The 71,507-nt window shown below is 52.3% G+C and overlaps 3 protein-coding genes across 3 annotated transcripts in view; 2 read left to right on the top strand and 1 right to left on the bottom strand.

The window, feature by feature from the left end:
- The window catches only part of TRAPPC10 (trafficking protein particle complex subunit 10), a 33,073-nt gene extending 8,981 nt beyond the window's left edge, over positions 1–24,092 (top strand). The window contains exons 9-18 of the mRNA XM_089663536.1: positions 2,757–3,265; positions 5,890–6,031; positions 10,157–10,315; positions 11,546–11,751; positions 12,102–12,202; positions 12,451–12,568; positions 14,286–14,456; positions 18,229–18,406; positions 21,054–21,245; positions 22,483–24,092. Of these exons, the coding sequence (XP_089519662.1) occupies positions 2,757–3,265; positions 5,890–6,031; positions 10,157–10,315; positions 11,546–11,751; positions 12,102–12,202; positions 12,451–12,568; positions 14,286–14,456; positions 18,229–18,406; positions 21,054–21,245; positions 22,483–22,721 (2,015 nt within the window). The 3' untranslated portion in view covers positions 22,722–24,092. The remainder of the gene's footprint in view (positions 1–2,756; positions 3,266–5,889; positions 6,032–10,156; positions 10,316–11,545; positions 11,752–12,101; positions 12,203–12,450; positions 12,569–14,285; positions 14,457–18,228; positions 18,407–21,053; positions 21,246–22,482) is intronic.
- Positions 24,093–40,229: 16,137 nt separating this feature from the next.
- LOC149434675 (glutamine amidotransferase-like class 1 domain-containing protein 3, mitochondrial) lies at positions 40,230–51,913 on the top strand. Its single transcript, XM_089663535.1, is given in 9 exon segments — positions 40,230–40,387; positions 45,492–45,544; positions 48,605–48,715; positions 48,808–48,927; positions 49,355–49,447; positions 49,857–49,957; positions 49,960–50,012; positions 51,600–51,630; positions 51,633–51,913. Coding segments are annotated over 9 exon segments (762 nt in total). The 5' UTR covers positions 40,230–40,282; the 3' UTR covers positions 51,728–51,913.
- A 14,421-nt stretch (positions 51,914–66,334) lies between these two features.
- LOC149434674 (ICOS ligand-like) overlaps positions 66,335–71,507 on the bottom strand; it is a 14,254-nt gene continuing 9,081 nt past the window's right edge. The window contains exon 6 of the mRNA XM_089663534.1: positions 66,335–71,507. This exon is cut by the window's right edge and continues 332 nt beyond it. The gene's annotated coding sequence lies outside the window, so the exon portion shown is untranslated.

Raw genomic sequence — 71,507 nt, 5'->3', positions numbered from 1 at the left:
TGTTCCTGAGGACCAGGTGGTCCTTGACTTGGTGGCTCCGAAATCTGACTCAGAAGTGTCTCTGGAGATGGGGAAGTCCTTCCTTCCCACCTTTTTGGAGGATCCTCACGACAGATGCTTGCCCTTTGGGCTGGGAAGAAGTCTCGAGTCTTCCGCTGGGGACTTGGCTGTCAGGGGAGTCTAATCTCCAAGTAATATCCAGGAACGTTGGGCAATTCGGCTGTCACTGCGACGTTGGACCATCCTACTGCAGGGTCATGCGATCTGTATGAAAGTGGTTGTGAAGGCGCAAGGCGTCATTCTATGCATGAAGGTAAAAAACCTTCAGTTCTCTGCAGCCCCCTCAATACTTACCTGAGCCCCTTCATGATCCAGCGATGTGCATCAGAGCCTTGGCTTTCCAGGGACTCTCTCCTCGTTGGCTGAGACAGCAGTGGGAGCTATTGGCTCCCGCTATTATCCATCACAGCCAGGAGCCAATGAAGAGAGAGAGGGGGTGGGGTAGAGACGCAGCTCTGCGTGTGAATGGACATACAGAGTATTGGCTCGAGTCACCCCATAGCAAGCTGCTTGCTGTGGGGTCACTTGGCAGGACGGAGGGGCCAGGAGCACCGGTGGAGGACCTGAGAAGAGGAGGATCGGGGCTGCTCTGTGTAAAACCATTACAGATCAGGTAAGTAGAACATGTTTGTTGTTTTAAAAAAGAAAAAAAAATGCCCTTTATTGTCACTTCAGGTCAGAAAACGCCATGGTGGTGGTGCACAGAAATTATCAGGAGGAACCAAAGGTCCAAGAGAGGTAGATGGGGATCCTGTCCTAGAGGGAACGTCACGTTTCGGCCTTGTCAGCCATATACGATCAGGGAGTAGGCAATTGGCTGGCAGATTTCCTCAGCTGGCAGTGCCTGGACCATGGGGGGAGTCATCTATACACCACAGATGTTCCAGGAACTGTGTCACCGCACGGGGACATCAGATGTGGACCTAATGGCCTCCAAGTTCAATCACAAACTAGATAGGTGGATGCCCTGGTGGCACTCATGATCAAGGTTCAGGTGATCCTCATTGCTCTGGACTGGGTCATGTGGACGTGGTGCTCTGACCTGCTCAGACTCCTGGCAGATGCTTGGTGGACGCTGCCAGGTTACCAAGGACCAATTGGTCATCTTGCTTCAGTCCTCAGGTGGCCGATGAACCCAGATCCTGATGTAGAGGAGATTGTCATGATTCTGTGATTCCTATGATGCTAGGAGGTCTGCTTCCCGCAGACATGGAAGGCACACGTCTACCTGCTTTGATTCTCGGGGATTCCACCCCTTTTCTCCTTGGGATCCTTTCCGGATCAGGTTTTGGGTCTCGGCACTATCAAAGGTCATTTTTCTTTCATTCCTAATCTGGTTCGAGACCCTCGGCATCTTTTGATTAGTGTCTTTGTACAGAAGGTCTCCATGATAGCTCCCCCATCCCTTTCCCTGTGACCCTGTGGGACCTGAATCTGGTTCTCCTTCAGAAAGCACCATTTGAACCCATCAGTGAAATTCCTATCTTCTGCTTTCTCTATGGTTCATTAGAGGACACAGCTGAATATCTCATAGATTGGGTTGATGCCGCCATCTTCAGGAGCAGCACGCCTAAGGGGGGAAGGGAGAGGGGTCACCACTTTGGATTGAGGAGGAGGAGTCACTGCTCAAAAGGGGGGAGGAGTTGCTGCTCATTGGGGATGGGAAGGGATCACTGCTTGGGGATTGCTGATGGGGAAGGAGTTGCTGAGGAGGAAGGAGTTGATGGGGAAGGAGCAGCTGCTGGCCAGGGAGGTGGGTGAGAAGTGACAGTTCATGAAGGAGGGGTATGATGAGTCACTGCTCTGGAGGAAGAGCTAGGGGTCACCTGACTCAATCCCTTCTGTTAAATCGAAGCTTGAGCTATTGAGCTCTTTAAACAGCAGGCAAAGCAAATGTCTTTTATGGAACCCTTCTGTACATCCTTCATATCTATCTGACTAAAAAGATGTATGTTAGTCCCGCCCAGAATGGGGATGTCCACAAACCCTCTGTCAGTTTCGTTGGCCACTGCAGGCTGTACACATCGCCAGGTCCACCATGTTGACACTCTTCTCTCCTCTCTACTCTCCAGGTCCACCATGTTGACGCTCTTCTCTCCTCTCTACTCTCCAGGTCCACCATGTTGACGCTCTTCTCTCCTCTCTACTCTCCAGGTCCACCATGTTGACGCTCTTCTTTCCTCCTTACTCTCCAGGTCCACCATGTTGACGCTCTTCTCTCCTCTCTACTCTCCAGGTCCACCATGTTGACGCTCTTCTCTCCTCTCTACTCTCCAGGTCCACCATGTTGACACTCTTCTCTCCTCTCTATTCTCCAGGTCCACCATGTTGACGCTCTTCTCTCCTCTCTATTCTTCAGGTCCACCATGTTGACGCTCTTCTCTCCTCTCTCCTCTCATGGTCCACTATGTTGACGCTCTTCTCTCCTCTCTACTCTCCAGGTCAACCATGTTGACGCTCTTCTCTCCTCTCTACTCTCCAGGTCAACCATGTTGACGCTCTTCTCTCCTCTCCAGGTCCACCATGTTGACGCTCTTCTCTTCTCTCCAGGTCCATGTTGACGCTCTTCTCCCCTCTCTACTCTCCAGGTCCACCATGTTGACGCTCTTCTCCCCTCTCTACTCTCCAGGTCCACCATGTTGACGCTCTTCTCTTCTCTCCAGGTCCATGTTGACTCTCTTCTCTCCCCTCTCCAGGTCACTTCGGCCTCCCGTTTGGCTCGTTTGCTCGGCTGACGTCACTGCGGTTCGATCCCCCCAACGCGGTGGTTCACGTGGGCGGGTCGCTGTGCATGGAGTTGACCCTTCTCAGCCTGATGCCGGAACCCTTCCACCTGGAGCACCTCTCAGGACACTTCCATTACAGTTTGGACAAGAACAGCTACCGGAAAACTGCCGAATGGCTGACCCGCCACAAACCTGCGGGTGGCGCTGTCCACTTTCAGACGGAAGGCACACTGGGAATTCCATCCCCTCCACCGGCACTGGAACTGGCAGAAATGCATGAAAAAAGCCCGTCGGAGGGGGGGCTGGTGAGCACGGGGGTCATCTGCAAAAACGTGCACATGTTACTGCGAGCGCAGGACTCCGCCTCCTCCCCTATGGACAGACACTCCACCCTGAACCTGGACGGCGGGGCGCACACCGTCAAGTGTAGTCACGTCACCCTGCAACCCGGGGTCAATCACCTGACCTTCCAGGCCCAGGTAATGTCCGCTGATCACATGACACTGCTGGCCAATCAGGGAGAGAGGAAGAGCTGCAGGTATTGCAGGGTGGGAAGGGTTAGAGTGTCAGCTCCTCTGGTACAGAGACTGATGTGACTGTGGGGGAGGGGACATTAGAGTGCAAGCTCCTCTGTACAGAGACTGATGGGACTGTGGGGGAGGGGACATTAGAGTGTAAGCTCCTCTGTACAGAGTCTGATGTGACTGTGGGGGAGGGGACATTAGAGTGTAAGCTCCTCTGTACAGAGACTGATGGGACTGTGGGGGAGGGGACATTAGAGTGCAAGCTCCTCTGGTACAGAGACTGATGGGACTGTGGGGGAGGGGACATTAGAGTGTAAGCTCCTCTGTACAGAGTCTGATGTGACTGTGGGGGAGGGGACATTAGAGTGTAAGCTCCTCTGTACAGAGACTGATGGGACTGTGGGGGAGGGGACATTAGAGTGTAAGCTCCTCTGGTACAGACTGATGGGACTGCGGGGGAGGGGGCATTAGAGCGTAAGCTCCTCTGTACAGAGACTGATGGGACTGTGGGGGAGGGGGCATTAGAGCGTAAGCTCCTCTGGTACAGAGACAGATGGGACTGTGGGGGAGGGGACATTAGAGTGTAAGCTCCTGTGTACAGAGACTGATGGGACTGTGGGGGAGGGGACATTAGAGTGTAAGCTCCTCTGGTACAGAGACAGATGGGACTGTGGGGGAGGGGGCATTAGAGTGTAAGCTCCTCTGGTACAGAGACAGATGGGACTGTGGGGGAGGGGACATTAGAGTGTAAGCTCCTCTGTACAGAGACTGATGGGACTGTGGGGGAGGGGACATTAGAGTGTAAGCTCCTCTGTACAGAGACTGATGTGACTGTGGGGGAGGGGACATTAGAGTGTAAGCTCCTCTGTACAGACTGATGTGACTGTGGGGGAGGGGACATTAGAGTGTAAGCTCCTCTGGTACAGAGACTGATGGGACTGTGGGGGAGGGGACATTAGAGTGTAAGCTCCTCTGTACAGACTGATGTGACTGTGGGGGAGGGGACATTAGAGTGCAAGCTCCTCTGGTACAGAGACTGATGGGACTGTGGGGGAGGGGACATTAGAGGGTAAGCTCCTCTGTACAGAGACTGATGGGACTGTGGGGGAGGGGACATTAGAGTGTAAGCTCCTCTGTACAGAGACTGATGGGACTGTGGGGGAGGGGGCATTAGAGTGTAAGCTCCTCTGTACAGAGACTGATGTGACTGTGGGGGAGGGGACATTAGAGTGTAAGCTCCTCTGTACAGAGACTGATGGGACTGTGGGGGAGGGGGCATTAGAGTGTAAGCTCCTCTGTACAGAGACTGATGGGACTGTGGGGGGAGGGGACATTAGAGTGTAAGCTCCTCTGTACAGAGACTGATGGGACTGCGGGGGAGGGGACATTAGAGTGTAAGCTCCTCTGGTACAGACTGATGGGACTGCGGGGGAGGGGACATTAGAGTGTAAGCTCCTCTGGTACAGAGACTGATGTGACTGCAGGGGAGGGGACATTAGAGTGTAAGCTCCTCTGTACAGAGACTGATGGGACTGTGGGGGAGGGGACATTAGAGTGTAAGCTCCTCTGGTACAGAGACAGATGGGACTGTGGGGGAGGGGACATTAGAGTGTAAGCTCCTCTGGTACAGAGACTGATGGGACTGTGGGGGAGGGGACATTAGAGTGTAAGCTCCTCTGTACAGACTGATGTGACTGTGGGGGAGGGGACATTAGAGTGCAAGCTCCTCTGGTACAGAGACTGATGTGACTGTGGGGGGGGGGGCATTAGAGTGCAAGCTCCTCTGGTACAGAGACTGATGGGACTGTGGGGGAGGGGACATTAGAGGGTAAGCTCCTCTGTACAGAGACTGATGGGACTGTGGGGGAGGGGACATTAGAGTGTAAGCTCCTCTGTACAGAGACTGATGGGGACTGTGGGGGAGGGGGCATTAGAGTGTAAGCTCCTCTGTACAGAGACTGATGTGACTGTGGGGGAGGGGACATTAGAGTGTAAGCTCCTCTGTACAGAGACTGATGGGACTGTGGGGGAGGGGGCATTAGAGTGTAAGCTCCTCTGTACAGAGACTGATGGGACTGTGGGGGGAGGGGACATTAGAGTGTAAGCTCCTCTGGTACAGACTGATGGGACTGCGGGGGAGGGGACATTAGAGTGTAAGCTCCTCTGGTACAGAGACTGATGGGACTGCGGGGGAGGGGACATTAGAGTGTAAGCTCCTCTGTACAGAGACTGATGGGATTGCGGGGGAGGGGACATTAGAGTGTAAGCTCCTCTGTACAGAGACTGATGGGACTGTGGGGGAGGGGACATTAGAGTGTAAGCTCCTCTGTACAGAGACTGATGGGACTGTGGGGGAGGGGACATTAGAGTGTAAGCTCCTCTGTACAGAGACTGATGGGAGCGGCTCAGTGATCTCTGTACAGCACTGCGGTATATGTCAGAGGTATATACATGTATATTATTGGTAGTTGGTTGTTTCCTTGTGTCTGATTGGTCCTGTAACATGTGTTGGTGTCTGTGCTGTAGATGAATGGGGGAGGGGACTGACTCTGATTAATCGGCCATGTTGATGTGTGCAGGCGCAGGAGGCGGGGACCTACACGTTACGCCAGCTCTCGGCATCGTTCGGGGATGTGCAGCTCCTCCTGCCGCACGTCTACCCCATCGTGCAGTATGACGTGTACTCCCAGGAGCCCCAACTGAAGGTGGAGCCACTGAGCGGTGAGTGACAGAATGAATCGCCCCTGACACTGATCCCTCCGCCACGTCCTGGATCCCCTCCATGCTCATTGGACAGAGGTAGATCCCTCTGCTACGTCCTGGATCCCCTCCATGCTCATTGGATTTAGATAGATCCCTCTGCTACTTTGTGGATCCCCTCTCTGCTCATTGGACAGAGGTAGATCCCTCTGCTACTTCCTGGATCCCCTCCATGCTCATTGGATTTAGATAGATCCCTCCGCCACATCCTGGATCCCCTCCATGCTCATTGGACAGAGGTAGATCCCTCTGCTACTTCCTGGATCCCCTCCATGCTCATTGGATTTAGATAGATCCCTCCGCCACGTCCTGGATCCCCTCCATGCTCATTGGACAGAGGTAGATCCCTCTGCTACGTCCTGGATCCCCTCCATGCTCATTGGACAGAGGTAGATCCCTCTGCTACGTCCTGGATCCCCTCCATGCTCATTGGATTTAGATAGATCTCTCTGCTACTTCCTGGATCCTCTCCCTGCTCATTGGACAGAGGTAAATCCCTCTGCTACATCCTGGGTCCTCTCTCTGCTCATTGGATTTAGATAGATCCCTCTGCTACCTCCTGGATCACCTCCATGCTCATTGGACAGAGGTAGATCTCTCTGCTACTTCCTGGATCCCCTCTCTGCTCATTGGACAGAGGTAGGTCCCTCTGCTACTTGCTGATCCCCTCTCTGCTCATTGGACAGCGGTAGATCCCTCTGCTACTTTCTGGATCCCCTCCCTGCTCATTGTACAGAGGTAGATCCCTCTGCTACATCCTGGGTCCTCTCACTTTTCATTGGATTTAGATAGATCCCTCTGCTACCTCCTGGATCACCTCCATGCTCATTGGACAGAGGTAGATCTCTCTGCTACTTCCTGGATCCCCTCTCTGCTCATTGGATAGAGGTAGATCCCTCTGCTATGTCCTGGATCCCCTCTCTGCTTATTGGATTTAGATCCCTCTGCTACTTCCTGGATCCTCTCCATGCTCATTGGACAGAGGTAGATCCCTCTGCTACTTGCTGATCCCCTCTCTGCTCATTGGACAGCGGTAGATCCCTCTGCTACTTTCTGGATCCCCTCCATGCTCATTGGACAGAGGTAGATCCCTCTGCTGCTTCCTGGATCCCCTCCATGCTCATTGGACAGAGGTAGATCCCTCTGCTACGTCCTGGATCCCCTCCATGCTCATTGGATTTAGATAGATCCCTCCGCCACGTCCTGGATCCCCTCCATGCTCATTGGATTTAGATAGATCCCTCCGCCACGTCCTGGATCCCCTCCATGCTCATTGGACAGAGGTAGATCCCTCTGCTACGTCCTGGATCCCCTCCATGCTCATTGGATTTAGATAGATCCCTCTGCTACTTTGTGGATCCCCTCTCTGCTCATTGGACAGAGGTAGGTCCCTCCGCTACTTTGTGGATCCCCTCTCTGCTCATTGGACAGAGGTAGGTCCCTCCGCTACTTTGTGGATCCCCTCTCTGCTCATTGGACAGAGGTAGATCCCTCTGCTACATCCTGGATCCCCTCCATGCTCATTGGACAGAGGTAGATCCCTCTGCTACTTCCTGCATCCCCTCTCTGCTCATTGGACAGAGGTAGATCCCTCTGCTACGTCCTGGATCCCCTCCATGCTCATTGGATTTAGATAGATCCCTCCGCCACGTCCTGGATCCCCTCCATGCTCATTGGATTTAGATAGATCCCTCTGCTACTTTGTGGATCCCCTCTCTGCTCATTGGACAGAGGTAGGTCCCTCCGCTACTTTGTGGATCCCCTCTCTGCTCATTGGACAGAGGTAGGTCCCTCCGCTACTTTGTGGATCCCCTCTCTGCTCATTGGACAGAGGTAGATCCCTCTGCTACATCCTGGATCCCCTCCATGCTCATTGGACAGAGGTAGATCCCTCTGCTACTTCCTGCATCCCCTCTCTGCTCATTGGACAGAGGTAGATCCCTCTGCTACGTCCTGGATCCCCTCCATGCTCATTGGATTTAGATAGATCCCTCCGCCACGTCCTGGATCCCCTCCATGCTCATTGGATTTAGATAGATCCCTCTGCTACTTTGTGGATCCCCTCTCTGCTCATTGGACAGAGGTAGGTCCCTCCGCTACTTTGTGGATCCCCTCTCTGCTCATTGGACAGAGGTAGGTCCCTCTGCTACATCCTGGATCCCCTCCATGCTCATTGGACAGAGGTAGATCCCTCTGCTACTTCCTGCATCCCCTCTCTGCTCATTGGACAGAGGTAGATCCCTCTGCTACTTCCTGGATCCTCTCCCTGCTCATTGGACAGAGGTAGATCCCTCTGCTACATCCTGGGTCCTCTCTCTGCTCATTGGATTTAGATAGATCCCTCTGCTACCTCCTGGATCACCTCCATGCTCATTGGACAGAGGTAGGTCCCTCTGCTACTTCCTGCATCCCCTCTCTGCTCATTGGACAGAGGTAGATCTCTCTGCTACTTCCTGGATCCCCTCTCTGCTCATTGGACAGAGGTAGGTCCCTCTGCTACTTGCTGATCCCCTCTCTGCTCATTGGACAGCGGTAGATCTCTCTGCTACTTCCTGGATCCCCTCTCTGCTCATTGGATAGAGGTAGGTCCCTCTGCTACATCCTGGGTCCTCTCTCTTTTCATTGGATTTAGATAGATCCCTCTGCTACCTCCTGGATCACCTCCATGCTCATTGGACAGAGGTAGATCTCTCTGCTACTTCCTGGATCCCCTCTCTGCTCATTGGATAGAGGTAGATCCCTCTGCTATGTCCTGGATCCCCTCTCTGCTTATTGGATTTAGATCCCTCTGCTACTTCCTGGATCCTCTCCATGCTCATTGGACAGAGGTAGATCCCTCTGCTACTTGCTGATCCCCTCTCTGCTCATTGGACAGCGGTAGATCCCTCTGCTACTTCCTGGATCCCCTCTCTGTTCATTGGACATAGGTAGGTCCCTCTGCTACTTCCTGGATTCCCTCTCTGCTCATTGGACAGAGGTAGATCCCTCTGCTACTTCCTGGATCCTCTCCCTGCTTATTGGACAGAGGTAGATCCCTCTGCTACTTTCTGGATCCCCTCCCTGCTCATTGTACAGAGGTAGATCCCTCTGCTACTTTCTGGATCCCCTCCCTGCTCATTGTACAGAGGTAGATCCCTCTGCTACATCCTGGGTCCTCTCACTTTTCATTGGATTTAGATAGATCCCTCTGCTACCTCCTGGATCACCTCCATGCTCATTGGACAGAGGTAGATCTCTCTGCTACTTCCTGGATCCCCTCTCTGCTCATTGGATAGAGGTAGATCCCTCTGCTACTTTCTGGATCCCCTCCCTGCTCATTGTACAGAGGTAGGTCCCTCTGCTACATCCTGGGTCCTCTCTCTTTTCATTGGATTTAGATAGATCCCTCTGCTACCTCCTGGATCACCTCCATGCTCATTGGACAGAGGTAGATCTCTCTGCTACTTCCTGGATCCCCTCTCTGCTCATTGGATAGAGGTAGATCCCTCTGCTATGTCCTGGATCCCCTCTCTGCTTATTGGATTTAGATCCCTCTGCTACTTCCTGGATCCTCTCCATGCTCATTGGACAGAGGTAGATCCCTCTGCTACATCCTTGATCTCCCCCTGTTCATTGGACATAGGTAGATCCTTCCACTACTTCCTGGATCATTGGACAGATGTAGATCCCTCTGCTACATCCCTGAACCGATGGCCACGCCCACCTATTACATGGCGTTCAATAACTGATATAATCAATACAATCATTCAATACTCCGGACGGCCAATCAATTGTAGAAAACCCAGCAATTCCCCCAATCAGTTCACCTGTACTGATCTATAGTCCCTTCCCCCACACACAGTACATACATGACCCGTGTGCTCGTACAGATACGTGTGTCTGGATTTTCCGTTCACCCATACTAGTCTGTAGTCCCCTCCCCCACACACAGTACATACATGACCCGTGTGCTCGTACAGATACGTGTGTCTGTGTTTTCCGTTCCCCCATACTAGTCTGTAGTCCCCTCCCCCACACACAGTACATACATGACCCGTGTGCTCGTACAGATACGTATCACGTCACTGACTGTTCTCCTTCCTGTAGATTTCCTCCTGGCCGGGGTTCCTCAGAAGTTAAAGTTTACAGTGACAACTGGACATTATCGGGTGAAGGAGGGGGACACCCTGCAGCTCAGTAATGCCGATACGATGCCCATTATCCCCGCACCGGACACGAAGGCGTCCGTCTACCAGAACAGTCATGGTGAGTATGTCGGTCCCGTTGTGGTCCCTTGCTCCCAGTGTCAGTAGGGCCACTGCTGACCTTCCTACTGGGAGATAACTGTTGCAAAGCTGTTGTTGCTAATGGCAGATCTGGTTCTCCAAGTCATGGTGGCCATATCTCACCGTCTGCCATGGCATTGGGTAATAATCATGGTGGCCGTGTCTTACTCTCTGCCATGGCATTGGGTAATAATCATGGTGGCCGTGTCTCAAGGTCTGCCATGGCATTGGGTAATAATCATGGTGGCCGTGTCTCAAGGTCTGCCATGGCATTGGTTAATCATGGTGGCCATATCTCACCGCCTGCCATGGCATTGGGTAATAATCATGGTGGCCATATCTCACCGCCTGCCATGGCATTGGGTAATAATCATGGTGGCCATATCTCACCGCCTGCCATGGCATTGGGTAATAATCATGGTGGCTGTGTCTCAAGGTCTGCCATGGCATTGGGTAATAATCATGGTGGCTGTGTCTCAAGGTCTGCCATGGCATTGGGTAATCATGGTGGCCATATCTCACGGTCTGCCATGGCATTGGGTAATAATCATGGTGGCCATATCTCACCGTCTGCCATGGCATTGGGTAATAATCATGGTGGCCGTGTCTCAAGGTCTGCCATGGCATTGGGTAATCATGGTGGCCGTGTCTCAAGGTCTGCCATGGCATTGGGTAATCATGGTGGCCGTGTCTCAAGGTCTGACATGGCATTTGGGTAATTATGGTGGCCGTGTCTCAAGGTCTGCCATGGCATTGGGTAATCATGGTGGCCATATCTCACCGTCTGCCATGGCAAGGGGAAATAATCATGGTGGTCATATCTCACGGTCTGCCATGGCATTGGGTAATCATGGTGGCCATATCTCACCATCTGCCATGGCATTGGGTAATAATAATAATGGTGGCCGTGTCTCAAGGTCTGCCATGGCAATGGGAAATATTCATGGTGGCCATATCTCATGGTCTGCCATGTCATTGGGTAATAATCATGGTGGCCATATCTCACCGTCTGCCATGGCATTGGGTAATAATCATGGTGGCCATATCTCACCGTCTGCCATGGCATTGAGTAATTATCATGGTGGCCGTGTCTCACTCTCTGCCATGGCATTGGGTAATAATCATGGTGGCCATATCTCACCGTCTGCCATGGCATTGGGTAATATTCCTGGTCATTGTTCATCTCCCAGTCTGTGTCTTGTCTTTCCAGGTGATGTGTCATTAAGTCCTCTGATCATCCATCGATCGGACAAAGTGACCAGCATCGCTCTCCCGCCAGCCCCCCCTTATCATCTCATGGAGTTTGAACTGGACGTGGTTTGTCTGTTACCGGAAACAGGACGTTTATTGAATGGCGAAGTTCCGCGCAGGGGAAAGGATACGCCCGACTCCCGGGGGAACGTTGCGGAGCAGCGGGTGAGTGACGACGTCTTATACATAACTACTGGGAGTCCTCAATGGCACTGACACTTCTACTGGGAGTCCTCAATGGCACTGACACTTCTACTGGGAGTCCTCAATGGCACTGACACTTCTACTGGGAGTCCTCAATGGCACTGACACTTCTACTGGGAGTCCTCAATGGCACTGACACTTCTACTGGGAGTCCTCAATGGCACTGACACTTCTACTGGGAGTCCTCAATGGCACTGACACTTCTACTGGGAGTCCTCAATGGCACTGACACTTCTACTGGGAGTCCTCAATGGCACTGACACTTCTACTGGGAGTCCTCAATGGCACTGACACTTTTTTGTTTTCCAAAGGTGTCTGTGGACTGTCCATGGTCCATCTATTCCACCATCATCAGCCTGACCTTCCACCTCCCGCTGAGAGCCCAACATGCCTTACTGTCCTCTGGAACAAGGTGAGCACTGCAGAGGTGTGGGGGTGTGCCTGACCTCCCAGGAGAGGTCCGCCTCTACCTCCCCTGTCCCAGACGTCCCTCATTGCCCCTTCATGTTTGTTCTATCACATAGAGAGGTCCTTCATCCCTCAATCACCTTGTGAGCTGTGCTACTATTGGACTTCCCTTTGTAAGTCCTCTCACCCTGCTCTCTGGTATGTTTTGGATCCTATGTGTTGCTGTGTTGTGATCTCTCTCCATTCCTCCAGAAAATATATCCAGATTCGTGTGGAAAACATCTGTGACTTCAACTTCCAATTATCGAATAGTTGCCTCACCTCCTCCCGGGATCTGCAGTTCCTTCCCCTCCACTCCCAAGACAGCCAGGTAATAATGTCACTGTGTCCCCCTCTGTGTGTTCTTTAGACTTCTGTGTCTCATTTCCTTCAATCACTTCCTCTTCCTTGGAGTGGTCTACCATCCTCCCATCACATCCTCATCTATGGAGTGGTCTACTAACCTCCTATCTCTTCCCCTGCCATGGTCTGGTCTACCAGCCTTCCACCCCCTCCTCTCCCCTGGAGTGGTCTATCAACCTCCCACCACTTCCTCATCCATGGAGTGGTCCAACAACCTCCCATCTCTTCCCCTACCCGGGAGTGGTCCAACAACCTCCCATCTCTTCCCCTGCCCTGGAGTGGTTTACCAACCCCCCCCCCCCCATCCCTTCCCCTGCCCTGGAGTGGTTTACCAACCCCCCATCCCTTCCCCTGCCCTGGAGTGGTTTACCAACCCCCCATCCCTTCCCCTGCCCTGGAGTGGTTTACCAACCCCCCCATCCCTTCCCATGCCCTGGAGTGGTTTACCAACCCCCCCATCCCTTCCCCTGCCCTGGAGTGGTCCAACAACCTCCCATCTCTTCCCCTGCCCTGGAGTGGTCCAACAACCTCCCATCTCTTCCCCTGCCCTGGAGTGGTCCAACAACCTCCCATCTCTTCCCCTGCCCTGGAGTGGTCCAACAACCTCCCATCTCTTCCCCTGCCCTGGAGTGGTCCAACAACCTCCCATCTCTTCCCCTGCCCTGGAGTGGTCCAACAACCTCCCATCTCTTCCCCTGCCCTGGAGTGGTCCAACAACCTCCCATCTCTTCCCCTGCCCTGGAGTGGTCCAGCAACCTCCCATCTCTTCCCCTGCCCTGGAGTGGTCCAACAACCCCCCCATCTCTTCCCCTGCCCTGGAGTGGTCCAACAACCCCCCCATCTCTTCCCCTGCCCTGGAGTGGTTTAACAACCCCCCCATCTCTTCCCCTGCCCTGGAGTGGTTTACCAACCCCCCCCCATCCCTTCCCCTGCCCTGGAGTGGTTTACCCAACCCCCCCATCCCTTCCCCTGCCCTGGAGTGGTTTACCAACCCCCCCCCCCATCACTTCCCCTGCCCTGGAGTGGTTTACCAACCCCCCCCCCCATCACTTCCCCTGCCCTGGAGTGGTTTACCAACCCCCCCCCCCCCCCATCCCTTTCCCTACCCTGGGGTGGTTTACCAATCCCCCCCCCCCAATCCCTTCCCCTACCCTGGAGTCAACTACTAACCTCTCGTCTCTTCTCCTGTCCTGGAGTGGTTGACCATCCCCTCAGTTCCTCCAGTGCCCTGGAGTAGTCTGCTAACCTCCCCTCTCTTCTCCTGCCCTCGAGTGGTCTACTAACCTCCCATCACCTCTTTTCCCCTTGGGTTGGTCTACCAGCATTCCACCATTTCTCCACTGGAGTGGTCTATCAGTCTTCCATCAATCCTCTCCCTTGGAAAGGTTCCCTTAGCCTTCTATTAGCACTTCTCCCTCAAACTCATCTGGCTAAACTTCCCCCCAATAATTCCACTCTTCCAGCCTCCCATCATCTCCTCTAACCCAGAGAGTTCTCCAATCCTCCCCTGACCTCCCATCACCTTCACTTCCCTGAAGAGCCATTACCCCATAAAATGCTTCCACCTCCTCACCCATTGGTGGATTTCCTTGGCCTGCCATCACCTCCTCTCCTGTTCTCTGGTCACCTCTTCTTCCCTGTGAGGTCTTCAGCCTGTTCTCACTATCTTTTTTTTTTTTATTCAGGACATACAGAGTCAGCAATGCCTCTTCTACGTATGGGAGGTGACGTGGCACAAGGACCTTCCGCTGCTTCTACCCTGCAGCTTCTCAGTCAGCTTCTACCCCCTGCCTCTTCCTCCGAGCTGTGGACATCTCCAGCCCTTCACCTACCTCTTCCACTTGGAGCACTTTTATGTGAGTCAGTCTCATACAGCAGTGTTTGTCCTTCTCTGGGGTCTGTGTGGATTATTGTGGGGTCTGTATATTTGAAGCGGGTATCGGGCTGTTTTCAATGGTGTCCTTGTCCATGTGTCCATGTCCTTGTGTCCACAGTGCCCGTGTCCTCGTGCCCGTGTGCTCGTGCCCGTGTCCAGTGTCCTAGTCCTGGTGTCCAGTGTCCTTGTCCTGGTGTCCTTGTCCTGGTGTCCACGGCTTCCATGTCCTTGTCCGGGTGTCCGCGGCTTCCATGTCCTTGTCCGGGTGTCCGCGGCTTCCATGTCCTTGTCCTGGTGTCCACGGTTTCCATGTCCTTGTCCTGGTGTCCAGTGTCCTTGTCCTGGTGTCCGGTGTCTATGTCCTTGTCCCTGTGTCCACGTTGTCCTTGTCCCGGTGTCCACGTTGTCCTTGTCCCGGTGTCCACGTTGTCCTTGTCCCGGTGTCCACGTTGTCCTTGTCCCGGTGTCCACGTTGTCCTTGTCCCGGTGTCCACGTTGTCCTTGTCCCAGTGTCCACGTTGTCCTTGTCCCGGTGTCCACGTTGTCCTTGTCCCGGTGTCCACGTTGTCCTTGTCCCGGTGTCCACGTTGTCCTTGTCCCGGTGTCCACGTTGTCCTTGTCCCGGTGTCCACGTTGTCCTTGTCCCGGTGTCCACGTTGTCGTTGTCCATGTCCTTGTCCCGGTGTCCACGTTGTCCATGTCCTTGTCCCGGTGTCCACGTTGTCCATGTCCTTGTCCCGGTGTCCACGTTGTCCATGTCCTTGTCCCGGTGTCCACGTTGTCCATGTCCTTGTCCCGGTGTCCACGTTGTCCATGTCCTTGTCCCGGTGTCTGTGGTGTCCATGTCCTGGGTCTAATAGCACATTTGATTGACAAATCTGACCAGAGAGGTCCTAAGCGAGTTCCCTCCACCTTCCCCTTCACAATCCCGATCTGAGCATTCTGCGCCTTCAGCGACCTTTGTGCCTTTAGGCATTTATGCCTTGGTTCATAACGGCCCAACCTTCACCTCAGGAGTCGCACTCTCTGCCATCAGTCCCAGTCACCCAGGACTTTCAGTGACTTTTCACACTGTGGTGACCCTTCCTTTGTGGAGACTCGTAGAAACCTGACCAGTTGTTTTCTCAAACTTGTGCTCATTTGAGGGGCATTTTTCCAGAAAGTAGACGGCTACCTCTGGGAATTCCCATCTTAAAGCTTTGACCATCCCTGTGAAGGTTGCGCCTGTTTTTGAAGACTTCAACAGATGGTCCTTTCTAGAACTTTGTTCTCCCCTATATCCTCAAAATGTCCTAGCGGTGACATTGGTCTGTGAAACTCTACGTAACTGGGGCCAAAGCCATTCGAAGGGAGTTGAAAATCGTGGTAAATGATACCTTGATGGTGGCGGTTGGATTTCATACTCAGCCTTGATCTGGGTCTCCTGTCCAGGAACATGAGGAGAGGATTCTTTTGGCCGAAGTGTGGGCTGCAGAAACTGCATGCAGAAAGCTGTTGCTCTGACTGCCCTTCAAAGGAAATGTCTTTGGAGGTGTCCTGGACACTGTGATCAAGGATGGGAGCAAAGAGTACCCATCTCTTCCAGCAGAGAAGTCCTGGGGCTCAATCGGTGAAGACTCATACCTTCGTCAGAGGCCAAAAAAGCCATTTTCATTGCTCTCCACTGAGGCCCAACCCAAGTATGGCTTCCACTCTTCTTATTAACACTGCACTTCCAAGCCCTGAGAGAAGTCATCTTTGGCGTAAGGGCGCACCCCTACTTTCCAAAGTGGGGGAATATCTGTTTGCAGACATTTGGGCATCCTGTATCTTGGATGCTTGGGTGCTTGTGATGATTTCCAGGGCCGCTTGGTCTTCTGCTCACACGTTCTCCAGGTATCCAAGGCTGCCGCTTGGTCATCAGATCACACGTTCTCCAGGTATCCAAGGCTGCCGCTTGGTCATCAGATCACACGTTCTCCAGATTTTCAAGGCTGCCGCTTGGTCTTCAGCTCACACGTTCTCCAGGTTTGCAAGGCTGCCGCTTGGTCATCAGATCACACGTTCTCCAGATTTGCAAGGCTGCCGCTTGGTCTTCAGCTCACACGTTCTCCAGGTTCGCAAGGCTGCCACTTGGTCTTCAGCTCACACGTTCTCCAGGTTTGCAAAGCTGCCGCTTGGTCTTCCGCTCACACGTTCTCCAGATCTAGAAGGCTGCCGCTTGGTCTTCAGCTCACACGTTCTCCAGGTTCGCAAGGCTGCAGCTTGGTCTTCAGCTCACACGTTCTCCAGGTTCGCAAGGCTGCAGCTTGGTCTTCAGCTCACACGTTCTCCAGGTTCGCAAAGCTGCCGCTTGGTCTTCAGCTCACACGTTCTCCAGGTTTGCAAGGCTGCCGCTTGGTCTTCAGCTCACACGTTCTCCAGGTTTGCAAGGCTGCCGCTTGGTCTTCAGCTCACACGTTCTCCAGGTTCGCAAGGCTGCAGCTTGGTCTTCAGCTCACATGTTCTCCAGGTTCGGAAGGCTGCCGCTTGGTCTTCAGCTCACACGTTCTCCAGGTTTGCAAGGCTGCTGCTTGGTCTTCAGCTCACACGTTCTCCAGGTTTGCAAGGCTGCAGCTTGGTCTTCAGCTCACACGTTCTCCAGGTTTCACCAGGTTGATGATCAGGCCTCATTTCATCAGCTTTGAGTGTAAGGACCCTCAGGTGGCTCTGTGAGCTGCACGCAGTCCAATGTAACCGTACATTTTTCTGTTTCCCTCAATGATCATGAAGAAATGGACTCTGGTAAGTACAAAAGTCGCAGTTTTCGTAATTCCTCCTGTTCTGCACCTGCTGGCCCCTCGGACAACCTCTCTGCCTAATGGACAGGTGTAACCTGAATGTCCTCCCTTCCCAATGGACAGGTGTAACCTGAATGGTCCTCCCTTCCCAATGGACAGGTGTAACCTGAATGTCCTCCCTTCCCAATGGACCGGTGTAACCTGAATGTCCTCCCTTCCCAATGGACAGGTGTAACCTGAATGTCCTCCCTTCCCAATGGACAGGTGTAACCTGAATGTCCTCCCTTCCCAATGGACAGGTGTAACCTGAATGTCCTCCCTTCCCAATGGACAGGTGTAACCTGAATGTCCTCCCTTCCCAATGGACCGGTGTAACCTGAATGTCCTCCCTTCCCAATGGACCGGTGTAACCTGAATGTCCTCCCTTCCCAATGGACAGGTGTAACCTGAATGTCCTCCCTTCCCAATGGACAGGTGTAACCTGAATGTCCTCCCTTCCCAATGGACAGGTGTAACCTGAATGTCCTCCCTTCCCAATGGACAGGTGTAACCTGAATGTCCTCCCTTCCCAATGGACCGGTGTAACCTGAATGTCCTCCCTTCCCAATGGACCGGTGTAACCTGAATGTCCTCCCTTCCCAATGGACAGGTGTAACCTGAATGTCCTCCCTTCCCAATGGACAGGTGTAACCTGAATGTCCTCCCTTCCCAATGGACCGGTGTAACCTGAATGTCCTCCCTTCCCAATGGACAGGTGTAACCTGAATGTCCTCCCTTCCCAATGGACAGGTGTAACCTGAATGTCCTCCCTTCCCAATGGACAGGTGTAACCTGAATGTCCTCCCTTCCCAATGGACAGGTGTAACCTGAATGTCCTCCCTTCCCAATGGACAGGTGTAACCTGAATGTCCTCCCTTCCCAATGGACAGGTGTAACTTGAATGTCCTCCCTTCCCAATGGACAGGTGTAACCTGAATGTCCTCCCTTCCCTAGACGCTGTACACGGTGCGTGCTGAAATCTCTCCGGCTGCAGACACCGACTTCTGTAAGATGGGCTCCCTGTGCTCGCTGGAAGTTTGTATCACCCGTCTGTGTGACCATCTGGAGGGGGACAAGGAGGAGACTCTGACAGACTGTGAGGGGTACAGCGGCACGCAGCTCTTCTACCAGGGTATGGAGCTTTGCCTGGACCTTGTGGGCGGGACAGGTGGCTGTGAGATCTCGGGGGGGCGGGACAGGTGGCTGTGAGATCTCAGGGGGGCGGGACAGGTGGCTGTGAGATCTCGGGGGGGGCGGGGACAGGTGGCTGTGAGATTTCGGGGGGGGCGGGGACAGGTGGCTGTGAGATCTCGAGGGGGGCGGGGACAGGTGGCTGTGAGATCTCGAGGGGGCGGGACAGGTGGCTGTGAGATCTCGGGGGGCGGGACAGGTGGCTGTGAGATCTTGGGGGGGGGGGGGACAGGTGGCTGTGAGATTTCGGGGGGGGGGGGGACAGGTGGCTGTGAGATTTTGGGGGGGGGGGGGGACAGGTGGCTGTGAGATTTCGGGGGGGGGGGGACAGGTGGCTGTGAGATCTCGGGGGGGCGGGACAGGTGGCTGTGAGATCTCGGGGGGGCGGGGCAGGTGGCTGTGAGATCTCGGGGGGGGGGGGGGGGCGGGACGGGACTGGTGGCTGTGAGATCTCGGGGGGGGGCGGGACTGGTGGCTGTGAGATCTCGGGGGGGGGGGGGGCCGGGACAGGTGGCTGTGTGATCTCGGGGGGGGGGGGGGGGGCGGGACAGGTGGCTGTGTGATCTCGGGGGGGGGGGCGGGACAGGTGGCTGTGAGATCTCGGGGGGGGGGGCGGGACAGGTGGCTGTGAGATCTCGGGGGGGGGGGCGGGACAGGTGGCTGTGAGATCTCGGGGGGGCGGGGCAGGTGGCTGTGAGATGGGGGGGGCGGGGCAGGTGGCTGTGTGATCTCGGGGGGGGCGGGACGGGACAGGTGGCCGTGAGATCTCGGGGGGGGGGGGGGGGCGGGACAGGTGGCTGTGAGATCTCGGGGGGGGGGGGGGGCGGGACAGGTGGCTGTGAGATCTCGGGGGGGCGGGACAGGTGGCTGTGAGATCTCGGGGGGGGGGGGGCAGGTGGCTGTGAGATTTCGGGGGGGCGGGGGGGGCGGGGCAGGTGGCTGTGAGATCTCGGGGGGGGGGCGGGGGGCGGGACAGGTGGCTGTGAGATCTCGGGGGGGCGGGACAGGTGGCTGTGAGATCTCGGAGGGGCGGGACAGGTGGCTGTGAGATTTCGGGGGGGCGGGACAGGTGGCTGTGAGATTTCGGGGGGGCGGGACAGGTGGCTGTGAGATTTCGGGGGGGCGGGACAGGTGGCTGTGAGATTTCGGGGGGGCGGGACAGGTGGCTGTGAGATTTCGGGGGGGCGGGACAGGTGGCTGTGAGATCTCGGGGGGGGGGGGGCGGGACAGGTGGCTGTGTGATCTCGGGGGGGGGGGGGGGGCGGGACAGGTGGCTGTGAGATCTCGGGGGGGGGGGGCGGGACAGGTGGCTGTGTGATCTCGGGGGGGGGCGGGACGGGACAGGTGGCCGTGAGATCTCGGGGGGGGGGGGGGGGCGGGACAGGTGGCTGTGAGATCTCGGAGGGGCGGGACAGGTGGCTGTGAGATTTCGGGGGGGCGGGACAGGTGGCTGTGAGATTTCGGGGGGGCGGGACAGGTGGCTGTGAGATCTCGGGGGGGGGGGGGGGGGCGGGACAGGTGGCTGTGTGATCTCGGGGGGGGGCGGGACGGGACAGGTGGCCGTGAGATCTCGGGGGGGGGGGGGGGGGGACAGGTGGCTGTGAGATCTCGGGGGGGCGGGACAGGTGGCTGTGAGATCTCGGGGGGGCGGGACAGGTGGCTGTGAGATCTCGGGGGGGCGGGACAGGTGGCTGTGAGATTTCGGGGGGGCGGGGGGGCGGGGCAGGTGGCTGTGAGATCTCGGGGGGGGGGGGGCGGGACAGGTGGCTGTGAGATCTCGGGGGGGCGGGACAGGTGGCTGTGAGATTTCGGGGGGGCGGGACAGGTGGCTGTGAGATTTCGGGGGGGCGGGACAGGTGGCTGTGAGATTTCGGGGGGGCGGGACAGGTGGCTGTGTGATCTCGGGGGGGGGGGGGGGGCGGGACAGGTGGCTGTGAGATCTCGGGGGGGGGGGGGGGCGGGACAGGTGGCTGTGTGATCTCGGGGGGGGGCGGGACGGGACAGGTGGCCGTGAGATCTCGGGGGGGGGGGGGGGGGCGGGACAGGTGGCTGTGAGATCTCGGGGGGGCGGGACAGGTGGCTGTGAGATCTCGGGGGGGCGGGGCAGGTGGCTGTGAGATTTCGGGGGGGGGGGGCGAGGCAGGTGGCTGTGAGATCTCGGGGGGGCGGGACAGGTGGCTGTGAGATCTCGGGGGGGCGGGACAGGTGGCTGTGTGATCTCGGGGGGGGGGCGGGACGGGACAGGTGGCCGTGAGATCTCGGGGGGGGGGGGCGGGACAGGTGGCTGTGAGATCTCGGGGGGGCGGGGCAGGTGGCTGTGAGATCTCGGGGGGGCGGGACAGGTGGCTGTGAGATTTCGGGGGGGCGGGGCAGGTGGCTGTGAGATTTCGGGGGGGCGGGACAGGTGGCTGTGAGATCTCGGGGGGGCGGGACAGGTGGCTGTGAGATCTCGGGGGGGCGGGACAGGTGGCTGTGAGATTTCGGGGGGGCGGGACAGGTGGCTGTGAGATTTCGGGGGGCGGGGGACGGGTGGCTGTGAGATTTCGGGGGCGGGGACAGGTGACTGACTGCTTACACTTTGTTTTCAGTGGTGGACGGAGGAAGTAACTGGGCGGTATGTGGGCGGAGCTCTGGTGTGGTGATGATGCCGGTGAGAGGAGGAGCCTGCCACACCGTACGGATGGAGGTGATGCCCCTGTTTGCTGGACACTTACCGTACCCCGATGTCCAGCTTTTCCGATACCTCCCCCATCACCCGCACTCTCAGCAACTGGACTCTGGTGAGTACCTACCTGGACCGTAAGGTTCTCTATGCCAACTGAGGAGATGATGGGTGAGCTCCGTGTTTGTGGGGGACATGGTGAGCAGAGTGCTGTCAGTCAACCGAGGGCGAAGGTGCGGACAGATATGGTGGGGGGGCGGCGGAGATCTATGTGCTGTATAATGGTGGGCGGGGCTGGCGGATATCTGATGGGTGATATTTATTGATCTGGGATATTTATTGATCGGGAGATATTTATTGATCTGGGATATTTATTGATCGGGGATATTTATTGATCGGGGATATTTATTGATCGGGAGATATTTATTGATCTGAGATATTTATTGATCTGGGATATTTATTGATCGGGGATATTTATTGATCGGGGATATATATTGATCGGGGATATTTATTGATCGGGGATATTTATTGATCGGGGATATTTATTGATCGGGGATAGGTATTGATCGGGGATATGTATTGATCGGGGATATTTATTGATCGGGAGATATTTATTGATCTGGGATATTTATTGATCGGGGATATATATTGATCGGGGATATATATTGATCGGGGATATATATTGATCGGGGATATTTATTGATCGGAGATATTTATTGATCGGGGATATTTATTGATCGGGGATATTTATTGATCGGGGATATATATTGATCGGGGATATATATTGATCGGGGATATATATTGATCGGGGATATATATTGATCGGGAGATATTTATTGATCGGGGATATTTATTGATCGGGAGATATTTATTGATCGGGAGATATTTATTGATCTGGGATATTTATTGATCTGGGATATTTATTGATCTGGGATATATATTGATCGGGGATATTTATTGATCGGGGATATATATTGATCGGGGATATATATTGATCGGGGATATATATTGATCGGGGATATATATTGATCTGAGATATTTATTGATCGGGGATATTTATTGATCGGGGGATATTTATTGATCTGAGATATTTATTGATCGGGGATATTTATTGATCGGGGATATTTATTGATCGGGGATATTTATTGATCGGGGATAGGTATTGATCGGGGATATTTATTGATCGGGGATATTTATTGATCGGGGATATATATTGATCGGGGATATATATTGATCGGGGATATTTGTCTTTCTACTGTCTTCATATTTGATGCGTTTTGTAGAGAACCAGTTTCCTCCTCCATGATGGAGCAGAGCCTTGTGGGTAATTGTCTTCTGATCTTCTGTTTCTGCAGATAGCTGGATGGAGAATGACTCCGTGTCTGTGGAAGACCCCTGCGAGGCCCCTAGTGGCCGGCCTCCCAGCAGCTCTCTTTCTCCGGGGCCCCTGGGCCCCTCAGCAGAACAGAAAGGACTTCTCATGCCCCGCCTACAACCGTTCCACGCCGGGCAGGTCAGCAACAGCAGCATGGGGCAGCAGATCCTGGTTATTCCGAGTATGGACGACCACGTGCTGGAGGTTAACGTCACATGACACAGCGCCTCGCTGTAGCGGAAGGGGGTGGGAGGAGCCAAACATGTATTATGTATATATTGGGTGTGGGGTCTGGACTGAGGATGGACATGATGGAATCTCCTGAGAATGACAGCAGAAGCTGTTCCTATAGTGCAATATTCCGCCAGACATTGACAATCCCCGCCTCTCTGGCCGCCGTAATCCGCATGTTCTGCTGGGTCCCTTCCCTCTGGTGGTGGCCCGGTTCTGGGTGTGACATGGCGGTGTCACCGATGGGAGAGGACGATGCTGAGCAGAGAGGGGTCCCACGGGAGCCGCGCACAATACTTCATGGGGGTCATACAGAGGCTGCTCATATATATCGGATTGTACCTCGCCACGGTCAATGTCGTCTGCATCTCAGGAAGTTGCTCCACACCTAGCCGAGTGACGGTTCTGAGGTCTGTGATTGGTTCAGACACCTACCTAGCCTCGGGCTGAAGCCAGGTCTGGCTCGTGTCCGCTCCATCTCATTTTCTGCACCGTCCAGGTTTAAAGAGAATCTGTCATTTCAGCCAATCAGGACACATTGACGGGTTTGTCTTCAAAGCTCCGCCCCGACCCGTTGATACTCATCAATGCCGAGCAGTACTTCTGAGTATGGGGAGAGCCCCTCCACTCCTTCCCAGGATTCAGCCAATCACCTGGTCCCAGCACTTTGGGGGAGGGGGAGGACATTAACACACTGTAAGCTCTGGAAGGACTGTACCCAGGAAGTAGACCCTGGAGAGGGGGTGGGGTAGGGATATATGGGGTGGTGGGCTATAAAGAGGTTCTCTATAAAGGACAACTCCTCTAATCCACCCCCCACCCCTCCTGTACTAACACTCCCCTCGGCTGTAGTAGAGCCGTGTCCTGGGACGGCCCCATAGGAGTCTGAGGTCTCAGGGCATAGGGTTCTACAGAGGTAAGGACCAGGTGGGGGGTGGAGTTGTCCTTTAACATATATATTCTATACAGATGAATGATGGCGGATGTATCCGCTCCATGCGTGGTCCCATATTCTTGCCGGTTCTATGGTATCTGATTGGTTGGATCTGTCCCCCGAGCACTGTACACATGACTCTGCTCACCTCTCCGGAGGTTTCCTTGCTGCTATACCAGTGCAGTTCTCGAGTCTTCGGGTCCTTCTCAGAGACGGCGCTGTGGCTGCGTGAGGATGGCGGTCTCCTCTATAAATTGGACAGATCGGGGGTGGGGGGTGGAGGGGTTCTCAGCGGGCCAGGCGCCGTTGCCATATGATGGGGTTTTACGGTAACAGCACTATTTATTTTTTTGGTATACTATACCTTGAAGAGAAAGTGGAGCCTAGTATTCAGAGTACCCCGAAATAAATGTGTTTTACCACCATGCTCTGTGTCTTCACTGTCTGTGTCTCCCGGGGGAAGGTTCTCTGTGTGCGCGCCGCACTTCCTGTATGGTGGCCGACTGAAGTCCCAGACACTTCCGGGGGTTATAGGAACCCTGGTGGATTGTCTCAGCCAAGGATTCCATCTGCTGGAGGTCAGGGACAGAGCGCTCTTCAGCTTCAGTCAAATCAATAACATGCTTTTCGGAGCTTCTACTGCTACCCCGCGTCCTGGAGGACGATCTGCTGGAGGTCAGGGACAGAGCGCTCTTCAGCTTCACTCAAATCAATAACGTTTTTCGGAGCTTTTACTGATACCCAGCGTCCTGGAGGACGATCTGCTGGAGGTCAGGGACAGAGCGCTCTTCAGCTTCACTCAAATCAATAACATGCTTTTCAGAGCTTCTACTGCTACCCCATGTCCTGGAGGACGATCTGCTGGAGGTCAGGGACAGAGCTCTCTTCAGCTTCACTCAAATCAATAACATGCTTTTCGGAGCTTCTACTGCTACTCCGCGTCCTGGAGGACGATCTGCTGGAGGTCAGGGACAGAGCGCTCTTCAGCTTCACTCAAATCAATAACGTTTTTCTGAGCTTTTACTGATACCCCGCGTCCTCGAGGAGGATCTGCTGGAGGTCAGGGACAGAGTGCTCTTCAGCTTCACTTAAATCAATTAAAGGCTCTTCGGAGCTTCTACTGATACCCCGTGTCCCGGTCAGACTCCGCCCACAGCGCTCCTTCATCAGCTCCCATTTGGTGACTGGATAACCTCTGATCTACCATTCATGAGGTCCTATATCATTGAAGAGGAGCGATCATTACCTTTTTATTCACCGTTCTGTCCCCCCATGGACGCTTGGGGTCAGACTGGAATCTCCCCTTCCCCTACGCAGCCGTCCAACAACAACGAGGCTTAGGAAGAAGAAAGTCACTTGTCTCCAAGCACCTTCCTGAGTGACAGCAAGAAGGAGCTGTGCCAGCCTTTCGTCCCTCTGCATTCCTCTTGCCATGGGAAAGTATTTGGAGCCGAGCCAAAGAGCCATTATGAAGCAGTTTTCTCCTTCCTGGCTGTGCTGCCGGGTGGCCATGGGGGGAGGGGTGCGCCCAGTTCAGCCTTAGAGCTAGATTAGGAAGCTCTGGGTATAATAGGATAAAGTCCTGCATGTAGTACTACAACCCATCGATGGAAGTATGATGGTTCTGAACAGTCTTGTTCAGGTGGCTTCACCATTCCAGATCCTTGGGAAGCCCTCTATGGCTCCTCATCGCAGCAGCTTCCTGGTCTCCAAGCCTCTTCCTCTTCACAGGTAGGTTGCCTGAAATTACTCATCAGCTGTACCTCCAGGAAGTATAGAAGAAAGGCTTGGAGAGACGGGGGCAGCCTCAACGTGTAGGGAGCTGTGATGGATCTGGAGAGTTCAGGAGGGACTGGAAGCTGTAAATGGACAACATAAGTGCAGTGAGAGAAACATAACGTTGGATTCTCTGAGGAAGACTCCACAGATCACTCCATTAACGTCTCCTTTCCGAATGATGGCTTTTTTTCCGGAAACTCCAGCTCTAAAAAATCCTGCTTTGTCTATCACGGGGACAAGGAGCAGTGTTTGCCATAACCAACCGTCTGTGCTGGCAGATTTCAGAATCTATGAACTGGATTCAGTCTCCTCAGCCTTCCTATGGGGTCAGACTTTCACTGAACTTACCGAGAAATGCTTGCAGTCAGCCATGACGCCTTCTAAGAAACATCTAGAAGGTGAGAAATATTTTTAGGTATTCCGTGTGCTGGGAACACGCAACAAACGTAGAGTGGGGTGTTCTCATGTGCACTCTGAGCTGAACACTCCTAACCCTTGATGTCTGGGAGAGGGAGGTCCATGGTAGGGAAGGATGTTTATCTGATGGGTAACTAATCACCTACAGGGATAACGATGGATGTAAGAGCTCAGAAATGGAGAGAAGGGTAAGGGAAAAAAATGTAAGGGAACCAACACCAACCAATCCCAATTTGAGGGTGGGGTGACAACACCTGTATAAATGGGTAGGCAGGAGTGAGGATAAATGGTGGTGTAGAAGAGCATCAGGACCCAGGACGAGATCTCCATATCTTTCTGGAGGTGAGGATTAGGACACATGGACATAAGGGGTCAGCCCTGTGAGCAGGGTCCAGAACTGGTGAGGGACACTGAAAAAACAAATGGGACAGGGGGGCACCCCAGGGTTGCCCTATTGGTAAACTATCCAGTAGTTTTGCTGTGGTAAATCGGTCTGGCAGCTCCGTGGTAGAAGGCAGGAGTGAGGATAAATGGTGGTGCAGAAGAGCATCAAGACCCATAGGTGTTCCTAGGGAGTGGTAGGCACCTTGCAACCAGAATTCTAGCAATCATCCTCTACCCATGTCAAGAGCAGAATCCTCTGCCGAGGAGCAAGGGCTGGGAATTCTAGTACTAGGAATAGGAAGGAATCCCAGAAAAGGATCTACTTCCAGTAACCTGGTTCTATGAAGGCCCTAGATCTTGCCAAATCCCACCTAGGGGGTGTCTGGAACAGGGTATCTGTGTGTCCTGCCTGCTGACCCTTCCAACGACAGATAAATCCATGCGAGGAAGAAAGGACATAGAAACTGTACAACTAAGGGATCATCAGAAGAAAGGATCTTCAGGACATCTTTGTTTGAGGAAAGACAGTGGGGTCACAAATGATACTGTCAGCACTGCCCAATGTAGGGAGTAGGTCACCTGGTCTGTTGCAGGGCGAGGTCTCCATATCCTTCTGGAGGTGAGGATTAGGGACATGTGGACATAAGGGATCAGCACTGTGAGCAGGGTCCAGAACTGCTGAGGGACACAAAAAACAAATTGGATAGGAGGCATCTCAGGGTTGCCCTATTGGCATTACTATCTAGTAGTTTTGCAGTGCTATATTGGTCCGGGAGCTTCTACACCCCAGTGGTCTCCATTTCATTGGAGAAAGCAGGAGTGAGGATAAATGGTGGTGTAGAAGAGCATCAGGACCCACAGGTGTTCCTAGGGAGTGGTAGGCACCCTGCAACCAGAATTCTAGCAATCATCCTCTACCCATGTCAAGAGCAGAATCCTCTGCCGAGGAGCAAGGGCTGGGAGTCCTAGTAGTAGGAATAGGAAGGAATCCCAGAAAAGGGCCTACTTCCAGTAACCAGGTTCTATGAAGGCCCTAGAGCTTACCAAATCCCACTTAGGGGGTGTCTGGAACAGGGTATCATGTGCCCCAGGGTTGCCCTTTTGGTATTACTATCCAGTAGTTTTGCAGTGGTACATCGGTCTTGGAACTTCTACACCCCAGTGGTCTCCATTTCATTGGAGAAGATAAAACATCACAGGGGGAGTAAATGTATTTAGGAGACCCAAAATCATCCTCGTCATTGGAGCTTAAAGTTCTAAAGTTGAGATTTTTAAATTTAATGCACAACGTAAAAATAAAATTTCTCAGTGGTTGTATCACCCCCGGAACCCCCCCCGCCCCCCCATCCTGACGAGGAAGGCGATTTTGGTTTTACTTTCCCCTCCATTGCATTGAGATGGAACTATGTGGGCTACTGGATTTTGGTGTGGTGCTGCTATCCTGGACCCCTTGTTTGACCAACCAGAGAAATGGTGGGAATCCCCTGCTGTGTAGAAGCTACCAGCCCAGCAACCAGACAGAACCAACAGACAAACCAAACCTAATGAAGACTTATTTTCCCCCTTTTTAATCATTTTAGGCTGCAGGCGATCTTCATGAATTCTTTGCCCCGTGTTCATTGTTCTTTTTCAGTCCTTCTATCCCCCCCCAAGTTCATCTTACCGGTCCTTTCATACCAAATCCATAACAAAAATTGAATATTTATAATGTAAGGATTGCTCATCTGAATGGGAATCAAACAGCTAAAAACAGAAATTTGGATCTATGGAAAGGGTCGATGTTGACTAAAAGGTAAACAGAAGACCTACAGCTTTCTATCTGAGTCTCCTAAGGAAAATGAAGAATCACATGGATTGTAGAGTGCAGTAGGAGGTGCCCATGGATTGTTGGGGGAAGTTGCCAATGGTTTGTAGGGGGAAGGAGGAAGTGCCTATGGATTGTAGAGGGTAGTAAGAGATGCCAAAGGATTGTAGAGGGCAGTAAAACGTGCCCATGGACTGTAGAGAGCAAGTAGGAGGTGTCCATGGGTTGTAGAGGGCAAGTAGGAGGTGCCCATGGGTTGTAGAGGGCAAGTAGGAGGTGCTCATGGGTTGTTGAAGGCATGTAGGAGCCTATCATTGAATGTACAGAGAAGTAGGAGGTGCCCATGGGTTGTAGAGGGCATGTAAGAGGTGCCCATGGATTCTAGAGCGCAAGTAGGAGGCACACATTGAATGTAAAATTAAAAATTAGTGAAGCGCTTGTATCACATGAATACAATCATGTATCTCCATATAGTGTAATTATAAATCAAAGTGACCACTATATATAATAAATGTGTGTTGACTCCCTCTAGTGAAAAGAAAAAATAGTGTCAACCAAAATAGCTAAATAACACACATTAGGAAACTAAATATATAGTGCATAAATCAAATATAATGAACAGAATATATATATACGTGAAAACAGAATATTGGCCACATACAATGGTGTCTAAATTATACATAAATGATATATGCCATAGGTGAACAAGACAATATCAAAGGTGAAAAAATATTCCATGCATGTGACTGTGCTTTAAGCTGGAACACACACGTGATCTCCACTTCTAAGTGCAAGTACTCTCCTTCAAATGGCAGCAATGCCTGCTCACCTCCCTTCCTCGACCCACACAGGGCCTCAAAGCAGTTACCACCTCAGTGGTGTATTCCTCTGGCAGACTCCTTATTCCTCCTCCTCTCTTATGCAACTCATAAAAAGACAAGAAAGCCTTCCATAGTGTAGTAAATTTAATAGGCAAAGTTAAAAATTACAAAGTTTTCCACTCACATGCTCCTTTCCATAAAAAAGCGTTTTTCCCAGCCTGTGGGTAGATATGCATGCACCTGGGGGAATCCAATATGGCCACTGTGTCCGGACATACGTCACCAGGAAGTAGACAAACCGACGCGTAGCGTCACGTGCGTCGTGACTTCATCAGGGTTACCGCCCCCTGGTGACTCAATGGTATTTATAGAGAAAAAAAAAAAAAAAAAAAAACCTAATTGGATTCCATTGTGAGAGCAGGCATACGGCGGACATCTTATTAGAGTCCTGCACTCACATACATGAATCTATCCCATATATGAATTCTAGTGCTGGATACCAGATATAAATCTCCATATGTCATATTCAAGATATACACATATAGGAGTAAACAAATTATATATTTAAGCCTATATGAACCACATCTACATCTTTAATGGTGCACTAACACCAAATCATAAACTTTATTAATCATAAATATTAAAACCATTAATCTTAGTGGGCTTCCTTATTAAGTAGATATATATATCCTAAATAAAATAAAAAATAAAAATAAATATAAAAAATAAAAATAAATAAATAAAAAATAAATAATAAATATAATAAGTAATGGAGGAAAAAAAAAAAAAAAAAAAAAAAAAAAACGCATGAGGGTACATGTTCCCTCATGCGTTTCCAAAAAAAAAAAAAAAAAAATATATATATATATATATATAAATAAATATAAAAAATAAATAAAAATAAAATAAAAATAAATAAATAAAAAGTAAATCATTAATAAGTAATGAAAAAAAAAAAAAAAAAAAAAAAAAAAAAAACGCATGAGGGTACATGTTCCCTCATGCGTTTCCAAAAAAAAAAAAAAAAATATATATATATATATATATATAAATAAATATAAAAAATAAATAAAAATAAAATAAAAATAAATAAATAAAAAGTAAATCATTAATAAGTAATGAAAAAAAAAAAAAAAAAAAAAAAAAATTTTAAAATATATATCTACATGACCATTGTAAATTAATTCAAATGAATGCTCAAAGAGCTCATTAAATACCGATTTAAAAGAACAATTAAAAATAAAAATAAATAAAGTGGCATGCACAAATACCAATAGCTTGGGTTTACAAAAATACATTCGTTATATTAACAGAGTTAAAAAATATAATATGTAAGTTAATATTACCAGAGATATTTTATATGTAAATTGCTGTTACCAGATCAATTTTCTAACATTTAAAATTCAAATTTAAAAATCGCTAATAAAACAGTTGAGATCAAACTCAATATTAAGGCCATGCGGTGCCTGTGTATGCATGGTATACATCCATCTCGACTCTGCCTGACTAAGGGATTTAATCTTATTACTCCCCCTCCAATGACTCACATACTTCTGTATACCCCAAAATTTGAGTCCTGAAGGGTCTTTATTATGCTGTTTTAAAAAGTGCCGGGAAACGCTATGTTTAGGGAACCCCCATTTGAATTAATTTACAATGGTCGTGTAGATATATACCGTATTTTTCGCTCCATAAGACGCACCTGACCATAAGACGCACCTAGGTTTTAGAGGTGAAAAACAAGAAAAAAAAATATTCTGAACCAATGGACTGCAGACATAGTACAGGGGATGACCAGAGACTGCGGACACAGTACAGGAGATGACCAGAGACTGCAGACATAGTACAGGAGATGACCAGAGACTGCGGACAAAGTACAGGGGATGACCAAGAGACTGCGGACATAGTACAGGAGATGACCAGAGACTGCAGAAACAGTACAGGAGAAGACCAGAGACTGCGGACACAGTACAGGAGATGACCAGAGACTGCGGACACAGTACAGGAGATGACCAGGGACTGCGGACACAGTGCAGGAGATGACCAGAGACTGCGGACACAGTGCAGGAGATGACCAGAGACTGCGGACACAGTGCAGGGAATGACCAGAGACTGCGGACAGTGCAGGGGATGACCAGAGACTGTGGACAGTGCAGGGAATGACCAGAGACTGCGGACAGTGCAGGGAATGACCAGAGACTGCGGACAGTACAGGGGATGACCAGAGACTGCGGACAGTACAGGGGATGACCAGAGACTGCGGACACAGTACAGGGAATGACCAGAGACTGCAGACAGTACAGGAGATGACCAGAGACTGCGGACAGTACAGGGGATGACCAGAGACTGCGGACAGTGCAGGGAATGACCAGAGACTGCAGACAGTGCAGGGAATGACCAGAGACTGCAGACAGTGAAGGGGATGACCAGAGACTGCTGACCTTTGGGGAGGGAGGGGGAGCGGGTACCTGAATTTGACAGGTACCCGCTCCCACTTCCGCGGAGTTGCCTTCCCTCTTCTTCCCGGGCCGGCTTCTGTGACAGCCGGGTGCCCACTGCGCAGGTGCAAGAAGCGCTTCGCTTTGTGAATGGCCCGGCGCCTTCTGTGACCTTTCATGTGTCCCAGAAGACACCGGATCATTCACAAAGCGCAGCACATGCGCAGTGGGCACCCGGCTGTCACAGAAGCCAGCGCGGGAAGACTGTGCAGCGAGGAACAGGTAAGGCCCTGCAGGAGAGAACAGCTGAGCGGCCGGCCCGGTATTCTGACATGGTGGCGGCAGAAATACCGGACCGGCCGCTTTACATTCGCTCCATAAGACGCACTGACATTTTCCCCCCTTTTTGGGGGGGAAAAAACTGCGTCTTATGGTGCGAAAAATACGGTATTTTAAAATTTTTTTTTTTTTTTTTTTTTTTCATTACTTATTAATGATTTACTTTTTATTTATTTATTTTTATTTTTATTTATTTTTTATATTTATTTATATATATATATATATTTTTTTTTTCTCCATTACTTATTATATTTATTATTTATTTTTTATTTATTTATTTTTATTATATTTATTTTTATTTTTTATTTTTTATTTTATTTAGGATATATATATCTACTTAATAAGGAAGCCCACTAAGATTAATGGTTTTAATATTTATGATTAATAAAGTTTATGATTTGGTGTTAGTGCACCATTAAAGATGTAGATGTGGTTCATATAGGCTTAAATATATAATTTGTTTACTCCTATATGTGTATATCTTGAATATGACATATGGAGATTTATATCTGGTATCCAGCACTAGAATTCATATATGGGATAGATTCATGTATGTGAGTGCAGGACTCTAATAAGATGTCCGCCGTATGCCTGCTCTCACAATGGAATCCAATTAGGTTTTTTTTTTTTTTTTTTTTTCTCTATAAATACCATTGAGTCACCAGGGGGCGGTAACCCTGATGAAGTCACGACGCACGTGACGCTACGCGTCGGTTTGTCTACTTCCTGGTGACGTATGTCCGGACACAGTGGCCATATTGGATTCCCCCAGGTGCATGCATATCTACCCACAGGCTGGGAAAAACGCTTTTTTATGGAAAGGAGCATGTGAGTGGAAAACTTTGTAATTTTTAACTTTGCCTATTAAATTTACTACACTATGGAAGGCTTTCTTGTCTTTTTATGAGTTGCATAAGAGAGGAGGAGGAATAAGGAGTCTGCCAGAGGAATACACCACTGAGGTGGTAACTGCTTTGAGGCCCTGTGTGGGTCGAGGAAGGGAGGTGAGCAGGCATTGCTGCCATTTGAAGGAGAGTACTTGCACTTAGAAGTGGAGATCACGTGTGTGTTCCAGCTTAAAGCACAGTCACATGCATGGAATATTTTTTTCACCTTTGATATTGTCTTGTTCACCTATGGCATATATCATTTATGTATAATTTAGACACCATTGTATGTGGCCAATATTCTGTTTTCACGTATATATATATTCTGTTCATTATATTTGATTTATGCACTATATATTTAGTTTCCTAATGTGTGTTATTTAGCTATTTTGGTTGACACTATTTTTTCTTTTCACTAGAGGGAGTCAACACACATTTATTATATATAGTGGTCACTTTGATTTATAATTACACTATATGGAGATACATGATTGTATTCATGTGATACAAGCGCTTCACTAATTTTTAATTTTATTTTGCACTTATTGGTATCAGCTAAGTGACAGCAGCTGTATTTTGTCAATTATTCCCATGAGCGCAGGAGGATCCCTTATTATTTAGCTTACTACACATTGAATGTAAAGCGCAATAGGACGCACACATAGATTGTAGAAGGCAAGTAGGGAGGCACTTGTGGCAGACCACCTGTCCTCAATTGGGTGACTGTCAGAGAACTTCTTTCTCACCACTGGGACACAGGGCCAAGGTATTACAGCCGGGCATTGCACCCAAGACTAGACGACACTAACTTAGGTGCAACAACTGGAACAAATTTATTGAACAGAAATACAGGTTTTTATACACTTTGGAAATAGGGGCAGTCCCCACATGAATAATAAAACAAACATGACACATTGTGATAAACAACCCACACTGACAAGGTAAGAGCTTGATCACATCATCCTAAACAATGCAAACGGTGAACAGTACAACCAACAGATAACAATGATCTAATTAACAGTAAAGCAACAGCCAGGCATCCAGGGAGTCCACTCCAGACAGCCTGACACCCCCACCCTGAATACACAAAGTCCATGACGCCCGCTATCACTTGTATAATCTGTCCATCATAAGACGAAACTCATCCAATATTCCAACAGTCAAAATAATTTATCTCCACAGATCTCTTGAGGGAGATTGTTGACTGTCACATTCCTCCCCCAAAAGTAGACTTTCCAGTTCCCAGACCTCCACCTGGTCTGGACATGTCAGCCAAGCAGAGTGAATCCACATTATCTCCATTCATGGTCGCAGGGAAGAGTTGTCAGCCGTAGATATGGACAGAACACATCCCTGCAGCTTGTGTCCATGACGGTCCTCTCCGATGTCCCATAGTCCGGCAGACCCAGCTAGATCCACTATGGGTCGCCTTGGGCTGTCCGGGAGTGTCTATAGTTCCATCTGCCGGGAAAGCCCATAGGCATTCATCACGTTGTCCATCATTAGAGAATGATCTGTTGTCTCCATGGCCCACAGTCAGTGGGTGGAAGGCCAGTCCCCTCCAAAAGCCCCTGTCCTGGTTAGGTCCGTCACATTTCTCCAACCTCAAAAGTTAGACTAGCCAGGTCCCAGACATCCACCTGGTTTGGACATGCGTTAGTTGGGCAGAATGAACCTACATAATCGGTCCACACAATCTCCATTTTTGGCCGCAAGGAAGACTTATCATCGTTAGGTGTCGGGTAGAGGTCATGGGCCCTCTGTCTGGCTGCCAGTGCTTCAGCTTGGAAGTCTTTACCTTTCTGGAGCTCGGTCTGCTGAGGAGATTGGCCCACTGCCCCAACTCCCTGGAGCCGTGAAGACATGGTAGGTGCTGGACAGAGACCATCGGCGCTCTGCCCTGTTGCCAGCGTTTCATCTGGGGAACCTACATCCTCTGCTCTGGCTGACTGTTGGGGATGGAGGACAACCACCTCCTCTCCTGGACTTTGGATCTGCTGCTGGGGAGGGAGGATGACCACCTCCTCTCCCAGATTAGGGAACTGCCGCTGGGGAGGGAGGACGACTTCCTACCCTCCCTGGTCCTTGAACTGCCTCTTGGAAGATGAGCCGGCTGTTCCATCTTCCGTACCCTCATCTGGTTGTTGGGACAACATTCCTCTGGTACTGTCTCCCTGGTGCATGGATCCTTGCTGGGGGGGGGGAAACCAGTTTCTTCCACTCTGGCTGACTGTTGGGGAGGGAGATGACCACCTCCGCTCCTGGACTGTGGAGCTGCCGATGGGGAGATGAGCTGGCTGTCCCATCTCCTGGACTCCTGCCATAAAGTGAGAACTTTCTTTTTTAACTTTCTTCGCTCCCAAGTCCTTGAACTGCCGCTGGGGAGGGAGAACGACCACCTGTTCTCCCTGGGTCCCCACTGCTGCGGGTGTAGGGCAGAGGTCTTGGACGCTTTGTCCTGTTGTCAGCGCTTCTGCTGGGACTGTGTAGGAGCAGAGACTGGTGGTACTCTGCCCCACTGCCAGTGCTTCAGCTAGGGTTAGGAGTTCCACTGTATCGGCCTGCTGCTGAAGAGAAGGGCTGCCCACCCTGGCTCCCTGGAGCTCTAGAAGTGGTCTTGGTGCTGGTTCGAGGTCAGTGGTGCTCTGCCCTGATGCCAGCTCTTACACTGGAGTCTCACTGGGTGGTTCCTCCTTAGAAGAAAAGTCTATTACACCCCCAGTCTCTGGAATTGCTGAAAATCCAAGGCACGTGTGGTGGCACTTGGGCCCAGTGCCAGCACTTCGGTGGGGAACACATAGTCCATACCATCCATGGGTGCAGTCCATACCATCCATGGGTGCAGTCCATACCATCCATGGGTGCAGTCCATACCATCCATGGGTGCAGTCCATACCATCCATGGGTGCTGGGCCTACTGTACTGTTGAGTCTTTATATGCTTGTTCCGGCTCCCATTCTAACTATAAAGCCCAAGTCACGGTTCATCCGAGCTCACTGGGAAGTTCCAACTCTAACATCTCAGATGTCCTCCCATCTCCACTCCTCTGCACTCCCGAAATGTGGATCCTCCTGAAGCATCTTAAATATCAAGCTCGGGCCTCTGAAGTCATAGCCTTCTATTGGATCGCTGTTCTTCAGCCACGGACACACTCGGGTAGCACACCATCAGCGCCTGATACTCATCGTCCAGCACCATTTCTGTGTGGACCCGCCTCTTCAGCTCCATCATCCATTCCTCCTGTGGATGCTTCCCTAGGATTGGTATCCGCAACACAAGCTGATCCCAAAATCGCTGCTCTGTGGTTGGAAGTAATTCTCCCCGGAGCACCGGAACCTCCTTGAGGGCTTCATTCCACAGTTCTCTTCTAATCACATCCTTCCAGAGCAGCTCGTCTTCTGCAGAGACAGAACCATCAAACTGGGCCAGAGCCTCCTGCCGTCTCCACTGAGTTTCAGCTTCTTCACCCATAATCCCAGGGGCAGTCTGGATGGCTGTGAAGGGAGGAAGCAGATCCCACCACCACTACCAAATGTGAGGGACCACCTGTCCCAGGGCCATGGATAAGGGGGTACCACTGGTTCTCCTGTATGGGGTCCAGACCAGCAGGGGTGCCCAGGCATCAGAGTGAATCAGATGTGGGCAGGGAGGGTGATCGGCAGGGGTGTGGGGGGCAATTACTGGAACTGATCCCCTGTATGGCTCTCTCTGCAGCACCCTCCCAGTGCATCATACATTTCCCCATGCTGCCCCAGCCCCCCTGTGTGCCCCACCCCCCTCAGTGCTGCCGACTTCCCTCCTCTCCTTCCCACCAGCAGCTGCAAGAACACAATAGGATCATAACTGGGGGGAAGGGTCCAGGAAATACGTCACAATTACCAGCCCCTTCCTTTCCTGAACGAACACAATGGTGATCGGTAGAGTTTGCTCACTGTGTTCATTCATAACCGTAGCATAATAAACTATTTGGGGGGGCCCTGTTACATCGGCCTTACGGGGCCCCCGTGGTTTCTGAGAGCAGCCCTGCCTGTCACCCCCGATGGGGTGATTCCGTCAGAGAACCGCTTCCTTGCCGCTGGGGATACAGGACTGAGGTATTATAGCCGGGCATTGCACCCCAAGAACTAGGCCACACCAGCTTAGGTGCAGAACTGGATCTACTTTATAGAACAAAGACAGATTTTTATACACTTCAGAGACAGGCAGCCCCCACAGGAACAATAAACACGGGCAGTCCCCACACGAGCAATAAACACAGGAGAGCGGTTCGTTCTGCACTCCTGCAACCCATTCCTAGCTGACAGCGGGCTGACAAAGTGTACAAAAAATGTCCCCGAAGTAGATCCAACGTCAACCACAACGTCCGCCACGGTTGCCGACCCAAAAAACCCCCCAGATCCGCTCCGCCCTCGAGGCCGGCTCCCGCTGTCTGACAGCTGGGCTGGGCTAACAGTTCTTAAATACCTAAGGGGCGGGACCACCCGGTGATGTCATCCCCCTTGTGACATCATTGTTTGCCACGATTGGCCACAGTATTGCACCTGAACTGCGGCTTTGGCCAAACACAATGCACTGTCAGAGCACGGTGCATTGTGGGGCACAGCGGGCAAACCGCCAATTGAACGGCCGATGTTCTAGTCGAACCCAACTGTAGTCTCTACATGAGATCGGCCAGAACTTACTGTTTGTAATGTGTGTCATGTGACACGGTTTCCCTCCGCAATTCTCCGCCCTCATCCCCATCATATCCCTCACCCACCCGGATCACCTCCTCTTCCTCACAGCCTTTGTCTCAGAAGCTGGTAATAAGACCTGTTTGTTCTACACGGCTCCGACCAATGAGAGGGCGACTTTGTAATCCGAGTCACATGAAGTCGATGACACTCCTGGGACATGGATCTGGTCAGGTAAGTAGCAGAGGGGGGCGGTAATCAGTTTCAGCTGCTTTGGTGGTAATGAAACTAACAACAGGTGCACTAGATGGGCAACAATGAGATGACCCCCAAAACAGGAATGGTTTTACAGGTGGAGGTCACTGACAATTTTTCCTCCTCATCTTCCCTGACTCTCTCACTGGTTCTGCATTTGGCTCGGGTCAGTGTCACTACTGGTACCATGAGGCCATACCTGGACCCTACAGAGGTCACACAGGCAGTCCAACTCCTCCACGATGGCACATCAATACCTGCCATTGCCAGAAGGTTTGCTGTGTCTCCCAGCACAGTCTCAAGAGCACGGAGGAGATTCCAGGATACGAGAGCGCGGAGGAGATTCCAGGAGACGAGAGCACGGAGGAGATTCCGGGAGACGAGAGCACGGAGGAGATTCCGGGAGACGAGAGCACGGAGGAGATTCCGGGAGACGAGAACATGGAGGAGATTCCGGGAGACGAGAGCATGGAGGAGATTCCGGGAGACGAGAACATGGAGGAGATTCCGGGAGACGAGAGCGCGGAGGAGCTTCCGGGTGACGAGAGCGCGGAGGAGCTTCCGGGAGACGAGAGCGCGGAGGAGGTTCCGGGAGACGAGAGCGCGGAGGAGGTTCCGGGAGACGAGAGCGCGGAGGAGGTTCCGGGAGACGAGAGCGCGGAGGAGGTTCCGGGAGAGGAGAGCGCAAAGGTGGTTCCGGGAGACGAGAGCGCGGAGGTGGTTCCGGGAGAGGAGAGCGCGGGGGAGGTTCCGGGAGACCAGAGCGCGGGGGAGGTTCCGGGAGACGAGAGCGCGGAGGAGGTTCTGGGAGACCAGAGCGCGGAGGTGGTTCCGGGAGAGGAGAGCGCGGAGGTGGTTCCGGGAGACCAGAGAGCGGGGGAGGTTCCGGGAGAGGAGAGCGCGGAGGAGGTTCCGGGAGACCAGAGAGCGGGGGAGGTTCCGGGAGAGGAGAGCGCGGGGATGGTTCCGGGTGACGGGAGCGCGGGGGAGGTTCCGGGAGACAGGCAGTTCCTCTAGGAGGGCTGGACAGGGCCGTAGAAGGTCCTTAACCCATCAGCAGGACCGCTATCTGCTCCTTTGTGGAGGAGGAACAGGATGAGCCCTGCCAGAGCCCTACAAAATGACCTCCAGCAGGCCACTGGTGTGAATGTCTCTGATCAATCAGAAACAGACTTCATGAGGGTGGCCTGAGGGCCCGACGTCCTCTAGTGGGCCCTGTACTCACTGCCCGGCACCATAGAGCTGGATTGGCATTGGCCATTGAACCCCAGAATTGGCAGGTCCACCACTGGCACCCTGTGCTTCTCACAGATGAGAGCAGGTTCCCCCTGAGCACATGTGACAGACGTGAGAGGGTCTGGAGAAGCCGTGGAGAACGTTCTGCTGCCTGGAACATGGTTCAGTATGACCATTGTGGTGGTGGGTCAGTGATGGTCTGGGGGGGCATCTCCATGGAGGGACACACAGACCTCTACAGGACAGACAATGGCCCCCTGACTGCCATTAGTTATCGGGATGAACTCCTTGGACCCATTGTCAGACCCTACGCTGGTGCAGGGGTCCCGGGTTCCTCCCGGTGCGGTGGGTCCTGGGTTCCTCCCGGCGCGGTGGGTCCCGGGTTCCTCCCGGCGCGGTGGGTCCCGGGTTCCTCCCGGCGCGGTGGGTCCCGGGTTCCTCCCGGCGCGGTGGGGTCCCGGGTTCCTCCCGGTGCGGTGGGTCCCGGGTTCCTCCTGGTGCAGACAATGCCCGGCCTCATGTGGGGGGAGTATTCCGGCAGTTCCTGGAGGATGAAGGAATGGATAGCACTGATTGGCCCCCACGCTCTCCTGACCGGTACAAATCCCCCCAAATGACTCATTTTGGAAAGTCTGAGGAGTCCATGTTGGGACCGGCCAGTCCTAGGTGAGGAGGTCCCTCTGGAGGAATCACTGACCTGCCGCGCAGCACTTGGTGGTGGCAGATGGATGGAAGCCTTGTAATGAGGATGGATGGATGAGGAGGTAGGAATCTCCCGTGGGCGGAGTCTGGATCTGGTGACCCCCCCCCACTTCCCTCTCTGGGGAGGAATTTCCTCTCATTGAGCGGCTCGGGATCAGGAAGTGAGGGGAAATTTCCGCCATGGCATTCCTCTCTGGAGGGATTTCTCTCACTTCCTGTTGGGGAGATGGGAGAGGAAGTGAAGGGAAATCGCCCCATTGGGGACACTGACAGGGATTCTGACCCTCCCCCTCCTTCCATGTGACTCCTCTGGAACTCCCCTCCCGCCATCTTGTATTGAGAGAACATTGGCGGGAAGGGAGGTGGGCGTGGTTAGAGCTAGGAAGGCGGAGCGATTGTGGCTATAGCGGGGCACGTGTATTTGAGTCTCCGGCAGCCCCGCCCCCTGCTGGGGGAAGGAGGAGGAGGAGATGCTACTGAGGATGGTGTCCGCTGTCAGGTCCTGTACAGAGTTGAGGTTCCGCCATACTGTCGTAGCCCCGTATAAGTGAAAAGAGTTTGGTCCACGGCAAGATGGCGGAGGGGGCGGGCCCGAACTCTATGAAGGACAGTGACCTCTAGCGCACACTCAGGAGAGGGCGTGGTTCACACTGCGATGAGGCAGCGGGCGGAATGTGATTGGGGGGGCGGGGTCCAGGTGCCGCGGACTGGAGTGAAATGAGGCGGTGGGTGGGGTGTAATGTGGTGTGGGCGGGGCCCGGACGAAGTGGGTTGTAGCGACTTTTGGATATGGGCGTGGTGCACTACAGAGGGGGCGGGGTCCAGACTTTATAGACAGGAGCGCCCTCTGGCGGCAGTCGGTGAAGGTGAATTGTCGGTGATGGCGGCTCTCGGCGTTCGGTGCTCCAGGAGGCTCCTCCCCCTTCTGGGGGCCCCCCGACCCCTCCATACCAGCCCGGGAAACCCCTCCGCCAGGGTGGCTGTGGTCTGTATTTCCCTCTGTGTACATCCTGAAATGTGGACTGTCTGAGCTCCTCCCCCCATAGGACATCCTGAAATGTGGACTGTCTGAGCCCCTCCCCCTATAGAACATCCTGAAATATGGACTGAGCCCCTCCCCCCATAGAACATCCTGAAATATGGACTGTCTGAGCTCCTCCCCCCATAGAACATCCTGAAATATGGACTCTGAGCCCCTCCCCCCATAGAACATCCTGAAATATGGACTGTCTGAGCCCCTCCCTCATAGAACATCCTGAAATATGGACTCTGAGCCCCTCCCCCCATAGAACATCCTGAAATGTGGACTGTCTGTGCTCCTCCCCCCATAGAACATCCTGAAATATGGACTGTCTGAGCTCCTCCCCCCATAGAACATCCTGAAATATGGACTGTCTGAGCTCCTCCCTCATAGAACATCCTGAAATATGGACTGACTGAGCTCCCCCCCCCCCCCCATAGAACATCCTGAAATGTGGACTATCTGTGCTCCTCCCCCCATAGAACATCCTGAAATGTGGACTGTCTGTGCTCCTCCCCCCATAGAACATCCTGAAATGTGGACTGTCTGTGCTCCTCCCCCCATAGAACATCCTGAAATGTGGACTGTCTGTGCTCCTCCCCCATAGAACATCCTGAAATATGGACTGTCGGAGCCCCTCCCCCCATAGAACATTCTGAAATGTGGACTGTCTGAGCCCCTCCCCTTATAGAACATCCTGAAATATGGACTGTCTGAGCTCCTCCCCCCATAGAACATTCTGAAATATGGACTGTCAGAGCCCCTCCCCCCATAGAACATCCTGAAATATGGACTGTCCATGGTCCCTTTGATGCGGTGCAGTTGTCCTGCCCCCTTAGCAGAAACCCCCCCCAAAGCAGAATGTTTCCACCACCATGTTTCACAGTTGGGATGGTGTTCTTGGGGTCATAGGCAGCATTCCTCCTCCTCATGGCGAGTTGAGTTGATGCCAAAGAGCTGGATTTTGGTCTCCTCTGACCACAACACTTCCCACCAGTCCTCCTCGGCATCATTCAGATGTTCAGTGCAGACTTCAGACGGGCTGGACATGGGCTTTCTTGAGCAGAGGGACCGTGCGGGCACTGCAGGATTTCAGTCCTTGTCGGCGTAGTGTGTTACCAATTGTTTTCTTGGTGACTGTGGTCCCAGCTGCCTGGAGATCATTGACAAGATCCTCACGTGTAGTTCTGGGATGATTCCTCACTGTTCTCATGATCATTGACACTCCACGAGGTGAGATCTTGCATGGTGCACCAGACCTAGGGAGACTGACACTTGTTTTGTGTTTCTTCCATTTGTGAATGATTGCACCAACTGTTGTCACCTTCTCACCAAGCTGCTTGGCCATAGTTTGGTAGCCCAGTCCAGCCTTGTGTAGGTCTACCATCTTGTCCCTGACATCCTTGGACAGCTCTTTGGTCTTTGCCATGGTGGAGAGTTTGGAATCTGATGGTTTGATGGCTCCTGTGGACAGGTGTCTTTATACAGGTAACACAATGAGATTAGCAGCACTCCCTTTAAGAGACTGCTTCTAATCTCAGCTTGTTACCTGTATGAGAGACACCTGGGAGCCAGAAATCCTGCTGAATGATAGGGGATCAAATCCTTCTTTCCCTCATGAACATGCAGATCCGTCATCATTTGTTAGACGCATTTCTGCTGAATTTGTTGTTGTATTCTGTCTCTCAGTGTTACACCGAACATTCCATTGTTAGACCAATCATTTCTGTGTGAGGGGCGAACATTCCATTGTTAGACCGATCGTTTCTGTGTGAGGGGCGAACATTCCATTGTTAGACCGATCGTTTCTGTGTGAGGGGCGAACATTCCATTGTTAGACCGATCGTTTCTGTGTGAGGGGCGAACATTCCATTGTTAGACCGATCGTTTCTGTGTGAGGGGTGAACATTCAATTGTTAGACCGATCATTTCTGTGTGAGGGGCGAACATTCCATTGTCAGACCGATCATTTCTGTGTGAGGGGCGAACATTCCATTGTCAGACCGATCGTTTCTGCGTGAGGGGCGAACATTCCATTGTCAGACCGATCGTTTCTGCGTGAGGGGCGAACATTCCATTGTTAGACCGATCGTTTCTGCGTGAGGGGCGAACATTCCATTGTTAGACCGATCGTTTCTGTGTGAGGGGCGAACATTCCATTGTTAGACCGATCGTTTCTGTGTGAGGGGCGAACATTCACCATCAGGGGGGGGGAAATACACATTTCCATCACTGTAGTCATGTGGTGAGTCTCGGGGTTCCACCTCTGGACCTTCTCCATGGGATTTATCTCCTCCTGCGGTGCACAAGGCTGGGAAGTCTACCTGCAAGGTCTAGTGGAGGACTGTAACGGACCCGACCGCATGAGGGTATTAATGTTAGACTCCCTTCCCGGTCCGAACACAGATCCCCGGACCCCACCGCTGACCATACAGGACGAGACACACCCGACTTCTTCAGACAGGAACTAGACGGCTTTATTGTAACACAAACACAAGATATATACACAGGGGGGCGGGGCAATACAACCAGGAACAGGAAACACATCAGCAGGTCGTCCCATCAGGGGGAAGGGCTGCCGGAAACACCCCCCACCAAACCAAGACACAATAGAACAATGGGACCATCCCCCACCCCACCTATACATGTCTACACAATATCAGGACAGATCACCCTGTACCCCTAACAGGCACAGGGTGACTTACACGTAGGAGGGATATGGGGAGCTGAGACAGGGGTCTCCCCACCTCTCCAAAGTGAGCCGTGTTCCATGGGCCCCCCACCCAAAGTGAGCTGTGTTCCATGGGCCCCCCTCCTAAAGTGAGCTGTGTTGCATGGGCCCCCCACCCAAAGTGAGATGTGTTCCATGGGCCCCCCACCCAAAGTGAGCCGTGTTCCATGGGCCTCGCACCCAAAGTGAGATGTGTTCCATGGGCCCCCCACCCAAAGTGAGCCGTGTTCCATGGGCCCCCCACCCAAAGTGAGATGTGTTCCATGGGCCCCCCTCCTAAAGTGAGCTGTGTTCCATGGGCCCCCCACCCAAAGTGAGATGTGTTCCATGGGCCCCCCTCCTAAAGTGAGCTGTGTTCCATGGGCCCCCCACCCAAAGTGAGATGTGTTCCATGGGCCCCCCACCCAAAGTGAGCTGTGTTTTATGGGCTCCCCACCCAAAGACACTCCCGTCACAAGGACATAGTCACGTGGTGAGTCTCAGGGGGTTCCACCCCTGGACCTTCTCCATGGGATTTATCTTCTCCTACGGGGCACAAGGCTAGGAAGTCTACTTCTTACAAGGTCTCTTGTAGGACAGGGTCATGTGAGTCTCGGGGTTCCACCTCTGGACCTTCTCCATGGGATTTATCTTCTCCTACGGGGCACAAGGCTAGGAAGTCTACTTCTTACAAGGTCTATTGGAGGACAGAGTCATGTGAGTCTCAGGTGGTTCCACCCCTGGACCTTCTCCATGGGATTTATCTTCTACAGTGCTCAAGGCTGGTAAGTCTGCTTCCAGCAAGGTCTATCATCGGACATGGAGGGCACACTTCATATTGTCAGCCTCAGGGATTCCAACCCAGGAGCTTCATGTGGGACCAATCTTCTTCTACAGTGCTCAAGGCTAGAACGTCCTTTCCCACAAGGTCTGTCTTCAGATATGGAGGGCATGCTTCACATGGTGAGTCTTGGAGGTTCCACCCCTAGACCTTCTCCATATGATCTCTCCTCTCCCACAGTGCACTAGGCTAGGAGGTCTACTTCCTGCAAGGTCTAATATCAGATATGGAGGACATACTTCAGATGCTGGGTCTAAGGGGTTCCAACCCTGAAGCTTCTTCATGGGACCAATCCTTTCGGACAATTTCTAAAACCTTGGATGGAAACTTCCCACCAGGTCTTAGTATCAGACATGGAGGACATATTTCACATCAGTCTTGGGGTTTCCACCCAAGCAGCTTCACCATGGGACAAATCTTCTCCTACAATGTCCAAAGCTAGGAAGTCTACTTCCAGCAAGGTCTATCATCAGACATGGAAGGTGTACTTCACATGGTGAATCACGGTTCCTCTACCTCTAGGAGTTCCTCTGTGAGACGAATCCTTTCATACAACGTTCATGGCAAAGCAGTCTTCTTCCAGCAAGGTCCACAATCCAACATGGAAGACATACTTGGTGGGAGCGTCAGGGATTCCACTCTAGGACCTTCCCTATAGGATGAATCCTCTCCATCCTACAGCTGGGGCTGGCTCTCAGCACTATCCTGGGTTGTTTTTTTTTTGGTCTCTTTTGTCTCGGAGACTGTTGGTCTCTCCCTCCTTAGTGAAGACCCTTGTACAGCAGGTCTGCAATGTATCTTCTGTCTGTTCCCTCGTGACTCCATGACACCGGAATCTGGTTCTCTCCGCACTTCATAAACCACGGTTTGAACTCATCAGAGATATTCTTCTCTCTACTCTTGCCCACAAGGTGGCATTACTTGTAGTCATCACCTCTGTGAGACGAGTGTCTAGTGGCCTTGTCCTCCAAGGAACCTTTTCTGGTTCTGCAGACGGGGGGATTGTTGAGGCCTAGAATTTCCTTCTTGCTTGAGGTAGCTTCTGCCTCACGCCTCAACTAGGACATTGTCCTTCTGTCCCTCTGTCTGGCTCCAGTTCACCAAAAGGAAAATGACCTCCATTGCCTGGAAGAGGTTTGGGCTGCAAGAGTCTATCCTCCACCACCGACTATCATCCGAACCTATGGGCCTCAAGGATTGGGTTCCCCCTTTCCTGGCAAGATGCACTTCACTAGATGTCTCGTTGCTTCTTGGTCTTTGTGCCGTCAGGGAACTATCTCCCAGATTTGAAAGCTGCCAGCTGGTCTTCTGTTCACACGTTCTCAACGTTCTGTCACGACTCCCAGCACAGAGGTATCCCAACCATCTCCTGACCCACAAACACTGAAAGAGAACACATGGGGGTGGGCTCAGGAGTGGGTGGAGCCTATATGGAGTCAGGTGCAGGGACCTTCTGCAGGGTATTATGTCCTCCTAGTCCAGATTACCCTACTGACATCATGTCTGTCTGTCTGCAGGTTCTGTCCGGCTGTGGAGTTTATGATGGGACGGAAATCCACGAGGCCTCAGCGTAAGTTCAGCTATTTGCCCTGTGCGTCTTCCCGAAGATGCGCCTTCCCAACGGTGCGCCCTGTGCGCCATCCCGACGCTGCACCCTGTGCGCCTTCCCGACGATGCGCCTTCCTAATGGTGCGCCCTGGGCGCCTTCCCGACGCTGCACCCTGTGCGCCTTCCCGACGATGCGCCTTCCCGACGCTGCACCCTGTGCGCCTTCCCGACGATGCGCCCTGTGCGCCTTCCCGACGATGCGCCCTGTGCGTCTTCCCGAAGATGCGCCTTCCTAATGGTGCGCCCTGGGCGCCTTCCCAACGGTGCGCCCTGTGCCCCCTCCCAACTGTGCGCCCTGTGCGCCTTCCCGACAGTGCGCCCTGTGCGCCATCCCAGCGATGCGCCTTCCCGACGCTGCACCCTGTGCGCCTTCCCGACGATGCGCCTTCCCGACGATGCGCCCTGTGCACCATCCCAGCGATGCGCCTTCCCGACGATGCGCCCTGTGCGTCTTCCCGACGATGCGCCCTGTGCGCCTTCCCGACGCTGCACCCTGTGCGCCTTCCCGAAGATGCGCCTTCCTAATGGTGCGCCCTGGGCGCCTTCCCAACGGTGCGCCCTGTGCCCCTTCCCAACTATGCGCCCTGTGCGCCTTCCCGACAGTGCGCCCTGTGCGCCATCCCAGCGATGCGCCTTCCCGACGCTGCACCCTGTGCGCCTTCCCAACGATGCGCCCTGTGCACCATCCCAGCGATGCGCCTTCCCGACGATGCGCCCTGTGCGTCTTCCCGACGATGCGCCCTGTGCGTCTTCCCGACGATGCGCCCTGTGCGCCTTCCCGACGATGCGCCCTGTGCGCCTTCCCGACGATGCGCCCTGTGCGCCTTCCCGACGGTGCGCCCTGTGCGTCTTCCCGACGATGCGCCCTGTGCATCTTCCCGACAGTGCGCCCTGTGCGCCATCCCAGCGATGCGCCTTCCCGACGCTGCACCCTGTGCGCCTTCCCGACGATGCGCCTTCCCGACGATGCGCCCTGTGCACCATCCCAGCGATGCGCCTTCCCGACGATGCGCCCTGTGCGTCTTCCCGACGATGCGCCCTGTGCGCCTTCCCGACGCTGCGCCCTGTGCGCCTTCCCGACGATGCGCCCTGTGCGTCTTCCCGAAGATGCGCCTTCCTAATGGTGCGCCCTGGGCGCCTTCCCAACGGTGCGCCCTGTGCCCCTTCCCAACTATGCGCCCTGTGCGCCTTCCCGACAGTGCGCCCTGTGCGCCATCCCAGCGATGCGCCTTCCCGACGCTGCACCCTGTGCGCCTTCCCAACGATGCGCCCTGTGCACCATCCCAGCGATGCGCCTTCCCGACGATGCGCCCTGTGCGTCTTCCCGACGATGCGCCCTGTGCGTCTTCCCGACGATGCGCCCTGTGCGTCTTCCCGACGATGCGCCCTGTGCGTCTTCCCGACGATGCGCCCTGTGCGCCTTCCCGACGATGCGCCCTGTGCGCCTTCCCGACGATGCGCCCTGTGCGCCTTCCCGACGATGCGCCCTGTGCGCCTTCCCGACGATGCGCCCTGTGCATCTTCCCGACGGTGCGCCCTGTGCGCCTTTTCAATGATGCACCTTCCCGACGATGCGCCCTGTGCGCCTTCCAAACGGTGCACCTTCCCGACAATGCGCCTGGTGCGCTTTCCCGACTATCTGCCCTTTGCGCCTTCTCACCTCTCACACACAGGGCCCTCTACTCCAACCTGAGACAAGTCCTCACCCTCCACCTCCCACACACAGGGCCTTCTATCTACTCCAACCTGAGACAAGTCCTCACCCTCCACCTCCCACACACAGGGCCTTCTATCTACCCCTCCAACCTGAGACAGGTCCTCACCCTCCACCTCCCACACACAGGGCCTTCTATCTACCCCTCCAACCCGAGACAGGTCCTCACCCTCCACCTCCCACACACAGGGCCTTCTATCTACTCCTCTAACCCGAGACAGGACCTCACCCTCCACCTCCCACACACAGGGCCTTCTATCTACTCCTCTAACCTGAGACAGGACCTCACCCTCCACCTCCCACACACAGGGCCTTCTATCTACCCCTCCAACCTTAGACAGGTCCTCACCCTCCACCTCCCACACACAGGGCCTTCTATCTACCCCTCCAACCTTAGACAGGTCCTCACCCTCCACCTCCCACACACAGGGCCTTCTATCTACCCCTCCAACCTTAGACAGGTCCTCACCCTCCACCTCCCACACACAGGGCCTTCTATCTACTCCTCTAACCTGAGACAGGACCTCACCCTCCACCTCCCACACACAGGGCCTTCTATCTACCCCTCCAACCCGAGACAGGTCCTCACCCTCCACCTCCCACACACAGGGCCTTCTATCTACCCCCTCCAACCCGAGACAGGTCCTCACCCTCCATCTCCCACACACAGGGGCCTTCTATCTACCCCTCCAACCTGAGACAGGTCCCTCACCCTCCACCTCCCATACAAAGGGCCCTCTATCTACTCCTCTAACCCAAGACTGATCTCACCCTCCACCTTCCTCCACACAGGGCCCTCTTTATCTCCTCAGACAGGTCCTCCTCTCCCAATATTCTAACAAGCTTGTGTCTGCACATCTTTTCTCCAAAATGGGTTCTAAAACAGATCCTCACCTCCCCATCTTCTGGCTGGTGGAGTTAACCCTGACTCCTCCTGAGCCTTGCAGGCCTTGACCCCAACTCCTCCAGTATTCACACTCAGAACTTCATCTTTCTCTGATTTGGTGAATCTGTTCCTCTTCCTTCATCGTTGTCTTAGATTGGTTCTCACTTCCCCATCTGCTTCCTTTTGGAGGCCTTTACCCAAACCCACCAGTGTCCACACCCAGAACCTCATTCTCACCATTACAGTTCATCTGCTGTCATGGCTGAGGGACCTTTGCCTGTCCTAATCATGGATGAGGGCCACCATCTTGTCCTTCATTGACTTGTGATCTCCCCACTTCCTGACTGACCTGAAATCCCCAATTTTCCACTTTCTAATTGACCCTAGAACCCCCTCCCCCCCCCCCCCTCATCTTTTCTCAGTATTCTTGTCCACCTGAGCCGCCAGGGGGCCGAAGTGAAGATGTTTGCCACGGACATCCCTCAGATGCACGTCATCGATCACAGCAAGGGACAGCCAAGCCAGGAGAACAGGTGGGGGTGGTCGGCCTGTTCCTCTGTAGTCTGTAGATGGTGTCCTCACCCTGGGGTTTGGAAGGTGATTGGTCTGTTGTCTGCCCATGCAGGAACGTATTGGTGGAATCTGCCCGCCTGGCACGTGGTGACGTCACAGCCTTGTCCAAGCTGAGCGCTAAGGATCACGATGCCGTCATATTCCCGGGAGGTTTTGGAGCAGCAAAGAACCTGTGAGTATGGAGGGAAGGTCACCTGACTTCTGGATCAGTGAATGTTCAGAAGACCACCTGGGATAGGACTTCCCATATGTGTGTCATGTGACAGAGGCAGGGAATGGGCAGCAAAAACTGGCCGCAGTACTTACCTTCCATGGAGGACATGCTGCTCATGGTTCCTTCCAGTGCTGAAGGTCTCGCTCTAGTGATCTGATTATCGGGGGGGGGGGGTCGGAGGTCAGATTGGCTGATTGTTCCCCCTCAGTGGAGGTCCCTGGACATTGGCCTCACTGGAGGGAGCTTGGAGCATCATGTTCTCCAGGAAGGGTCCGTTCCCTCTTCAGCTCTGACCAGTTCTCTTTGTGTGATCCGGACTCTGCGATATCCATTATATTCTTGCTTCCAGCCAGTCACAGCCTGACCCCGCCTCTTCTTCTCACAGCTCCTCCTTTGCGGTGGATGGCGAGTCGTGCAGCGTCCACAGTGAGGTGGAGCGAGTTCTCCAGGACTTCAGGAAAGCAGAGAAGCCAATTGGGTGAGTGCGTGGCTGCTAAAGAGGGTGACGCCCACTGGTCTTCCTACCCAGCTGATCACTGATTGGATGAGAGGTTGACTCCTCACACTGCAGTCAGGAAAGTCCCCAGGGTTGTCAGTCGGGGGTCCGTCCTTGTAGAGGTTGTCATGTGATGGTGGCAAATTGTCCTGTGATAATGACAGGTGCACGTGCTGATGGCGGGTGGTGATAATGGTGGTGTCATGCGATGACGATAGTGGGCGTCATGTGATGATGATGGTGGTGTCATGTGATGATTGTGGTGTCGTGGTGATGGTGTCATGCAATGTTGATAGTGGGTGTCGTGATGATGATTGTGGTGTCGTGGTGGTGTCATGTGAAGACGGTGGATGACACCATGGCAGTACTCCTCTCTCTCTCTCCCCCCCAGGCTGTGCTGTATCGCTCCCGTCCTGGCCGCGAAGGTGATCCCCGGTGTGGAGGTGACGGTGGGACAGGAGGAAGAACAGGGAGGGAAATGGCCGTATTGTGGGACACGAAAGCCATCCAAGCCATGGGAGGAAAGCACAGCGCCAAGGAGGTTCACATATCCTTCTGTGTATGGGCCTCATCCATAGATGGAGGGGTGGTGGGGGAGGTGTACATGTCCTCCTGTGTATGGGCCTCATCCATAGATGGAGGGGTGGTGGGGGAGGTATACATGTCCTCCTGTGTATGGGCCTCATCCATAGATGGAGGGGTGGTGGGGGAGGTGTACATGTCCTCCTGTGTATGGGCCTCATCCATAGATGGAGGGGTGGTGAGGGAGGTCTACGGGTCCTCCTGTGTATGGGCCTCATCCATAGATGGAGGGTTGGTGAGGGAGGTCTATGGGTCCTCCTGTGTATGGGCCTCATCCATAGATGGAGGGTTGGTGAGGGAGGTCTATGGGTCCTCCTGTGTATGGGCCTCATCCATAGATGGAGGGGTGGTGGGGGAGGTGTACGGGTCCTTCTGTGTATGGGCCTCATCCATAGATGGAGGGTGTGGGGGAGGTGTACGGGTTCTCCTGTGTATGGGCCTCATCCATAGATGGGGGGAAGGAAGTGGACATGTCCTGTGTATGGGCCTCATCCATAGATACGGTGAGGGAGCGGGGTGTAGAAGGTTCCCAGAGCCCAGGAAGGTGGGGGTGATGGAGATCTCTGCTCCCCCTCCCAGCTGTGGTCATAGTGAGGTCACACACAGTGAGATTGTTGTAATTCTGGGCAGCAGCCATGGGGGGCGCACTAAGATCTGAGATGCAGCGAGTCCCATTTGGTGTTCTTGGAATGTTCATCTGCTGAGGTTGCTCCAGGAGAAGGAAATCCTCCTCAAAGTCTTCTTGTCTGTCCCTCTGAGCACTGTAGAGAGGAAGAGCACAGCACTGCGAGGAAGGAAGCAGAACCTACCTGTGTAATGAAGGGACGGGGCCGTTCCATGTCAGTCCCAGGTATGGGGTCCCCCTGTCCCTGTTCTGTGATGTCCACCTTTTTCTCCAGGTGTATAGGGTCAGCTTTATCCCGGAGGTGGAGATCATCCATGCTGAAGGATCAGCTTTGTCCCTGAGGTTGGAGGTCGTCCATGCTGAAGGATCAGCTTTGTCCCTGAGGTTGGAGGTCGTCCATGCTGAAAGGTCAGCCTTTGTCCCTGAGGTTAGAGGTCGTCCATGCTGAAGGGTCAGCTTTGTCCCTGAGGTTGGAGGTCATCCATGCTGAAAGGTCAGCTTTATCCCTGAGGATGGAGGTTGTCCATGCTGAAGGGTCAGCTTTCTCCATGAGGTTGGAGGTTGTCCATGCTGAAAGGTCAGCTTTGTCCCTGAGGTTGGAGGTCGTCCATGCTGAAAGGTCAGCTTTGTCCCTGAGGTTGGAGGTCATCCATGTCCATGCTGAAAGGTCAGCTTTGTCCCTGAGGTTGGAGGTCGTCCCATGCTGAAGGGTCAGCTTTGTCGCTGAGGTTGGAGGTCGTCCATGCTGAAGGGTCAGCTTTGTTCTGGCTGTGGGGACATCCCTGTCCTGGGTGTGTGTAGTGAGCTTTGTCCTTGGAGATGTAGGGGTCACCCTTGTCCTAGATAAGGGGCTGTCTTTGTCCTTGGTGTGGGGTCACATTTATGTCCATCAATCGTTTTCCTTCCCTTAACCCTCCTCCCTCCCACGAAGTCCACGTGGACAAGTCACACAAAGTGGTCACACTCCGGCCTTCATGGGTCAGGCTCCTCTGCACACGATATTTGATGGGATTGGATCCATGGTGTCCAACGTCCTCAGACTGACCGGAAAGTGAAGAACCCGTCCTTGCTGTCCCTGCCATGGTCAATTGGATGGTCCCCCGGAGGTCCCCATAACATGGACGGCTCCACCCCGGAGGTCCCATGAACATGGACGGCTCCCCCCCGGAGGTCCCATGACAGTGAAATGAATGTTTTCTCTCTCTCGGACTTTAATCTGCAATAAATTCTTCAAAGAGTGAGTCTATGGCCTTTCCTACTGGGGAGAGGGTCACACCAGAGCGTAGCACATGGGGGGGGGGGGGGGGAGTGTAACCAATGTATGTGTCACTGCCCAATCACAAAACTGTCCTCCTACATAGCCCCACCCCCTGAAATCTGGAATCGGACACCTGAGGACATTGTGGAGGGGCTCCAGGCTGAGGCCTTCCAACTCCAGGAAGAAAGGGTCACATGATTACATGGCCCTGGAGGTGGTGGGAGGGTGGTAGGCAATCCGGGGCTGGATATTTCAGGGGAGCCTTACAGTCCCGGGACTGAGGCTGCTGCCTGCTCCCGGCTCTTAGGATTGGACAACAATCATCACGTCTACGGCCACTTTCATTGTAGCTCTGCAGAGGAGGATCTGATTGGATGGTATGGGTACCTCGGGGGGGACCTTGTCCTTGGTGGTGTCATTGATACGGCCCCATAGGGTCACCTCTCCTGCTCTCCTCTGACATGATCACAGACAGATCTCGATGGGTATGGGGGGGGGTGTCATTAAAGAAACCTGAACCGAACAGAAGGGGGCGCCAATCTGAGTGTAGATATTGGTATCAAAGGATGTATAAATGACTTTTAAGGAGTTAAAGTCATCCTCCGGTGAGCCGCTTGTCAGCCGGCGTTGGGGTTGTGGTCCTGGTCGTTCGGGATGGAGCCGTCAGCGGTGCAGGAGTTTGAAAATGGTGCCGTTTACCAGCGTGGACCACGGGTGACCAATGGCAGAGTTGAGGTGAAGTCAGGTGACGCGTTTCGAAGCGCTTGCTTCTTCTGACCAGATTGGCTGTAGAGGACAAAGAAGCACCAAGGAGCCCATATGTATGTATTCTGCCTGGGGAGACCATATGATGAAAGTGGATATAGGTTACCCTATGAGGGGCCAAAAATGGGGAATGGGATGGGAACCCTGCTGAGAAATGGAGATGACCCACCATTTCTCAGCAGGTTCTCATTCCTTTCCCCATTCTGACTATATATCAGAAATGTGAGGACAAGTCTCGGAATAAAACATGGTGGAGAAGTTCACAAAACGGTGTGGACCTCTATTTCTTAGTTTAGTCCTCCTGGGGCCATTGTCTTGAGGGTATAAATCCAAAAGTTTCCTGTTGGCATAAACGTTCGGCTGGGTGGTAGTGTCGGGCATGGAACCAATGATCCAAAACTTGAAGGTCTTGGATGGGTTTATGGTGGGATTCGGAGAAGTTTCTCAGGACGCTGTGTTTTGGGTTGCCTTCCTGGACTAGACGACGGTGTTCACCAAATCTTTTTCTGAGGGTTCTGGTTGTGCAGACTACGTAGAGTAGGCCACAGAGGAATGAGAGGCCATAAACCACACAAGTTGTCTTCCTGGACTAGACGACGGTGTTCACCGAATCTATTCTAGAGGGTTATGGTTGTGCGGACTACGTAGAGTAGGCAACGGGCATGAGAGGCCATAAACCACACAAGTTGCCTTCCTGGACTAGGCGATGGTGTTCACCGAATCTTTTTCTGAGGGTCTGGTTGTGCGGACTACGTAGAGTAGGCCACAGGGCCATGAGAGGCCATAAACCACACAAGTTGCCTTCCTGGACTAGGCGATGGTGTTCACCGAATCTTTTTCTGAGGGTTCTGGTTGTGGGACTACGTAGAGTAAGGCCACAGAGGAATGAGAGGCCATAAACCACACAAGTTGCCTTCCTGGACTAGGTGATGGTGTTCACTGAATCTATTTCTGAGGGTTCTGGTTGTGCGGACTACGTAGAGTAGGCCACAGGGGCATGAGAGGCCATAAACCACACAAGTTGTCTTCCTGGACTAGGTGATGGTGTTCACTGAATCTATTTCTGAGGGTTCTGGTTGTGCGGACTACGTAGAGTAGGCCACAGAGGAATGAGAGGCCATAAACCACACAAGTTGCCTTCCTGGACTAGGTGATGGTGTTCACCGAATCTTTTTCTGAGGGTTCAGGTTGTGCAACCTACGTAGAGTAGGCCACAGGGGCATGAGAAGCCATAAACCACACAAGTTGTCTTCCTGGACTAGGCGATGGTGTTCACTGAATCTATTTCTGAGGGTTCTCATTGTGCAGCCTACGTAGAGTAGGCCACAGGGGCATGAGAGGCCATAAACCACACAAGTGGAGGAGCAATTATAAGTCTTGCCATTGGTACAAATTTATTTTTTTATGGCTGTGAGACGGAAGGTTTTGTTGGCAACGGAACATCCCTGTGGTTGGGATGAGGTGGAGCTCTCTGGAGGTGGTCTTCACTGGTTTTCGTGGGGATTTAGCCGGGTGCCATCACTGGGTGCTTTCCTGTAGGTTAATTTTGGGCAGAGCTGGGATGGAGGATGCAAGGGGTGGACCTCGGGATAGGATGGGCCACCTTGTAGGCGGAGTGGCATTGTGTCACGAACCTGATGGTGGTTTCGGGGGTTGTAGAGACTCGGTCAGATCCTGGGAATGGGCTCCTTCTACGGGCTCAGGAGGACTTCCCTTTTTGGAGGAATTTGTTTTTGAGGGCCAAGCTTTGTGTGTGGTAGTCTGGCGGTGAAATCGACTTTCGGGAATATGATGGATCCATCTGGGGTGATGGCAGCTGGAACACATGGAGGAAGGGACTACCGGCAGTGGGCTTAGGGTAGTCCATGGCAATGATGGTGGAGTTGGAATGTGAGTTCGAGGTCTAAAAAAAAGCAAAGTGTGGCGGGGTCGGCTAGGTGGGTGAAGGGGAGGTTAAAACCGAACAGAAGGGGGCGCCAAATCAGGGGTGTCAAACTGGCGGCCCTCAAGCTCTTGTGAAACTACAAGTCCCATCATGCCTCCGCCTCATGCTTCTAACTCAATCTTGCAATGCCTCATGGGACTTGTAGTTTGGCAGCAGCTGGAGGACCTCCGATTTGACCCCCGTGCCGCACACACCCTCCTAGGATCTCCGTAGTCGCGGTTCCCTCCCAGCGCCAGTTCCGGTCACTCTTAAAGAACACCTGAGAATGCTGCTTTCCTGGCTGCCTGAGACTCCGAGCCTAAGGGGGGCTGAGAATGACAGCAAGCATGCGGACAGTGAAGTCTGATACCTTCATCTCGGCGGCAGTCAGAGAATCAGGAGGGATGGAGACCATTGGGCAGCCAGATCATTAGCATTTTCAGAGAGGGGTGGGTAGTGGGAGCCCCAGTCTGTCTCCCCCCCCTCCCCGCTCATGTAACGGTCCTTGTCCTGGTCCGTGTTTGACCCCCCCCCCTACACAGAATTGTGGATGGAGTCCAGACTGGGACTGCTCTGAGTCCCCGTGGAGGGGGGGGAATCAGGGAGTCCCCGTGGCACACAGTGACGGTGGTGTCCCCGTAGATGGCTCTCACTGCTCCCCCGGCACTTCCTCCAGGACAGATCAGACGTGACGGGACTTTCCAGCCGAGGAGGAAGTGGAAGGACGTGGCGAGACTCCATGTGATCACCCATTCCCCTCCCCCACACTATGAAAGGAGAAGTCTGGACTCCATGTGGACCGTGTACTTACCTCCCCCACCTCCGCTGCAGCTGAGAATAAAAAGACAGAAGTACTTTCAACCAGGACCCCCCCACCGCCTCCTCCCCCACCTGTTCTTTGTTGTTCCCCTTTAACAATGTATCGGGCCGACGTTCTACCGCCCTGTACTGCACCACGGCACATGGCACCGCCACAATGGAGGTAACTGGAGGAGGCGGCTTATACATGGCTGAGGCTACACACCCCTCCCCCCACCTCCATCAATGAGCCCCCACCTCCATCAATGTGCCTTCCCTCCCCACCTCCATCAGTAAGACCCCTCCCTCCATCAATGAGCCTTCCCTCCCCCCACCTCCAGCAATGAGCCTTTCCTCCCCACCTCCATCAGTGAGCCTTCCCTCCCCCCACCTCCATCAATGAGCCTTCCCTCCCTCCCCACCTCCATCAGTGAGACCCCCTCCATCTCCATCAATGAGCCATCTCTCCTCACCTCCATCAATGAGCCTTCCCTTCCCACCTCCATCAATGAGCCTTCCCTCCCCACCTCCATCAGTGAGACCCCCCCTCCATCTCCATCAATGAGCCGTCCCTCCCCACCTCCATCAATGAGCCTTCCCTCCTCCCCACCTTCATCAATGAGCCTTCCCTCCCCACCGCCATCAGTGAGACCATCTCCATCAATGAGCCTTCCCTCCCACCTCCATCAATGAGCCTTCCCTCCCCACCTCCATCAATGAGCCTTCCCTCCCCCCACCTCCATCAATGAGCCTTCCCTCCCCCCACCTCCTTCAATGAGCCTTCCCTCCCCACCTCCATCAATGAGCCTTCCCTCCCCACCTCCATCAATGAGCCTTCCCCCACCCCCATCAATGAGCCTTCCCTCCTCCCCACCTTCATCAATGAGCCTTCCCTCCCCACCTCCATCAGTGAGACCATCTCCATCAATGAGCCTTCCCTCCCACCTCCATCAATGAGCCTTCCCTCCCCACCTCCATCAATGAGCCTTCCCTCCCCCCACCTCCATCAATGAGCCTTCCCTCCCCCCACCTCCATCAATGAGCCTTCCCTCCCCACCTCCATCAGTGAGACCCCCCCCTCCATCTCCATCAATGAGCCGTCCCTCCCCACCTCCATCAATGAGCCTTCCCTCCTCCCCACCTTCATCAATGAGCCTTCCCTCCCACCTCCATCAATGAGCCTTCCCTCCCCACCTCCATCAATGAGCCTTCCCTCCCCCCACCTCCATCAATGAGCCTTCCCTCCCCCCACCTCCTTCAATGAGCCTTCCCTCCCCACCTCCATCAATGAGCCTTCCCTCCCCACCTCCATCAATGAGCCTTCCCCCACCCCCATCAATGAGCCTTCTCTCCCCCCACCTCCATCAATGAGCCTTCCCTCCTCACTTCCATCAATGAGCCTTCCCTCCTCACCTTCATCTATGAGGCTTCCCTCCTCACTTCCATCAATGAGCCTTCCCTCTCTACCTCCATCAATGAGCCTTCCCTCCCCACCTTCATCTATGAGGCTTCCCTCCCCACCTGTCACTGGTTGGCCGGTTCCCCTTGGACCACTTTTAGTCCTTGGACCACTTTTAGTCCCCTGGTTAGTCCTGACCCTGCAGACCAGGAAAATCAGTAACAGAGCTCCAGTTTTGGTGTTGCTCTGACCCCGTCGTCCAGACATTACAATTTGGTCCTTATCAAAGTCCCTCCAATCCTTACACTTGTCAACACATCAACTTCAGAGACAACATGTTCACTTACTGCCTAATATATCCCGCCCACTTCCAGAATGTGGCAGACCGGTGAAGGAGAGCTCCGCCTACAACACCATAACCACACCTGATCTCATGGGTGACCGGAGGGTGTGTAGCTGTCCCAACCATGGGGGTGACAACCCGAATTCCCCTCCCAGGTAGAAGAGCATTTCCTTTCTTGTACATTGAGGGACACAGGAAGTCCTATACTGCTGGGTATACTGCCCCCTACTGGAGAACTGGGCGCTGGCAACCTGTAGGCCTGGAGCTCCACTACGTAGTAAAAGCTCTGGAGTCGTCACCCCAAAGGTCAAAGAGTCCCTGGATTCCCTACCCCAGAGGTCAAAGAGCCCCTGGATTCCCTACCCCAGAGGTCAAAGAGTCCCTAGATTCCTCACCCCAGAGGTCAAAGAGCCCCAGAATTCCTCACCCCAGAGGTCAAAGAGCACCTGGATTCCTCACCCCAGAGGTCAAAGAGCCCCTGGATTCCCTACCCCAGGGGTCAAAGAGCCCCTGAATTCCTCACCCCAGAGGTCAAAGAGCCCCTGGATTCCCTACCCCAGAGGTCAAAGAGCCCCAGAATTCTTCACTCCAGAGGTCAAAGAGCCCTTAGAGTCCTCACCCCAGAGGTCAAAGAGCCCCTGGATTCCCTACCCTAGAGGTCAAAGAGCCCCTGGATTCCTCACCCCAGAGGTCAAAGAGCCCCCGAATTCCTTACCCCAGAGGTCAAAGAGCCCCCGAATTCCTTATCCCAGAGGTCAAAGAGCCCCTAGATTCCTCACTCCAGAGGTCAAAGAGTCCCTAGATTCCTCACCCCAGAGGTCAAAGAGCCCCTGGATTCCCTACCCCAGAGGTCAAAGAGCCCCTGAATTCCTCACCCCAGAGGTCAAATAGCCCCTGGATCCCTCACCTCAGAGGTCAAAGAGCCCCTGGATTCCTCACCAAAGAGGTCAAAGAGCCCCTAGATTCCTCATCCCAGAGGTCAAAGAGCCCCTGGATTCCCTACCCCAGAGGTCAAAGAGCCCCTGAATTCCTCACCCCAGAGGTCAAATAGCCCCTGGATCCCTCACCTCAGAGGTCAAAGAGCCCCTGGATTCCTCACCAAAGAGGTCAAAGAGCCCCTAGATTCCTCATCCCAGAGGTCAAAGAGCCCCTGGATTCCTCACCCTGGAGGTCAAAGAGCACCTGGATTCCTCACCCCGGAGGTCAAAGAGCCCCTGGATTCCTCACCCGGAGGTCAAAGAGCCTCTTGAGTCCTCACCCCAGAGGTCAAGGAGCCCCTGGATTCCTCACCAAAGAGGTCAAAGAGCCTCTGGAGTCCTCACTCTAGAGGTCAGACACAGCAACCTCCCCCGTACTCATCCCAGACACACCAACCTGGCCCTGTACATTCCAGGCTGCACCTGGCCCTATACTTGTCCCAAATGTACCAACTTTGCCTCATACTTGCCTCAGGTTCACCAACCTGGCCCTCTACAAAGCCCAGGCACATCAGCCTTGCCCCATCCTCATCCTGGACACGCCCCAGTCACACCAACCTGGTTCTGTACATACCCCAGACATGCTCACCTGGCCCTGTGCTCACCCTGGACACACCCACCTGGCCCTTCAAATACACCAATCTAGCTCCATACTCGTCCGTGACACACCGACCACAGAACCCCCAGATCTTTCACCACCACTGACTCCCCAAATGTGCTCCTCCTGGAATGGATGATTAATACGTCTATGATCTTCAAGAATACCCAGATCCTTCTCCACCATGGACTCCCCAGATGTTCTCCTAGTATGTATGTAAGCTATGATCTACCCAGATCCTTCTCCACCATGGACTCCCCAGATGTTCTCCTAGTATGTATGTAAGCTATGATCTACCCAGATCCTTCTCCACCATGGACTCCCCAGATGTTCTCCTAGTATGTATGTAAGCTATGATCTACCCAGATCCTTCTCCACCATGGACTCCCCTGATGTTCTGCTAGAATGTACAGTATGTATGTAAGTCTATGATCTACAAGAACACCCTGATCCTTCTCCACCATTGATCCCCCCCAGCTGTTCTCCTAGCATGTATGTAAGCTATGATCTACCCAGATCCTTCTCCACCATGGACTCCCTCAGCTGTTCTCCTCCTAGAATTTATGATTGATAAATCTATGATCTACAAGAACACCCAGATCCTTCTCCACCATGGACTCACTGTTTTGATAGAATGTACGTATGTAAGTCTGATTTACCAAAACACCCTGATCCTTCTCTACCATTGATCCCCCACCCCCAGCTGTTCTCCTAGTATGTATGTAAGGCTATTATCTACCAGAACATTCAGGTCCTTCTCCATCTTTGACCGCCCCAGCTGTTCTTCTAGATTGTATGATAATTAAGTTTATAATCTACCAGAACACCCAGATTCTTCTCCACCATGGACTCCCCCAGATGTTCTCCTCCTAGAATGTATAATTAATAAATCTATGATCTACCAGAACACCTAGATCCTTCTCCACCATGGACTCCCCCAGATGTTCTCCTCGTAGAATGTACAATTAATAAATCTATGATCTACCAGAGCACGCAGATCCTTCTCCACCATAGACTCCCCAGATGTTCTCCTCCTAGAATGTATAATTAATAAATCTATGATCTACCAGAACACCCAGATTCTTCTCCACCATGGACTCCCCCAGATGTTCTCCTCATAGAATGTACAATTAATAAATCTATGATCTACCATAACACGAAGAGCCTTCTCCACCATGGACTCCACCAGACGTTCTTCTCTTAGAATGTGCGATTAATAAATCTATGATCTACCAGAACACGCAGATCCTTCTCCACCATGGACTCCCCAGATGTTCTACTAGTATGCATGCTTATTACGTCTGTGATCTAGCAGAACACCCAGATCCTTCTAAACCATGGTCTCCCCAGCTATTCTCCTCCTAGAACGCATGATTACTAAGTCTATGATCTACCAGAACACCCAGATCCTTCTCCACCATGGACTCCCCAGATGTTCTCCTCATAGAATGTACGATTAATAAATCTATGATCTACCAGAACACCCAGATCCTTCTCCACCATGGACTCCCCAGCTATTCTCCTCGTAGAACGCATGATTACTAAGTCTATGATCTACCAGAACACCCAGGTCCTTCACCATGGACTCCCAGATGTTCTCCCAGTATATATGATTATTACGTCTGTGATCTACAAGAATACCCAGATCCTTCTCCACCATGGACTCTTTGCATGGAGCATTGCGGGAGTCATATGATACTGGGGATCTCCCGGACTTCATGAAAGAGGCTATTGTGGTGATTCCAAAACCTGGGAAGAACAAGCTACACGCTGACTCTTATAGCCCCACATCTTTGCTAAATACAGACGTTAAACTTCTGGCTAGAGCTCTTGCTACCAGACCCTCTCGGGTAATCGGTAAACTGATACATCCGGACCAATCAGGATTTATCCCCTCTAGATCAACTGCCAATAACATTAGATGATTGCTCCTTCATTTGCAGATACCTGTGGATAATCCGGGAGGTAGGGTCATCCTTTGCTTGGATGCAGCCAAGGCTTTTGATAGTGTTGAGTGGCTCTATCTCTGGGAGGTTTTACGAAGATTTGGTCTGGGGGAGAGTTTTCTAAAATGGGTGCGAATCCTCTACTCAGCTCCCTGTGCTAGACTTCGCATTAATAATGTGCTTTCTGCGCTTTCCCTCTATACAGGGGTACCCGCCAGGGTTGCCCTCCATCCCCCCTCCTGTTTGTCCTAGCAGTGGAACCCTTGGCAATCATGGTTCGCAGACACCGCTCGATTGTGGGATTCTGTAGAGGTAATGTGGAGGTATCTCTCTATGCTGATGATATGCTGATTTATTTGGGGGACGTATCTGAATCCATTCAAACCCTAATGGAGACCATAATTGGCTTTGGTAGTTTTTCAGGTTTCACTAGTAACACTGTTCAACAAATTTTTATTTTTTGCCAGTTTTGGAAACAAAAGGATCCATTTCTTAATGAATTTCACATTCTGAGTTCAAATATAACAATGAAATTTGTCAATTGGCTCTAGTTTTTCTGTAAACGGAAAGTTTTCTACTATAGGCGTAATGACTACATAATGCACAATAATTATATAGATAGATGTCTTTCCACAAATATAAAGCAAGTGATATTGATACATAACAAAGCCTAAATGGCATAATATATTGCATAGGATTACCAAGAACAATGATAGCCATAAGCCAAGTTGAATCATTTTAATACTTCGGATTCTCACTAGTTTTGTCTTCAGTTTGTGTCGGTTTTGCTTCTCTTGGCTTTTCTCTTGTATTCGAGGAAAGGGCTATCTCTTACAACTGCACGTGACGACACGCTTCAGGTTCTTCCTCACTTGACTCAACCACGAAGGATTCTGGTGCTTTAGGAATTGGTAGCCCCTCTCCATGAGGAACTGGACGTATTGCCGATGGAATATTTGGATAGTGCACAGATAACTCTTTCTTCTTATTTAGCCCTTTTACAATTGGAGGCACCATACAAAAGTAACAATTACTAACATGATCTGTTGGCTCTCTCCAAATCATTGGCACAGCGAAAGGCATAGATGGCTTTTTTCCATTCAACCATTGCTCCAGTGCCGTCCCACAAGAATTGCAGCATATATGTGGTGCCCAGCTCTTGTCCTGGTCTCCTATCTTGCAGCCAAAATACAAGTTGTAGGCTTTCTTAATCATTCCTGTTATCCTCCTTTTTTGTGAGATAAAAGTTATTTCACCGCAGATATAGCAGAAATTATCTGCTTTATTCACACAAGTTCGAGGCATTACTGAGTAGCCTATATAAGCAGAAAACGAAATGTAAAGACGAACTCCAATCAGCTACAGATACTGCAGCTTTTATGCAGTGAAGTGATGCAATTAAAGGCTAATATTGCATCATCTCAGTATACATGACATTTTCTATTGGTCACCAGTATCAATTGTGCAATATGCAGCTGAAGATGCATCATAATTTTGAATGGCTTACGTCATTAGATGGGTGAATATATCATGGAAACTAGAGCCAATCAACATTTTTTAGGGTCATTTTCGTTTTCAGCACCCCAAAATTATGTAAGATTAGCTAATTTTATGCCCAAAACTTTTTACCTGTTGAACAGTGTAATTGGACGAAATCTGCTCTTATGGCCCTGGATCCTATTTCCTCTCCTCTACCGACATGGGCTGGGCAAATCCTTGTAGTTCAATCCTTCAAATTTCTTGGAGTGATAGAATCTCCAGATCCTTCTTCCTATCCTTCTCTTGACGTATTACCACTATTGGATAGACTGGCAGAAGGGTCATAGTTGGTGCAAACTGCCTCTTGTGGGAAGAGTTAACCTTCTCAAAATGATATGGGCTCCTCAACTCCCGTACGTTTCATAACTCTCCTACGTGGATTTCACGGAAATGGTTCAAGAGGGTAAGACTCCCAATTTAGGGCCCGTATTTGGAGAAGGGGGAGAGCTCGGATAAGTTTGAATACCCTACAGCATGGTAAAGATGGGGGGGGGGGGGTTGGCAGTTCCACATACTAAATGGTATTTTCTTGCTGCCCAGTTCCAACAACTTGCGGGATGGGAAATATCCAACAGAGAAGATGGGACTTTCAGGGTGCACGAACATGAATACTAAACATATTAAAAAGTTATATCATTTTTATTTCCTATTTTTATAAAAAACACAAGAAAGGAAAAAATACAGAAACATAAAATTTCAGTACTAAGAATAAAACTGAGATTCAAACTTGGTTAGGTCATTGTAGTTACTCCCTACATGTTTCGCCCTCACGGGCTTCTTCAGAGGGGATTTTTTGAAGGAATTTCAACCGCCGAGGCAGTCCTGGATGTGAAAGCTCACGGAGCTTGGAGAAAATGACCTAACAAAGATCTTCATTGGCCTACACGTCCAAAACAGTCCACACGGACTCCCCAGATGTTCTCCTCCTAGAATGTATGATTAATAAGTCCATGATCTACCAGAACACCCAGATCCTTCTCCACCATGGACTCCCCAGATGTTCTCCTAGTGTGTACAGTATGAATATTACATCAATGATCTACCAGAACACCCAGACCCTTCTCCACCATGGACTCTCCAGATGTTCTCCTCCTAGAATGTATGAATAATAAATATATGCTCTACCAGAACACCCAGATCCTTCTCCACCATGGACTCCCCAGATGTTCTCCTCCTAGAATGTATGATTAATAAATCTATGCTCTACCAGAACACCAAGATCCTTCTCCAGCATGGACTCCCCAGATGTTCTCCTCCTAGAATGTATGATTAATAAGTCCGTGATCTACCAGAACACCCAGATCCTTCTCCACCATGGACTCCCCAGATGTTCTCCTCCTAGAATGTATGAATAATAAATATATGCTCTACCAGAACACCCAGATCCTTCTCCACCATGGACTCCCCAGATGTTCTCCTCCTAGAATGTATGATTATTAAGTCCATGATCTACCAGAACACCCAGATCCTTCTCCACACGGACTCCCCAGATGTTCTCCTCCTAGAATGTATGATTAATAAGTCCGTGATCTACCAGAACACCCAGATCCTTCTCCACCATGGACTCCCCAGATGTTCTCCTCCTAGAATGTATGAATAATAAATATATGCTCTACCAGAACACCCAGATCCTTCTCCACCATGGACTCCCCAGATGTTCTCCTCCTAGAATGTATGATTATTAAGTCCATGATCTACCAGAACACCCAGATCCTTCTCCACATGGACTCCCCAGATGTTCTCCTCCTAGAATGTATGATTAATAAGTCCATGATCTACCAGAACACCCAGATCCTTCTCCACCATGGACTCCCCAGATGTTCTGCAAGTGTGTACAGTATGAATATTACATCTATGATCTACCAGAACACCCAGATCCTTCTCCAGCATGGACTCCCCAGATGTTCTCCTCCTAGAATGTATGATTAATAAATCTATGATCTACAAGAACACCCAGATCCTTCTCCAGCATGGACTCCCCAGATGTTCTCCTCCTAGAATGTATGATTAATAAATCTATGATCTACCAGAACACCCAGATCCTTCTCCACCATGGACTCCCCAGATGTTCTCCTCCTAGAATGTATGATTAATAAGTCCATGATCTACCAGAACACCCAGATCCTTCTCCACCATGGACTCCCCAGATGTTCTGCTCCTGGAGTTGACCACCTAGTTGCCCAGTCGCACAATGCGCTCCACCCTGGTTGGACATTTCTGTTCACATTTATTGTGGCCGGAATACAACGTTCTCTGATTGTCTTTATTGGATGATGAGAGAGAGGAGGGAGGTGGATCTCCGCACAGGGTGAGAGCTCAGGAATGATTGGACAGAACATGGGAGAAAGAGTCGAGAACACCATTGTCTGCCATGACTCCGAACACAGCCTGGAGCCAGGAATTATGGGTGTGTCCCTCCCCATCAATACCAGTGCAGAACCAGCAATCTGCCCTCCCCCATCACATCAGTACATACCCCTCCCCCGTCCTATCAGTGCGAAATCAGTCATTTGCCTGTCCCCCTCTATATCAGTGCAGATCCAGCAATGTGCCCCTCCCCAATGAAATTAGTGCTGACCCCTCCCCCATCATACCAGTGCAGGCTTCTCCCCCATCATACCAGTGCTGACCCCTCCCCCAACATACCAGTGCAGGCCCCTCCCCAATCATACCAGTGCTGACCCTCCCCCATCATACCAGTGCAGGCTTCTCCCCCATCATACCAGTGCTGACCCCTCCCCCACCATACCAGTGCAGGCCCCTCCCCCATCATACCAGTGCTGACCCTTCCTCCAACATACCAGTGCTGACCCCTCCCCCATAATACCAGTGCAAGCCCCTCCCCATCATACCAGTGCTGACCCCTCCCCCATCATACCAGTGCTGACCCCTCCCCCATCATACCAGTGCTGACCCTTCCTCCAACATACCAGTGCAGGCCCCTCCCCCATCATACCAGTGCAGGCCCCTCCCCCATCATGTCAGTGGTGAGTAGTGGATGTCAGAAAACAGTTGAAGGGTTTTCATTTATTTTAATGAGAATAAAAGAAGGCGGGTTACTGCTGAATTCCCTGGTAACTCCACCCATCAGACTCCGCCCATAACTATAATATCGCCTTTGGGTGGAACACACACAATGCAATCTGGTTGGTTGTCAGTTCTGTATTTCTCATGATGGTCATGATGGGGTTGTGATGGTTGGAAATGTACAGTATCAATAATCTGCCAATGAGACCAGAGTGGGCGTGGCTAGGATCGCAGGGTGTCACCTGAGCTCCTAATGAAGATTTCATGGCTCCACCCCCACCATTGATCACATGACACCAATGCCCAATATGTATTGATCATATACGGGATATATCTTTCCTCTGAGGTCTCGTCGATTTCACCCGAGTGTCTCCAATGGGTTCAATTACAGAGAAGTGAATGTGACCTTCTCCAGACATTCTCTGGTGGGGAATCTTCCTGACCCGTGTGTGTTGTAGGACAGAGACGGATTCCCCGCCAGAGAATGTTCGGTGAAAGTCACAGCCAATCCGATCGATTTCTACAGATGAGATAAAAGTTATTTGTGCCAAAAATAGGCGAGGTCGGCCAAAGCCAAAAATACCAAAAAAGATGGAATCCACAATGTGAGGACCTTCATGGTGGGGGAGAAAAAGGGGATCAATAAGAGGAAGTGTGGGGGTGCAGTGGGATGGGGAGGTGTAGTGGGATGGGGGGGTGCAGTGGGATGGGGGGGCAGTAGGATGGGAGGGGGTGTAGTGGGATGGGGGGGTGATGAAGGATGAGGGGGTGTAGTGGGATGAGGAGGTATATTGGGATGGGGGGGCATTGGGATGAAGAGGTGTAGTGGGATGGGGGGGGGTAATGAAGGATGGGGGGGTGTTGAAGGATGAGGGGGTTCTTCAGGATGAGGAGGTGTAGTGGGATGGGGGGGTGATGAAGGATGAGGGGGTGTAGTGGGATGAGGAGGTATATTGGGATGGGGGGGTGATGAAGGATGAGGGGGTGTAGTGGGAGGGGGGGGTGTAGTGGGATAAGGAGGTATAGTGGGATGGGGGGGTGATGAAGGATGAGGAGGTGTAGTGGGAGGGGGGGGGGTGTAGTGGGATAAGGAGGTATAGTGGGATGGGGGGGTGATGAAGGATGAGGGGGTGTCGTGGGATGAGGAGGTGTAGTGGGATGGGGGGGTGCAGTAGGATGGGAGGGGGTGTAGTGGGATAGGGGGGTGATGAAGGATGGGGGGGGTTGTTGAAGGATGAGGGGGTTCTTCAGGATGAGGAGGTGTAGTGGGATGGGGGGGGTGATGAAGGATGAGGGGGTGTAGTGGGATGAGGAGGTATATTGGGATGGGGGGGGGTGATGAAGGATGAGGGGGCGTAGTGGGAGGGGGGTGTGTAGTGGGATGAGGAGGTGTAGTGGGATGGGGGGGTGATGAAGGATGAGGGGGTGTAGTGGGATGGGGGGGTTATGAAGGATGAGGGGGTGTCGTGGGATGAGGAGGTGTATAGGGATGGGGGGGTGATGAAGGATGAGTGGGTTCTTCAGGATGAGGAGATGTAGTGGGGGGGGGGGTGTAGTGCGATGAAGAGGTGTATAGGGATGGGGGGGCATTGGGATGAGGGGGTGTATAGGGATGGGGGGGCATTGGGATGAGGGGGTGTATAGGGATGGGGGGGCATTGGGATGAGGGGGTGTATAGAGATGGGGGGCATTGGGATGAGGGGGTTCTTCAGGATGAGGAGATGTAGTGGGATGGGGGGCTGATGAAGGATGAGGGGGTGTAGTGGGATGAGGAGGTGTATAGGGATGGGGGGGCATTGGGATGAGGGGCTGATGAAGGATGGGGGGGTGTAGTGGGATGGGGGGGTTCTTCAGGATGAGGAGATGTAGTGGGATGGGGGGTGATGAAGGATGAGGGGGTGTAGTGGGATGGGGGGGTTCTTCAGGATGAGGAGATGTAGTGGGATGGGGGGTGATGAAGGATGAGGAGATGTAGTGGGATGGGGGGGTTCTTCAGGATGAGGGGGTGTAGTGGGATGAGGAGGTGTATAGGGATGGGGGGGTTCTTCAGGATGAGGGGATGTAGTTAGCGGCTTATTCTCTCCTCCACTATGGAGGTCCAGTGACACCAGCAGGATGCCCCCCTCCCTCTTCCCCTGCTCAGCTCTTGCTCGGTAAATACCAATCTCCTCGTTTCTGCTCTCGGTTGGATGGAGAAGTTCGGTGGGACATTCCCAGGACTCACCTATTTTTAGTTGCCATAAAGATGAAGTGAAAGTATTTTGAAGTTTAGGAAGTTTAGAAGGGACTTTTCCCCTCCCGGCTACTGAAGGACATTCGGAAATGCTGTGGTTGGTGAAGTGGAGTCTGGGAATTCCCAACTCTTCCCCAAACCAACAAAACATGATAAGGAGGACCAGAATAACCTCATCAAGGATGGCCGAAACCGTGGAAGAAACCAGCCGAGTGTGGACCGCATTACACCTCATATACCGCCATACTTCCTTGTTTACTGCCTCATATACAGCTCTAGATACTTCCTCATATACGGCCCGATGTACGCTCTCCCGTATACGGCCCGATGTACGCTCTCCCGTATACGGCCCGATGTACGCTCTCCCGTATACGGCCCGATGTACGCTCTCCCGTATACGGCCCGATGTACGCTCTCCCGTATACGGCCCGATGTACGCTCTCCTGTATACGGCCCGATGTACGCTCTCCCGTATACGGCCCGATGTACGCTCTCCTATATACGGCCTGATGTACGCTCTACCTGATGGGTAGATGGAAGGATGGACAATGAAGACCTCACACTTCTACTCATCAGCGAGGCAGACACATTTTTCCCTTTTCTGGTTAAACAGTAAATTGCATCAGATCATTACAGGAAACACATCGCCCCATCCTGACCAAGTCTGCTCCTTCACAATGGCGGCCCCATTGGTTGTCCTCCATGATCCAGGCTCTGTGGAGGAACATTCAGGGATGGGGAGGTGAGGTCATGGGTTGGTTTGGGAGGTGAGGACATGGGTTGGTTTGGGAGGTGAAGTCACGGGTTGGTTGGGGCGGTGATGTCATGGGTTGGTTTGGGCAGGGAGTTCATGGGTTGGTCGGGGCGGTGAGGTCATGGGTTGGTCGGGGCGGTGAGGTCATGGGTTGGTCGGGGCGGTGAGGACATGGGTTGGTCGGGCGGTGAGGTCATGGGTTAGTCGGATCTGTGATGTCATGGGTTGGTTTAGTTGGTGAGGTCATGGGTTGGTCGGGGCGGTGAGGTCATGGGTTGGTTTAGTTGGTGAGGTCATGGGTTGGTCGGGGCGGTGAGGTCATGGGTTGGTTTAGTTGGTGAGGTCATGGGTTGGTCGGGGCGGTGAGGTCATAGGTTGGTCGGGGCGGTGAGGTCATGGGTTGGTTTGGGCGGTGAGGTCATAGGTTGGTCGGGGCGGTGAGGTCATGGGTTGGTTTGGGCGGTGAGGTCATGGGTTGGTTGGGTGGTGTCATACTGTGCCTATGTTCAGTTTGGATCAGTACACACAATACTGGACCGGCTCATATGAAGCTGGTGGCAGTGACGTAGCTAAAGAGGTGGGGTCCCTGGATAAATGTTATACCAGAGACCCCTCCCCCAATCTTAAAGACTCCTCCCTCTTTCCCTAATGAAAGTTACACTGAAGCAGAGGGGGGTGGGTGAGGTGGGAGATCCCTCAGGGGAGGGGGGCAGCTTATAACTGGAGTGCATGGAGTATGTCCAGTGTTATAAGCTGCACTTCCCACCATGGGGAATCTCCTGTAAACGGCCCCCCCAGTGTATCCTCCATCTGGGGCAGTAGAGTGTGAGGGGGAGGGGCGGAGTCTACCATACAGATCTTAGTACATCAGTACAGAAAAATGACCACATGGCCCCCCCAACACTGCAAAATGTACAACTCCTCCCACTGCCACACACAACTCCTCCCACTGCAATACACAACTCCTCCCACTGCCACACACAACTCCTCCCACTGCCACACACAACTCCTCCCACTGCCATACATGGCCCCCCAACACTGCAACAATGTACAACTCCTCCCTCGGCCATTCACAACTCCACCCACTGCCACACACAACTCCACCCCACCATACACAACTCCTCCCACTACCATACACAACTCCTCCCAATACCATACACAAACTCACCCTATTACCATACATGACTCCTCCTACTACCATTCTCAATTTCTACCATTAGCATACACAACCCCTCCCACTGCAATTCATCCGGCAATCTCACGTCATCTCCCTGCTCATAGCTCCTCCCCTTACACCATGTGACTCCTCCATTCCACTCTCATTATAGTCAGACAATTTTCTCCACATAGCCCCTCCCATTGATCAATATAACCCCTCCCCATTATTCTGTGTAGATGCCCCCCCATTGGTCAGTAGCAGCAGATTTGAATTGTCTTATAAAGAAATGTCTTAGAGGACAAAGATGAGAGCCGTGCCGTTGTTCCTCTCAAACCCTGAGGAGGGCGATCTTCTCTTCATGAAAATAGTCTGGAATGGGGAATGTCTCTCCAAATCTCCACTAGAAAGATAATGGCCTGGGACCGGTCTGTCTCTGGACCTCCTCTGCAATGACCATGACCTGGGACCGGTCTGTCTCTGGACCTCCTCTGCAATGACCATGACCTGGGACCGGTCTGTCTCTGGACCTCCTCTGCAATGACCATGACCTGGGATCGATCTGTCTCTGGACCTCCTCTGCAATGACCATGACCTGGGATCGATCTGTCTCTGGACCTCCTCTGCAATGACCATGACCTGGGACCGGTCTGTCTCTGGACCTCCTCTGCAATGACCATGACCTGGGACCGGTCTGTCTCTGGACCTCCTCTGCAATGACCATGACCTGGGATCGATCTGTCTCTGGACCTCCTCTGCAATGACCATGACCTGGGATCGATCTGTCTCTGGACCTCCTCTGCAATGACCATGACCTGGGACCGGTCTGTCTCTGGACCTCCTCTGCAATGACCATGACCTGGGATCGATCTGTCTCTGGACCTCCTCTGCAATGACCATGACCTGGGATCGATCTGTCTCTGGACCTCCTCTGCAATGACCATGACCTGGGACCGGTCTGTCTCTGGACCTCCTCTGCAATGACCATGACCTGGGACCGATCTTTCTCTGGACCTCCTCTGCAATGACCATGACCTGGGACCGATCTGTCTCTGGACCTCCTCTGCAATGACCATGACCTGGGATCGATCTGTCTCTGGACCTCCTCTGCAATGACCATGACCTGGGATCGATCTGTCTCTGGACCTCCTCTGCAATGACCATGACCTGGGATTGATCGGTCTCTGAATCATGTCCATAATTATTATGATTTTGGATCAGTCTTCAGATCTCCTCTAAAATTATCATGACCTGAGACTGGACCATCTCTGGATCTTCTGGATAACAATCATGACTTGGGATCAGTCCATCTCTGAATCCTCTGTACAACGATAGTGACTCGTATCTTAAGGATCATGACCTGGAATCGGTCTTTCTCTGAACCTCCTTCATAGTAATCATAACCTTGGACAAGTCCATCTCTGGATCTCCTCTATAATGATCATGACTTGAGACCGGTCTATGGATCTCCTTTAACAATAGTGACCTGGGGCTGCTCTATCTCTGGATCTCCTCTATAACGATCATCATCTGGAATCAGTCTATCTCAAGATCTTCTCGTCAATGATCATGACTTGGGATAAGTCCATCTCTGAGTCTCCTGTACAACAATGGTGATTCTGGAGCTTAAGGATCATGACCTGCAATCAGCCTTTCTCTGAACCTCCTTCATAGTAATCATGAACTTGGACAAGTCCATCTCTGGATCTCCTCTATAATGATCATGACTTGAGACCGGTCTATCTTTGGATCTCCTTTGTAACAACAGTGACGTGGGACTGCTCTGGATCTCCTCTATAATGATCATGACCTTAGAGTGGTCTATCTCTGGATCTCCTCCATAATGACACTGAGATGGACCTGGTCAATTTCTGGATCTTCTCATAATGATTATGACTTAGGACCGGTCTATCTCTGGATCTCCTCCATAATGACAATTAGATGGACCTGGTCTATTTCTGGATCTTCCCATAATAACTTAGGACCGGTCTATCTCTGGATCTCCTCCATGATGACAATGAGATGGATGACAATGAGATGGACCTGGCCAATTTCTGGATCTTCTCATAAAGATAATGGCTTAGGACCGGTCTATCTCTGGATCTCCTTTATAACAGT

The sequence above is a fragment of the Staurois parvus genome, unplaced genomic scaffold (genome assembly GCF_062004578.1).
Source record: "Staurois parvus isolate SC_StPar_1 unplaced genomic scaffold, SC_StPar_1.0 ptg001709l, whole genome shotgun sequence".
Lineage (NCBI taxonomy): Eukaryota > Metazoa > Chordata > Amphibia > Anura > Ranidae > Staurois > Staurois parvus.
The sequence above is the reverse complement of the archived record's forward strand: the minus strand, read 5'-3'. Positions and strand labels throughout refer to the sequence as shown.